At 38.9% G+C, this 72089-nt stretch overlaps 1 protein-coding gene and 1 pseudogene across 5 annotated transcripts; one reads left to right on the top strand and one right to left on the bottom strand.

Moving 5' to 3' along the window:
* Positions 1 to 32728: 32728 nt before the first annotated feature.
* Positions 32729 to 67626, bottom strand: Slc6a16 (solute carrier family 6 member 16). 5 transcript variants are annotated; one of them, XM_046466322.2, is made up of 13 exons: positions 66382 to 67197; positions 52385 to 52483; positions 50892 to 51397; positions 50360 to 50517; positions 50077 to 50203; positions 49699 to 49874; positions 49352 to 49462; positions 48949 to 49190; positions 35639 to 35825; positions 35102 to 35303; positions 34813 to 34972; positions 33514 to 33676; positions 32729 to 33304 (listed from the first exon to the last, which is right to left on the bottom strand). In XM_046466322.2, exons 2-13 carry the CDS (start codon positions 52405 to 52407, stop codon positions 33068 to 33070), a joined length of 2292 nt encoding a protein of 763 aa, XP_046322278.1. In that variant the 5' UTR covers positions 52408 to 52483; positions 66382 to 67197; the 3' UTR covers positions 32729 to 33067. The 5 variants fall into 5 exon arrangements, with proteins under 5 accessions (XP_046322278.1, XP_046322273.1, XP_046322275.1 ...); XM_046466317.2 differs by lacking the exons at positions 32729 to 33304; positions 33514 to 33676 and adding an exon at positions 67214 to 67626 and having other exon boundaries at positions 33684 to 35303; positions 50077 to 50517; positions 66382 to 66950; XM_046466319.2 differs by lacking the exons at positions 32729 to 33304; positions 33514 to 33676; positions 66382 to 67197 and adding an exon at positions 67214 to 67626 and having other exon boundaries at positions 33684 to 35303; positions 50077 to 50517.
* LOC124107807 (eukaryotic translation initiation factor 5A-2-like) lies at positions 52636 to 53443 on the top strand (annotated as a pseudogene).
* Positions 67627 to 72089: the final 4463 nt, after the last annotated feature.

Raw genomic sequence — 72089 nt, 5'->3', positions numbered from 1 at the left:
TTCTTAGAACATATCCTCATCCTTAAGCAATTCATGGTTGTGTATGAAGTTCAAGAACAGATGAATCTAATTCATGATGGTAGAAGTCAAAGTAGTGATTACTTCTGGAAGAGTAATATTCTGGGACAGGCACAGTAGAACTTTCTGGGTGATACATGTCTTACGTTTTGGTCTCAGTGGTGGTTTTGTTACCATGGGGGACAAGAGGTTAGGCTTTACCACTCATAGTGCCCCACAGATACTCAGGAATCAAGTTGGTAGGAAAACCAAGTTTATTCAAAGCCAGCTTTGAAGGAACACAGAACAGACTTATTCACCATCATCAGAGAACTCCAGGACGAGGAAAGCTTTTGTAAGAGAAAAGGAGGCAAAATGGGACAAAAGGTAGGGCACATACATATGTAGACTAGTTTAGCCAGAGAACCTCATTTTCTTTTGCTTCTATCCTCAGCAAAGGAAGTTTTTATTCTCAGTCTGAGGAAGTTGCCCATATTTCAGAGGGAATCTATTTTAGTTACATGAATGTGCATATACATAAAAATTCATTGACCATGTCCTTAAGATTTGTGCACTTCACCATATGTAATCTTTACCTCAGGAAGAAAAAGAAGTTTAGAAAGTATAGGATATATGAGGAGACCAGATAACACAGTGTAAATAATATTGTTTCTGTCGTCTAAAAAGCAACATATAATTGAAATTGATCAGTATTTGGATTATTTGTCTCAGATTCATAGTAAATATACTTCTCATGATCAAGTAAATAAAATATTATGTTAAGAATTTGGCAAAAAAGTATAAATTACCAAGACCAAAAGCAAAACAAATATGAAGACTAAATTTGTGGATTAAAAAAGTAGGCTTTATACAGTTAAAGAGATAATTAGTGACCTGGAAATCATATCAGAAGAAAATTTCCAGAATAAAAGATGGAGAGACAAAATAATGAAAACTGGAGAAAAGAATGTAAGTGGAAAGAACAAGAAGATATAAACATGAACACCTGTAGTACCAAAGGAGGGAGAATGGGACAAAAACAATATGAAGAAAGGAAAATGCCCGAGAACTTTCTTAGATAAATAAAGGGCACAAACTACAGACTCCAAAAGCTCTTAAATTAGTTTTAAGCCAGACATGGTGGTGCCTGCCTGTAGCCCCCGGCTCAGGAGGATTGCAAGTTCAAAGTTAGCCTCAGCAACTTAGCAAGACTCTAAGCCACTTAGAAAGACCCTGTCTCAAAAAAATTAAAAAGGCTGGAGATGTGGCTCAGTTTCTAAGCACTCCTGGGTTCAATCCCTGGTACAAAAAAAATTTGGAAAGGAAGTAAATTTGTCATTATTTACTGATATGATTGTGTGTGAGTGTGTGTGTGTGTGTGCGCACGCACGTGTATGAAAGAATCTATAGATAAACTATTGAGATTAATAAGTGGGTTTATCCAGCTTCTGGATACAGGATTCATAGAATATTCATTGAGTAGCATTTCAACACACTAGCATGGAATAAACAGGTAATGAAAAAAAGTTAACAATTAGAATAACAGGAAGATATTTTAAGAGCTTACAAATAAATCTAACTAAAGAATTACAAGACTACTCTACTAAAATCTGTAGCTATTAAGAGAAATAAAGGTTTTAAGTAAATGAAGAGACAGACCATGTCAACCCATAGTAGTGTAGAAATGACAGTATTAAATAGTGATGGGAAACTATATCTTCATATGAAAAAACTGAAATTTGATCTTTATTTGATCCACATCTCATTTGTGAGCACCACAGATTTAAACATGAAAGTCTTTTTAAGTTAATCTGGGAGAAAATTTCCATGATCTTTAGGTTAAGAGTTATTAGACAGTTAGAAAAAGCACTAACCATACGGAAAACAACAATCAATCTGAATCCATTATAATTCAGAACACCTGTTCATCAAAAGACACCATTAAAAGAATCAAAAGCAAGCCATGGAGTAGGAAAAAAGTTACCACACATAAGAGAGCTCTTATCCAGAATCTAAAACAGAACTCTTTTTTAAAAAAAAAAAAAATTTTTTTTAGTTGCCAATGGACCTTTAATTAATTAATTTACATGCGGGCTGAGAATCCAATCCAGTGCCTCACACACACTAGGCAAGCACTCTACCACTGAGCCACCACCCCAGCCCCTAAAAAAGAACTCTTATGAATCAATAAGAAAAATATAAATAATCAAGTAGATAAATGCTCAAGAAATTTGAGCATTCTTTCATCAAAGTAGGTCTCCAAATGGTAGTGAGCATATGAAAGGAGATCAAACTCTCCAATCAGCAGGAAAGTGGCAATTAACACCACAGTGAGGTACCATGCCTGCCAGACTAGCTAGAATGAAAAAATAAGAACATCAAATATTGGCAAGAAAGAAGGGCTATGGGAAATCTCATAAGTTGATGGCCAGAATGAAAACTGATAAAAATTATGTTGGGAGATGGGTCAGTATTATCTGTTAAGGATGAATATGTTCCATGATCTGCAATTCCACTCCTAGGTTTAACTGTAACAAAAACAAATGTACATGTTTAACCAGTACACACATATGGTAATTTTCTTAACAGCATTGTTTGCAACACTCCCAAACAGGAAACAACCCAGAAGTTCACTATAGTCACATATATAAATAGTGATGTGGTCAGTATAAAAGAACACTACACAGCAAAAAAAAAAAAAAAAGAAAAGAAAAAGAAAAAGAAATGAACTACAGCTACATTTAAGGGCATGAAAGAATCTCAAAATTTTAACACTGACTGAAAAAGAAGCTACATACAAAAGAATACACACCATGTGACTTGGTTTATATCCAAGTTAAAAAAAAATCCAGGCAAAGCTGAACTGAAGTGTTTAAGTCTACATATTAAGGTAGGAAAATTAGAAATAAAAGCAAAGAGGTGATGATCTTAAGTGTAAGGAGAGTGATACCATCCTGGAGGCAGGGAGGATTGGTATTAGGGAGAGGCTCAGGGAGGTTTCTAGAGTGCAGGCAATGTTCTCCTTTTTTGCTAGGATGGCAGGGTTATTTGATTTATAAAAAATCATTGAACTGAATATTTTGGTATTGTACAATTTTGGATTTGTATTATATTTTATAATAAAAAAGAGGTAGATCCATATTCAAGAACTTAACAAATTTCCAAAATATACCACTAGATGCAAACTCATGCACTACCAAATGCCTGATATCATTTATGTAACAAAAAATCCACATAGGGGCTGGGGTTGTGGCTCAGTGGTAGAGCACTTGCCTAGCATGTGTGAGGCACTGGGTTTGATTCTCAGCATCACATAAAAATAAATAAAATAAAGGTCCATTGACAACTAAAAAAATATTTTTAAATAATCCACATAAAGAAAACAATACATTTGTAAGTACTCACATACATGCATTTAAATGCACAGAAAAGACATTGCTAGTTGCCCTTTCTTACATTACCGTCCTGCCTTCTGTTCTTTTCCAATCTCTCTTTCCCAGAGAACTCCAACTCTAATTCTATGCATCTCATCTCAAATCTTAACTTCCTCCAAGAGCTGACCTTGATCACCTTAGTCACTTCCCACCCTTAACCTGCTCCTCCTGCAGCACCTGGCATATATTTGGAACTCTTCAAAGATGAGCTGATTTTTAAAAAATATTTGTTTTTTAGTTGTAGTTGGACACAATACCTTTATTTTATTTATTTATTTATTTTTATGTGGTGCTGAGAATTGAACCCAGGGCCTCACACGTGCTAGGCAAGCGCTCTACGGCTGAGCCACAACCCCAGCCCAAGCTGAGGTTTTAATACAGCACCTTGCACAATAGCACCCTTTTACATGCCCAGTGTGATGGCCTCAACAGCCCCTTCTTGGGGCTGATTAACGTGCTTCCACAATCTGTTGACATCTCCTGGAAATGTCATTATGCTGGTATTCAGATTGTAGCTCCCAGACTTTTTCTCTCACGAGGACAGGACTTGCCAGGCACTGAGTTTCCAATTCCAGTTTGAGAAATGTGTGGCCCTTCCCTGGCCCCAACCACTCAAAAGCAACTGCAGACTACCAGATAGGTTTTCACTGCAGGGGGCTGCCTATCAGTCTTCTTGTTGGCAATGCTGTTGCCAACATCTGCTTCTGTATCAAAGCAGCGCACAGTTCATCTCAGTTTAAAATGGTGACTTGAGAGGAAGGGCCATTTTGCCTCCTCCTAGTTTGTCTGAGGTTTTAGTCTAACTAGGTGAAAAGCGTGTACAGTTTTAAAAGTTACCATGATTTTAAGTTGTCTCCTTTTAGGTCCTTTTTGCTCCTTTGTAAGTCAATCTTACAAATTATATATTATTTGCAGATTTTATGTGTATATTTCTTACAATTTGGATATTAGTAATATTTAGGTATTGGATGTTGTTATAGATCATATACAGAATATAAATGCATTAATTTTCTCTAATTTTTAAAAAATACACATATATTCTATGTATGTATGTATATATTCCATGAATATATATTCTCTATATTCTGTGTATATTCCACATATATTCTATGGATATATATATATATATATATATATTTCTTTAAAATAAGATACAATTATAGAATATATTACATATATATTGTAGACTGGATAATATTATTAAACATTACATACAGCACACATTATCATATATAATATATGTAATACATATGTATATATTCCATGAATATATATTCCATATATATTCTGTGTAACAATATATTAACATGGAATATGTGTGCCTATATATTATAGACTGGATATTAAATTTTACATACAGGACAAAAATCTATAATATATGCCTATGAATATGTTACTTATAAATTGGATCAATAGTGAATATATATTTTTTCTTCCATTATATCCTGAGTATTTTTTATGTCATATTCTTTAAAAACATGATTTTTAACAGCTGCTTAATTAATATTCCAGTCATTATATAAACTTGACCAAGTCTACCTTTTGCTTAAATCTTAAATCTTCCCAAGAACCTCCCCGCCCTGTTCAGTTGGGTACCACGCCCTTGGTGCCGGGCCCCATTCTCCTGCGCAGCCACCCACTCCTCACCCTCTCAGGACTTGTCATCCGCAATTCACACTGCCGCAGAAGCTCCCTCAATCGTATCTGGTCGCCAATCCGGATGATGACTCCATCTGCGCTCTGGGTCTCGGTGTCCCCTACTGTCCTCCAGGCTCTCAGAAGAATCAAGGAGCCACAACCTGTTTGAAGGCCAGCTAAGAAACTGGTAATAGATGGGACAGTCCCAAGAGTCGGCCTCCGAGTGAATCCCTGACTCGCTTACAGCATCCCAATCACACCAGCCTGAGCCCTGGTCACCTGCTAGTAAAGTCGCTGCTTCCAGGGCCCGCCCATCCGTGACCTGAGTGGGAGGAGAGAACCTTGGAGAGGAAGAAAGGGGGAAAACGGGGAGGCGGGCTGGGGGGGGGGGGGCAGGACCAGTTGTAACGCGAGGCTTTCTGCTCCTCCAGGGGCGTTTACTACCCCGCCCCTCAAAAACTCACGACACACGGGATCCCTAAATTACCCTGGAAGGAAAGCAAGGCTTTGCTCCGAGGCCTGGGTTCAGAGCGGGAATGGCGGCTGGAGGAACAGACCTAGCTTCCCGAGGTCAGGAGCCGGGGGCCAACACTCCAGCACCCCCCTTTACCCGCCACTGTCACGCGAGTCTTGAGAAGACCGGTCGCCTCCCAAGCGCTTGGTGAGAGCGGGGGCCACCTGGGCGCGCGATGAGAATCCGACGGTCGAAGTCGCCAGAGCCACCCACCGTCATCCGACTACAAGCGATGTTGATCATTTGCTGCAGCCGGAAGGCAGTCCACCTTGAGATGCTCCGGTCTGTGGTGCCCCCTAACACTCTCCTGGCTCCGGACCAGCAATTCGTAGCCCACGGCAGGCCTTGGCCTTCCCCAGGGTTCCCCCATCTCTGAAACCTGGGGAGCCGCGAGCTTCCGTGAGAAGCACAGTTGAGTTCTTCCCTTTCCTTTCCACTCCATCCTCCCCGACTCCTTGGAGCACCAGCTTTCCAAGCTTATCATTTGAGAAGGCTCTTTGAGGTCACCAGTTCCTAGGTAGATTAGGCCCAGCTTCGCAGCTGTTGGGGCGGTGGGCAGCTGAGTGAGAGTGAGGTCTCGGGCCTTCAGGAAGTCTCTGCAGAAGTTCTAGGGAAGCCTGTTCTTTACAGCAGTACAAGGCCTCAGGTTAGGAGGAAAGGGGAATGGAGGCTTCAGAACACTCCACCACTCAGGGCTCCTCCACAGCCAGAGCTGAGCATTATGGAGGTGCCAAAGAAAAATAAAAACATTTGGGGCTGGGGATGTGGCTCAAGCGGTAGCGCTCGCCTGGCATGCGTGCGGCCCGGGTTGGATCCTCAGCACCACATACCAACAAAGATGTTGTGTCAGCCGAGAACTAAAAAATAAATATTAAAAAATTCTCTCTCTCTCTCTCTCTCTCTCTCCCCCCCACTCTTTCTTTAAAAAAAAAAAAAAGAAAAAGAAAAACATGTGTCAGAAGTCCCTGGGGGAGGGCTGGAAAGCAGTACTGCTGAGGAGACAACAATAAAAATGACAACGAAGAAGACCAAAGGCACTCAAGGAAGTCAAATTACAGCTCAAAAAGACCTTTTTAAAATAGAAAACACTTAGTCCAGAGGACTGCAAGTTGAAAGACAGCCTCAGCAACTTGGCAAGACCCTGTCTCAAAATAAAAAAGGACTGGGGATGTGGCTCAGTGGTTAGGTGCCCCTGGGATCAATCCCCAGCACAAACCAATAAATAAATAACACAAATTTTAAAATAAAAATAAAAAAACATGATATTTAAGCTTTATAAGTCAGCAGAGAAATCAAAGGAGAAATAATTACTTTTGAGATATATACTAGTTGTCTGGAAGAATGAGTGGAAAAATGTACTAAATCAGAGATATAAAGTTGTGAAAAAACACAAGAGTAAAAATACTTGAAAGCCACATTGAGAAGCATGTATAACAGGGGTCCTAAAGGAATAAAAGAATGGATGGAGAGGAAACAATAAGTAAACTCGTAGTAGAGGATGATGCCCCCGGATAAAAGAAAAACTTTTTTAATTGAAAGGCTTTATTGAATTCAACACAGTTCTGAAATCTGTGAACTCCAAGGTGTCGAGGTTTTTAGCCCCCTGTTCCATCCTGACCTGTGGGAGAGATTGGGGGAGCACGCCCCAACCAGGATGAACCAAGAAAGGTAAAGGTCGACTGGCCGCCCACACCCAGCCCTCACTTGCCAGGAGGACAATCAGAAGTGCCAGGGAGAACAGTCAAAGCAGGATCTCGTTTATTGAGAAAACACACACAGCTAATATAATGCACAGGAACCAATCAGGGTAAAGGTCAGCAGGGTTGGGAGAATTTACATCTACACCCATCCTACAGGCAGTAATGGAAGACAAGAGCTGTCCTTGAGGGCAGAAGGGTTCTGACCCTATCCTATCCTAGAGGTGGTCGCATTCTTTTTTTTTTTTTTTAAGAGAGAGAGAATTTTTAATTTTTAATATTTACTTTTTTTTTTTAGTTTTTTCGGTGGACACAACATCTTTGTTTGTATGTGGTGCTGAGGATCGAACCCGGGCCGCACGCATCCCAGGCGAGCGCGCTACCGCTTGAGCCACATCCCCAGCCCGGTGGTCCGATTCTTCATCACAACCCACAGCAATGCCTTCTGGCTAATCGCTAGGTGTTCTCTTAGCCACATGTGGCCCCAGGACTGGGAAGTGGGTAGCAGCCAACAAGTTAGGTTTCCTCTTTTCTGATGCAACATGGCCCACATTACATCATGCCCTACACAAGGATTTAGAGAACACTTTAGAGATATATAGACAAAAATACAAATAACAGGGGCTGGGGTTGTAGCTTAGTGGTAGAGCACTAGCACTTGCCTAGCACTTGTGAGGCACTGAGGCACTCCGTCCATTCCTCAGCACCACATAAAAATAAATAAATAAAGGTGCCAGGCATGGGGGCGCCCACTTGTAATCCCAGCCACTTGGGAGGCTGAGGCAGGAGGATCACGAGTTCAAAGCCAGCCTCAGCAACAATGAGGCGCTAAGCAACTCAGCGAGACCTTGTCTCTAAATAAAATACAAAGTATAAATAAAATACAAAGTAGGGCTGGGGATGTGGCTCAATGGTTGAGTGCTCCTGAGTTTAATCCCCACATCCCCCATTACAAAAAATAAATAAATAAATGTATTGTGTCCATCTACAACTAAAAAATATATTTTAAAAAATACAAATAACATAAAAGGGAAAAAGGATCTGGCTGGCATCGGATTTTTCATCTCCAGCAATGGAAGGCAGAAAAAAAAAGTAAGGAACTGAGACCAGAAACCTTCACCTGGTTAGTTATCATTAATTGCCAGGGCAAAACAAAAGGAATTTGATGATATGCAAAGATTTATAGAAAATATCACCCAGCTAACCCCTTTGAGGAAAATCCTTGAGAAAGGACTTTAGCCAAAAGATTAATGAGTAAGACAAAGGACTCAAAAGACAAGGACAATGAGAAGAAATGTGGTAAATGATGGACCCTGACTCCTGTTGTGTACATATATATGTACATGTATACAAGTGAAAAGGTATATAATTGTGTGTGTTGATGTATTAGATAATGATAAACTGTCCGGAATGTTGTTATAACCTGGATTTGCATTGTCCCCTAAAGACTAATGCGTTGGGTCCCTGGTGAAGCAATGTTCAGAGGTGGGACTTCCTGAAAGTGATTGGATCATGAGTGCTCTAATGATTAATCCATTGATGGATTCAGAGCTGAATGGAGAGAGATGGGACCTAGTCGAAGGGAGTGGGTCACTGGGTGCATGACTTTGAAGGGTATATTTTGTTCCTGGTTGCTTCCTCTCTTTTTTTCTCTGCTATTGGCTACCAGGAGGTAAATGATTCTGCTGTACCATAGCCTGCCCACCATGATGCTCTGCCTCATCTGAGGACCACAGCAATGGAGCTGGCCAACCATGGACTGAAACCACGGGACAAAGTAAATCTTTCCATCTTTAAGTTGTTTCTTTCAGTATTTTGGTACTTAATAGGGACAAACTCTCAGAGAACTTTAATAAAAGTTTCAAACTTCTAGCTCTTATCTCAGCAAAAATCTAGAAATCATGCATTTCTTTCAGAATTGGCAGATCTAATAGGGTAAAAATAGTAAGGACATAGAGAAACTGTAAGGCAAGCAACAAGGACAGTTTAATAGACAAATAATAATGTTAGAGATAAATAATTTTAACAGGGAGAAAGTATCTTAATTACTTGGAAATTAAGAAATATATTTGTGGATAATCTCAGATAAACACTGAATGGGAAGGGCTCGGGATGTGGCTCAAGTGGTAGAGTGCTCGCCTGGCATGTGTGAGGCACTGGGTTCGATCCTCAGCACCACATAAAAGAAAATAAAGATATTGAGTCCACCTAAAACTAAAAAATAAATATTAAAAAGAAAACACTGAGTAGGAAATTGGAAGTTTCCTGGTAACATAAAAGGAAGAATATATCATATCAAAACCTTTGAAACAGCAAAATTTTCATATGTTAGTTTTCCATAACTATAACAATATACCCAAGATAATGAACTTAAAAGGAGGAAAGGTCTATTTTTGCTCATGATTTCGAGGTTTCAGTCCATGGTCCCTTGGCCTGTTGCTTTGGGTCTATGATAGCATAGTGTATCATGGTGGGAACACTTGATGGAGGAGGCCAGATCACCTCATGGTGGGAAAGCAAAGAGACAAAGAGCAAGAGACCAGAGTCTCACAATTTTTTTCAAGGGCACTTGCCCTGTGACCTAACATTTCACTAGGCTCCGCCTCTTAAAGGTTTCCACCACCTTCCAACAGTGCAAGTTGAGGACCAAGTTTTTAACACCTGGACCTCTTGGGGACATTACAGATCCAAACTATAGGATCATACTTAAGAAAATGTAGATTAAAGATGAATAAATAAAAGAACCTGATACTTCCCTTAAGAAATCAGAATGACAAACTAGATAGAAATTATAATAAAATAAAAGATGACATCAAAATGAGATAGGAAACAAAAAAACAAAAAGGTAAATAAATTCAAATGTTGCTTAAGAGTTTGACTAAAGAAACATGAGATAAATAAAAGGAATAAAACATTAAGGAGGAAAAAAGAGATATAGTCCTCAAAATTTATTTTTTATTTTTATTTTTTGGTATCAGGAATTGAACCAAAGGATTGAATCACTGAGCCACATCCCCAGCCCTTTGTATTTTTTAATTTTAAGTCAGGCTCTCACTAGGTTGCTTATAACCTTCCTAAGTTGCTAAGGCTGGCTTTGAATCTGCTATCCTCCTGCCTCAGCCTCCCTAGCCACTGAGATTAAAAGTGTGCACCACCGCACCTGGCATAGTCATCAAATTTAGAGAGAATTTTAAGGAAAGCCTATGTGAAACTTGAAGTCAACAAACCTGAAAATCAGGTATACAGCAAATGTAGATTAGTAAAAGTGAGCCAAGAATTTTGGGGGGCTGGGATTGTGGCTCTGCGGTAGAGTGCTTGTCTAGCATGTGCAAGACGAGTTCGATCCTCAGCACCACATAAAAATAAATAAATAAAATAAAGGTATTATGCTGCAGTCCCAGTCCGGCTGCAGCAAAATAACGGGGGGGGCGGGGAGTGATGAGCAACTTGTGTACATTGATACAGCAGGAGTGGGAGCCCTTTACTGTAGGACAGGAGGGGTACATATACATTCCACACAGCTTATCTTAATTAACATAAACTAGATACAGCAGTCAACCAATAAGGAATCTCCACACTTAATGGTTCGCTGGCATTACTTCACAAACCACTCCCTTTGGCAAAATGCCAGGCGCCATCTTGACTTGTTTACAGACCCTAACAGTATTATGTCCAACTACTTCTAAAAAAAAAATAAATGTTTTTTTTTAAAAGAATTTTGGGGAAAATTAATGGAAAATATTAAAAAGATGAATAAAAATCTATCATTGAAGGGCTTGGGCTGTAGCTCAGTGGTCAAGCGCTTGCCTCACATGTGTGAGGCACTGGGTTCAATCCTCAGTACCACATAAAATAAAAAAAAGAGGGCTGGGATTGTGGCTCAGTGGCAGAGCACTTCCCTCCCACATGTGAGTTCGATCCTCAGTACCACATAAAAATGAATAAACCAAATAAAGATATTGTGTCCATGTATAACTAAAAAATATTTTTTTAAAAAAATAGGCGGGCTGGGGATGTGGCTCAAGTGGTAGCGCGCTCGCCTGGCATGCGTGCAGCCCAGGTTCAATCCTCAGCACCACATACAAACAAAGAAAACTAAAAAATAAACATTAAAAAATTCTCTCTCTTTCTCTTTCTCTAAAAAAAAAAATAGGGGCTGAGGTTGGGGCTCAGTGGTAGAGTGCTCACCTAGCGCAGGTGAGGCACTGGGTTTAATCCTCAGCACCACATAAAAATAAATAAATAAAAATAAAGGCATTGTAATGTCCACCTATACCTAAAAAAATGTTGAAAAAATAAACAAAGATATTGTGTGTCCATCTACAATTGAACAAATATTTTTTTTTAAAAAATCTATCATTGAAAGGGGCACCTGGAACCAGATAAGTTTAAAGACAAATTCTGTTTAACCTTTAAAAAAGCAGATGGTTTTAATGTCAGTCAAACCATGCTACTCAAAGTGTGGTCCATGAATTATCAGCACCCCTGGGAGTGTGATACAAATGTAAACTAATGGCCCCTAATCCAGATCCACTGAACCAGAATTATGAGGGTATAGGGAAGGTCTAAGAGTCTTCTTTATATTTTAATCCATAATTATTAAGAAATATTATTTTTTGCAGCACTGGGGATTGGACCCAGAACCTCATGCATGCTGGCCAAGTGCCCTACATCCCTAGCCCAAGAATCCTCTTTTTAACAAGCTTTCTATGATATGATTGTTAGCATACTGTAGTTTCAGATGTACTGCCTAACAACAACAAAAAAAAGGAGTGCTCTTCAATTTATAAAGCTAACATGACTTTAATGCTACCATCTGTTAAAAGGTAGTAAGAAAAATTCACCTACAATGATTGGATGTACAACTAAATAAATATTAGCAAATAGAATCCAATATATCAAAAAGATAATATAGTACAACTAATTAGCATTGATTCTACAAGGATGGTTCAATATTGAAACATGTATCAACAAGTATACTGAGCATCAAAAACACAAAATTTAGAGCTTTATAAATATACTAAAACCATCGAACTATCCAAAGTATGTTAGACTTTCTCTATCCTTCATGTCTCTTATTAACCTCTTTCATATTTTTAATCCTGTACTTTCTCTATGCTACATTTTTAGATTTATCTTTTAATTCACTAATTTTCTCTACATAGTTTTCTTTTTATTTTTTTATTATTAGTTGTTCAAAACATTACAAAGCTCTTGACATATCATATTTCATACATTTGATTCAAGCGGATTATGAACTCCCATTTTTACCCTGTATACAGATTGCAGAATCACATCGGTTACACATCCACTTTTTTACATACTGCCATACTAGTGTATGTTGTATTCTGCTGCCCTTCCTATCCTCTACTATCCCCCCTTCCCTCCCCTCCCCTCTATATAGTTTTCTAATCAGTTGCTTAATGTATCATTGAGATCTTTAATCTTAATGATTATAATTTTTCATTTCCAAAAGTTCTTTTTTTTTTCAGATAACTTGATTAATTATTTCTCACCCTTTTGGTTAAGATGTAGTTATCAAATACCCTAATCATTTTTGAGAATCTATTGCTTCTCACTCTTAATTTCAACTCTCTCTTTTTGTCTTTAAATATATCAAGCATACTTATTTTATGCTATTTAGTAATCTTGGTATGTTAGGTATTGAAGGGACTGAAATGTGTATGTTTTGTTTTGTTTTTTTTCTGGTCCTGGGCATTGAACCCAGAGATTGGACCATGCTAAGCACGATCTCTATCTCTGAGATTCACCTATAACCTATTTTGTTCTCATTATTATTATATATTTTTTTATATTGTACTAGGGCTTGAAATGTAGGGGTTCTCTTACACTTGGCTATATCCCCATACCTTTTCATTTTTAAATTTTGAGACAGAGTCTCACTAAGTCACTGAGCCTCTTGCCTCAGCCACCAGAGTCACTGGGATTACAGGCCTGCACCACTGTACCTTAAAGGGTCTGTTTTTGCTACTTGTTAGTTCTACTAATCCTCCCAGAGGGTGCCTTGTTTCCTGTGCTTTGTAATATCTTTCTGTGAACTCATGTTCATTGAAAGCTTATTCTCTGTGGGAATTAGATGAGGCATGATAAAGGTTATATTTTCCCCAAAGATTATTTATGACAGGGGTCAGGGGAAGGGTATCATCCACCAGGCATGTTTTATATAACTCTCACGGTTGAGTTTTTCAGATTATGCAAGTTGTGTTATTTGAATACAAATCCCATGAGAGAAGGTTTGGGTTACCAAAGGAAGAATACTTCCTTCCTCTCAGAGACAGAATCAAAACATATATATTTTATTGCTATTTCATGCTTCTACAAAGGATGGTTCTTCCTCTTTCTGGTGTGTGTGTGTGTCTCTCTGTGTGTGTGTGTGTGTGTGTGTGTGTGTGTGTTGCAAGGCCCCAAAGCTTTGTCTTTGCCTCACTTTTAAAACCAAGTATCTGTTACAAGACAGTGGCAATTGCCCCAAAGCTCTTGCTTATCTATCTGAATTCAAGCTTGGGTCTTGAAGATTTCTTTTTATTTCTTCTTAGCTCATCTATGCATCTAAGAGTATTATTGAAATATATTTCATATTATATTAAGAAGACCCTCAATAAGAAGACCCCTTATTTATTCTATCTTGTCCTCTCTGGGTCTTCTTCAGTTCTATCCAGTTAACATCTATTTTCCCCCTCATTCTCTACCAAAGACCCTTCCTCCAGGCTCTTAATACCATCTTAGTAAAAACAGATAATATTAGACTTTAATTCGGAGCTGGGAATGTGACTCAAGCGGTAGTGCGCTCGCCTGGCATGCGCTGGGCGCTGGGTTCGATCCTCAGCACCACATAAAAATAAAATATAGATGTTGTGCCCACCGAAAACTAAAAAATAAATATTAAAAAATTCTCTCTCTCTCTCTAAAAAAAAAGACTTTAATTCACTTGGTAAAGTAACAAACTATTTCAAGTATTTAAGAGATATATGAGGAGGTCACCAATTAGCAGGTCATTAATCATTCTGCTATAATCAATCTGCTGTTTTCTGAGAAAATTCTCTCTACCTGGTTTAGTCCATTGACAGGAAGCACCAGGCAGCAAGGACTAGGATTCTAGCATTTAAATTCAACAGAGCTAGTAGCAAACACAACTGAAAATTGGATACGTTTTAATAACAAAAGTAAGGTTGCACTAGATTGGCTATTTACCAGCATTATTTTTTCCCTAGTTTCACATGGGCCAGTTGTAGCTCACACCAATTCACAGAGAAATGTAGCCTAGGAGAAATAGGTTACTGTCAACCAAATATGGAAAGCCAAAGTATGTAATTATTATGGTTCAGGTAAGGACAAGTATGGGAGGTGGAGGGAATGTTATGTTAGTCTCCTTCAGCCAAATAAAAAAGTTCCCAGTCTAAGAAAACAAAAAGTTGTAGATCCAGTTATGTTAACAGTTGCCAGTTTTACCTCTTCTAGTGTCAAGTTGTGCACTGGGAGTTCCACTTTGAAAAAGAAGTGATGTTATGCCAGATGAGCCAACTCTTGATTTCCAAAAGGAATTACTCACATGGTAGAAAGATTTTCCCCCCGATTATATATTCTTCATTTTCTTTGGGTTTTTCTTCTCCTGAAGCAGTGATGGGGGCTCCTGTGAGACCTCTGAAGATTGAGGCTTGAAGATAGTTTCATCCCTATTGTGAATCTTGGTGACTGTAACAGCCACCTGCATAAAGGTGTGCACGCTGTAGGCAGGGATGGGCAAGATGGTTACGAAGACGAAAAATATGAGCAGGACATTAGCCCATGTTGGGTAGGATTGGATCACTTCTTTTGACTGTGGAGAAAGGGGAGGAAAGTTTAGAATGCCCAGATTCTCTGAAATGGAAGACTGTAGAGATAGGGGTAGGAGATGAGCCAGGTCAAGACTAGATAACTGAATCCCCAGGGAATCAGGGAATGATATGACTTGGTCCTACAGGCAATAGTGTACTGAGAGGTCTGGTCCCCATTTCTTCAGGAGTTCTGGTGGGGAGGAAGGCTCACAGTACTCGAGTCCCAAGCCAGGTAGGTCGTGGTCCTCATACAAAGATTAATCACAGTGGACAAAAACGGGATTAGCAGCACAACTGGAGACACAATGCACCACAGCCAACGATACATGGGGGAGATGGAGTGGCCCAACATGATCATCATGTCTGCAAGGAACCTAGAGGAAGGGCAAGAATTTTAGGAGGCCCATTTTTGGGCTACCTGGTCTTCAGGGGAGAGATCAACTCAAATCTAGCCTAGGAAAGAGCCTTTGACATTTTTTAAACCTTTCTGTTCACCTCCACAACCCTTCTATGACTAGTCCTCTCACCTCAAATTCATCCTCTTTCAGTCTGCAACTGCCCCAGGATTTTTAAGCATCTGATGTTCTACTGGCGAATTAGCTGGACACTCCTTGCCCAAGCATTTAAAAAATTCCTTTCCCCCATCAACTTCAGGATAAAGGCTAAGTTCCTAAATGAAGTTTCTTCCAGCTCATACATCCATCTTTCTTTGGTATACCTTTTTAATGTCAACACAAATGCAAATTGGGTTCATTCTCTTTCTCTCCCCTGTCCAGATACTGCTCAAGTATACCCTCCTCTAAGATGCATCACCCAACTCTTCATCCTTCTTTAGTTAATCATGTGTATTTCCAGAGTGTTCTCTGTTACATCTCTCATAGACTAATCACACTGCACAGGGATCTGCTTATGTATGTCTTTGTCTTTGGACTCTGCACTATGGGCTGAGAGCAAAAGCTAAATATAATTCATCCTAGAAATTCCTAGTATTAACTATAAGACTTGCCGGCACACAGGAGACCCTGAGAGATACGTGAGAATGAGTAAATGTATGAAAGAGCAAACTGATGCCAAGAACCACTACCTCCTGGAAATGCTGCTGCCCTTGATTACATGGTATTTCTCATGATAGTGCATACAGATCACCTGGGGATCTGGTTAAAATGCAGATACAGATTTGAAGGCTTGAGGTGGAGCCCTAGAATCTGTATTTCTAATAAGTTTCCAAATGATGCCAATGCTGCTACCCCACAGACCACATTTTGAGAAGCAAGGGATTACCTGTTTCAGATATCCACATTAACTTGGTTAAAAGTAAGGTTCAGAAGCCCACTGGACTTGATATGGGCTGCTCACCACTTTTCATTTTGAAACTCTTTTCTCCAGGAACCAGCCCATGCTGTTCCTCTTTCCACCCTCCTGGGGCATTCCCTAAGCCCTGAGATCAGAGATCTGGTGGTAAGAGTGGAGGGATGGAGAAAAGGACCAAAGTTCCCTAGGACCCTTGCTGTGTGGGTGCATGACAGGAGACTCCTGGGCTTGGGACATCACCTCCTGGCCCCATAGATCCAGGCCATGGCCATGTTCTCCAAGATGATAATGCAGAAGATGGGCAGAGAAATCCAGTAATCATCCAGCAGATTCATAAAGTAGCTGCCTGAAGGCCTTGCAAAAATGAGGCTGCCCAGGAACATAGGCACCCAAGACACCCACTGGAGGAAAACATCAGGTTTGGATCAAGGTCAAATTTAAGCTGGGCTGCTACATAAGAATACCAGTTGGGTTAAGCTAGATAATGGCCATAGTGGGTATTGAGGTCATAAGTCAGAGTACCTGTGAGCAGGTTTGTATATCTCCTGAAGGAAGAGAAAACATCCTGGAGAGGGGTAATGATGCCCTGCATGATCCCTATCAAGGAGCTCATCCCCTGTGTCACCAGCAACAAGAAAATGATGATGGCCCAGAAGGTGGGTCCAGAAAACAAAGAGATGATGTCGGTAAACACCACAAAGGCCACACCTGGGCCCTCCATAATCTATGAATGAAGGGAGGAATGGTGAAGACTCAGAGCTAGAATGAATCCCAGTTTGATTCCCATACTTTCTCCTAGAAAATAGTATATAGTACTGTTAACAGACATTACCACTCTCTGGCCTTGCGGCATGGGGAATTCCTCCAACAAGAACTGAGCTGGGTATCTCTTGGACTAGAGTAAGTAGGTTTATGTTAACTGTAGTGCTCGGTGCTAAAGAGGCTACCATTGCCTTATCACAAAAGGCAAAAACCTTTGTTTTAATTGTCCAGGATGCTGCTGAGAATTGTCTTCCTGGATTCTACAGACACACTAAGGGGAGATGAAGTTTCTGATACACTGGGACCTTTGGGGAATTTGAGAGCCCCACCTTCAATCCTTACCTACCTCTCTCAATTGTTCAGTTTTGTTGCAGGTAGACAAATATTGTACGATTTCTCCTTTTACTTGTGTAGGTAAGCCACTTATCCACTTTGTGTAGGTAGAGCTTGGATTATGATATAGACTATCTGGGGGCAAGACCAGGGCAGGAAGCACTCCAGTAGTTACCAGATGGATCACAATGTCAGCATTCCTGGAGATAGAGTACAATTGTATAAAATTATTTGACCCTTTGAAATAACTTTCTCTCCCTTATCCTCTAGATGAGAAGGGCAGTCTCTAGAGTTTTATCTTGTTAAGGTGGAGCCTGCACTGACACTGAGTTTTCAGGATCCAAGCGTACACTGCCTGCTGCTTACTTTCATGATTGTAAAGGTGTGAAACTGGAGAATTTCTGACCTAAATTGTCCCCTGGGATCTTTCCTACAGTATTATTGACTAAAGCTTTAGGACTCTTACCTCCTGGTAGGTAACACTAACATATCTCTGCTTCTTGATCTGCAGGCCTCTCCAAACACTGTCTTTCTTCACAATTCTCTTCATCTCCTATTCTTCAGCTATACCAACTGTTACACCTTCCTTAACTTGCAATACTATCTCTCATCTTAGCATCTTTGGTACATGATGTTCTTTCTGCTTAGAATTTTCTACCTGAATCCCCATACTCATTCTCCTAATGATTAATTCACTTAGCTCAATGAACTCAACTTACTGCCATGGAAAATTGTTCAAGATCTATTTTCATAAGGGTAACTAAACAAGCTGATGAAAAGTAGCATGGTATTACCTAACTTTAAGTGGTATTTATATTTGTATATAGGCCCATGAATGGGAAATATCTGAAAGAATACTAGCAGCAGTTTTCGTCAGAAGACAAACTCAGCTCAGTTTAAGTGTCTCATGAGGCAGTCTGAGAATGCTCCCGGCAGTTACTGTCTCTTTCTTCTGTCTCTCCATCACTGGCCTACTACTACTGGATCCCATCTGGTTTGTGATAATCTGTTTAGTATTGGATTCCTCAGCACTGTAATTTTCCTGAGGGCAGGGGTGGTAGTCTGGCTCACCACTGGCTGTTTCTAGAACTCAATACAGGGGTTCTTAAATAGGAGATGTTTTGGAAAAAATGTCACAGGAGAAGAAAATGGGAACTGACTAGGCTATGGAGACTCTGATATTGTGTCAGAGATAGCATGGTCATCAGTTTAATGGTTGAGCTGAAGATATCCCCTATTTTTTCCATGGCAGTCCTGCTAAGAATGGGATGAACTATCTTTGAAAATCTCTGAATCTGGGCTCTCCTAGTTTCAAAAAGAAGCTCTAAAAGAGAATTGGAATGATTCAGTTGTTTCTAAGGTTTAGGATGCTCCAACATGAGGGCCTATATTGACTGAGTCAACATCCTAAGGGATGGAGGGTCTAGACTAGAGTTCTGTGAGTTTTTTCCAAGATTTTCTTCATGATGATCTTTCTAAGATTTTCTTTGTGATGATCTCCATATGAAAATTGAGCTCACTTCTGGTAACAGTTTTCAGTGTTCATCGTAGCCAAGTGGCCCATCATGGAAAATACAACCAACACAGAAATCACTGAGGCAGCCAAGTTGAGAAGAGCCACAGCAAAGGCATCACTGACACAATCGTTGGACAGAGGGATGTATGAGCTGATTGCGGTAAAGCTGCCAAAGCCAAGGCCAATGGACAAAAATAGCTGGTTACCTGTCTGACGCCAAGCTTCCACAGAGAACAGGGTTGTTACCTGAGGGGGAGAAGTACCATGCGAACAGGGATGTAAAAGGAGAAGAGGTAAACCATGATGGAGATGGAAGACAAGATAAAGGGGATGAAAGAGGGAGCTAGAAGGGCCTCTATCAGACTGATAACCACACCTTCTCTGACACCACCCATGTGGATTAGAAAATTTAAGGATGGAAGACACCTTACCTTGACAGCCAACAAATTCTTGAGACCAAAAAATGCACCGTCTAGCAGTAGACTCCAAATAAGAAGACAGAAAAGGATGATGTAGGGAAGAACTACTGAGGCACACAGCATCTGAGTAGAAAGTATGATTCAGAAATTGAGTCCAGCAAAGGCAGAAGTTGGGGACAGTAGAATCAAAGGCTAATCAGAATCAGAAGTCCTATTAAAAGGAATGAGAATTTGGAGATCTAGACTACAGGTATCAAAGTTAGGAGAATATTAGGAACTCTCAGATGGAAAAGAAGTAACTTAGAGGGTGGCTCACCTTCCCAGTTGACTTGAGCCCTTTGATCATGGAGATGCAAATAATTGACCATGTCACAAAAAGAGACATACAAAGATGCAAGATTGGTTGGTATTCCACCAATCTCCATTTCATCTGCAGTATTCAATATTTTCCTGGTACCAGAAGTATGTTGTAGATCTTGTCCTTTTGCATTCAGGATCTGAGGTGAACTGGCCATGGAGAAACTGCAAGAGCAGGGTACCTCCCCCTTCTTCACATCACCCCCTTCCTCCAATCCCATTTCATCATCTTCCTGCTCACCCCTCTTCTCTCAGTGATCCTTCTTCCTTCATCCTTCCCCAGTCTTTTGCTCAGCCCTCCCCCTTGCCCTTTTTTCCCCTGTCTTCTCACCAAGATCACTGGAGTTCCTTAGTGAGGGGCACAATGTCCAAGGTAATGGGAACTGGAAAGACTGAACCAAATAGAAGAGATTCCAGCTAATGACAATGCTGAAGTACAATTCCACGATGATGCATACCTAGAGACCATGAAGATTTGACAGAGGAAGAAAGGTAGGCCAGCAGAAGAGACAGAATTTGACTTGATGGTTGGGGAACAGAAGGAACTTGACCTATGGAAATGAAAACATGTCATGGGACCCATTCCAGGATGAAGATTAATATGGAAGTAGAGTCTAAAAATAGGCCTGGGCAGCCAGAGGTCCTCACCATGAAGCTGGAATACCCCACACCACCAATCCATGGGCTGATGGCCTTCCATATACCAATGCTGCCCTGACGCATCCTCTGGCCAACTGCCATTTCCAGGAAGAGGATAGGAATCCCTACTAGGAACAGCATGAGGATGTAGATAATGATGAAACTGCCTGCAAGAAGGATTCAGGAGGGGCTCTGAGACCCATCTGACCTTTCAATACTTGGCCTTCTTCAGGGGTCCAGGAAGATATGCTCATCACCATCAACCTCTCTCAGGGCCTACAGGCATCGGCACCCGTTTGTTTCCATATCTCTTTCAGTCCTAGGTATCTAGTCCCTTGTCCCCCAATTTCTGGAAGACCCAGATACTTAGTTTCTACCCCCACCCCTGACCCAGGCCTCTTAGTCTCACCATCCTCATAAACATAAGTATTCAGCTACCCTCCTCTACCCTCCCAAGGTCCTGAGTTCAGGTACCTTATTCCTGCCCCAGACAGGACCCCAAATCCTCTGTCCCTGCACATCTTAAGATTCTAGAGGAGTCAGGATAGGCCTCTGGCTTCATACCCCCTCATGGGTCCACGTGTCCTGGTACCCAGGCTTACCACCTCCATTGCGAAAACATATAAGGAAAGCGCCAGACGGAACTCAGCCCCAAACAGAAGCCCACCTGGGCCAGGAGGTACTCAATTTTATTGGCCCAGGATGGTCGGTCACTGGGGACTTCAGCCATGGTCGGATTAATGATTGTGGACTCTGGAATCTTTTCATTGTCTTCATTAGACCAAATGTCCGAGGATAAAGTATCAAACTTTTTTATCCTGCCACTAGGCTCATCAAAAGGCAGAATATCAGTCTGCAAGGAGAAGGAATTCCAGGTGTCCTCTGGCAAGGGTTTGGAATATGAAGATTCAGGCAGCTGGAGTTTCATATCCTGGTCCTCCATAATTTCACCATTCATACCATCATCCAGGGTAGATTCCAATATGTAATTCTGCAGGGATCAGTGATATTGACTGCAGCCTAAAGCTGTGAGTGATATTGACTGCAGGCTTTAAGTGCATGAGCTGGAAAAGACAAGGCTGATCATATAAGAACCCCTGAGACCTCCCCAACCCAAGCATGTATGAATAAGAAGATGGAATCTCCACCTTAGAAAAAAAGTACCAAGAGTATGCCTACCTCTAGAAAATAAGAATTTTAATTTTTGTTTTTCAGTGCTGGAGACAGAACCCCAGGAATCACACAGGCCAGGTAAGTGCTCTATCACTGAACCACAGCTCCAGCCCTCTGGAAAATAAGAATTTAAAGACAAGACCATCTAAGATTATACCAAACAATATAAAATGCCTAGGAATCATTCTTAACAAAAATGACTAAGATTTTTATATATAAACTTTAAAAAATTAGAACTTAAAAATTTGAGAACTATAAACCAAATTAAACTATAAAAATATATTAAGAGGTATTAAAGAAGTTCTAGACAAGTGAAAGGATTAAAATGTTTAACATCAGTTCAACACAAATTGATCTACAGATTCAATGTAATTCCTACTGAAATCATAGCAGGATTTTTTTTTAAGAGAGAGAGAGAGAGAGAATTTATTTATTTTTTAGTTTTTGGTGGACACAACATCTTTATTTTATTTTTATGTGGTGCTGAAGATCGAACCCAGCGCCCTGCGCATGCCAGGCGAGTGTGCTACTGAATAGCAGGATTGTTGTGTAAATTCATAAGCTGGTTCTAAAATTTATGTGGAAAGCAAAAGGCCTAGAATGGTTAACACAGACTTCATGGAGAGGAACAAGACATAAGGACTAATTATAGAGTTATAAAAATGAAGAGAGCACTGTATTGGCACAAGGCTCTGTGGCACATGTAGATCAGTGGGGCAATATGCTGCACTGTCCAATATAGTAGCTACTAGCCATATGTGACTGTAAATCTAAATTAATTAAAATTAAATGACATCAAAAACTAAATTCCTCAGTCACATTATCCACATACCAAGTACTCAGTAGTCACAAGCTACCATTTTGGAAGGGCAGCTATAGAACATTTCCATCATCACAGAGAGTTTTATTGAATCCCCTCTGGGGAGTTCAGAAACATACTCACAAATATATATATGGATACCTGATTTACAACAAATATGGCACTACAGAGCTGTGGAGAAAGGACATTCTTTTCAATAACTGACTATTTGCCAGGGTAATTAGATATCTATGTAAAAATGAAACAACTTGGCCTCCCCAAATTCACATATTAAAAGCTACTCAGAGTAGCCTATATCCTAAAGGTGAAACACAAAGCAATACAAATTTTAAAAAATTATTCTTAAGCCAGGTTCAGTCGTACATGCCTATAATCCCAATGGCTCAGAAGGCTGAGGCAGGAAGATCACAAGTTCAATGCTAGCCTCTGTAACAGCAAGGCACTAAGCAACTCCATGAGACCCTGTCTCTAAATAAAATATAAAGTAGGGCTGAGGATGTGGCTCAGTGGTTAAGCACCCCTGGATTCAATCTCTGGTACAAAAAGTTTTTTAAAATTTATTTTTAATACGTATCAATAGGGTTCAGTGTTATATTTCCATACACGCATGAGGTGTGCACTTATCACACCCAACTACCCTTTTCCCACCCTTCCCCCACAATAAAAATTTTATTTGAAAACCCTAAGAAAATATCTGCATGCCTTGGGGTCAGCAAAGACTTCTTAAATAGGATACAAAAAGATGGAATTTTTCTCCCAGGTTGATTTATATGGTCAATATAATTTCACTTAAAATCTTTTATTTATTTATTTTAGTTTTAGGTGGACACAATATCTTTATTTTACATTTATGTGATGCTGAGGATTGAACCCAGTGCCTCATGCATGCTAGGCAAGCACTCTACCACTGAGCCACAACCCCAGCCCCTCACTTAAAATCTTAACAGGATTTAACTTTTCAATGAAAGATAACAGAATTTTATAATTTACATAAATGAATAAACTGCCAAAAATAATGCACTAGACTTCTGTTGCTGGGCAAAATGAAATAAGTCAAATACATGTAGAGTAGTTCTCCCACTGAATACAGCTCATTTCTGACTAGAAGACCAAATCAATGATCTGAGGTCTCTGAAAAGTAAACAATGGCAGTCAGAATGACTCATGATTTATAATGGGATGAGTCTCACATACCTTTTTCCTTTTTTGTCTACCAATCCAAGAATGAGCCAACCCATGGGACTATGCACGAAGAGCAGAATCTCCAGGAGAAACCCCATTTAGAGCCAGAAAAGCAGGAGAATGAGCTTCTCTGTGCCAAGAATGTGCAGGGAATCCTGATTCTTTTGGAACAAGTGCAAAGAAGCACATCAAAGATTTGAAAAACTGAACTATGATATAAAATGGCCCACGATATAGACAGCATATGCTAACCCAAACAGTATAGCATAAACTTTGAAAACTTTACTGATATTATAACCAACATCCATGGAAAAGAACAGAATTTGCCATCTGATCAGCTTGACTGACTGTTAAAATAAAAGCTAGGTACAGTGATGCCCATCTATAATCCCAGCAGCTTGGGAGGCTAAGGCAGGAGGATCTCAAGTTCAAAACCAGCCTCAGCAACTTAGCAAGACCCTAAGCAACTTAGCAATACCCTGTCTCTAAATTAAAAAAAAAGAAAAGAAAACATACACACACATACATGCTGGGGACGTGGCTCAGTGGTTAAGCGGTTAAGTGCCCTTGGGTTCAATCTGTGGTACCAAAAAACAAAAACCAAATAAACAAAAAGTCAACATTTTCCAGAGGATATTAACAGATTCCTGAATCTCACAATATAATATTCAAAACTCTCAGGCTACAATCTAAAGTTATACCTCACTTTAAATAAACACACACAAATATAAGCAATTCTCAAAGCAAGATAATCAATAGATGTCAACCCTAAGATAATTCAGATGGTGAAATCATTAGACAAAGCCTTTAAAGTAACTATCACAACCATCTTCCAAGAAACAAAAGTGAAAATTATTGAATTTATTGGAATAATGGAAGTTTTCTGCAGAGAAGGAAGAGCTATTAAAAAATAACCAAATGGACATTTTAAAGTTAATAAATACAATATTGCAAATTAAAAATGCATTAGAAGAGGGCTGTGGTTGTGGCTCAGTGGTAGAGCACTTGCCTAGCATGTGTGAGGCACTGGGTTCAATTCTTAGCACCACATATAAAGAAGTAAATGAATTAAAGGTCCATCAACAACTAAAAGGGACCTATGGGATGGTATCAAAAGCCCATGAATCAATAAGGAAGAGACTGATGAAAAAGATAACTAAATAATGTCCCTAAACTCCACAAATTTGGTAAAAGATAAAAATTTACAGATTTAAGAAACTCATCAAATGCTAATCAGGATAACTTCAAAGAAAACCATGCTAGACATTCATACTGCTGAATAGCAGAAGAAAAGTAGCTTAAGTAACTAGTGCATGTTGAACTGTACACTTCAAATGAGTGAATTTTGTGGCGTATGAATTATATCTCTCAAAGCTGTTTAAATGACTAAAGTATTGCTGGGTATGGTGGTGTACCCTTGCAATCCCAGCAACTTGGAAGTCTGAGACATTATGATCACAAGTTCAAGGCCAGCCTCTGCAATTTTGTGAGACTCTGCCTCAATAAATAAATAGATAAGTAAAAAGGGCAGAGGATGTAGCTCAGTTATAAAGCAAACCTAGATTCAACCCCCAGTACCCCCCAGCCCACACCAAGGCTAGAGTATAAAAAAATATATCCCATGCAAATGTCACAAGAAATCTAGATGGTTAATTTCATCATACAAGGCAGATTTCCAAATAAGAAAAATTCCAAGGGATAAAGAGGGGTATAAAATTGATTAATTTACTAAGAAGAAATAATAATCCTAAATGGGTTAAACCCTAGTAACTTAAAACACATAGTGGGTAATAGTTGGGTTTTAATTTCTGTTTTTAAAATCTAAATAAATGTGGATATTTAGAGAAAAATTATATAATCTCAGCACACTATCACTATTTTGGTTCTTTTATCTTGGGATGATTCCCTTACGATTATCTGTGGAATTGTTTCCCCATGTTTATGTGATAGACAGAAACTAAGGCTAAGAAGAGACAGTGAGTTATCACAGGATGACCTAAGATAAGGAGTTGATACATTATTCAAACACAGATTAGTCTGTCTCTAAGTGTTTTGTTGTTCCCACTAGGCCACAAAAGCCCCCCAAGATGGAGATTACAACAATTCCATAAGTGGGTAGATCTGAAATTAATCATACTGGCCCATGGACCCCTGAATCAGTGAGAGAACATTTGGGTACTTCCCCCTTTAGATCTCCACAAATCCAACCACAGAGAGTCCTAAAACTAAAATTTTTGCCTCAATTTTCCTGCCTAGGCTCTAGGTCCACCTCATTAAAACTCTACCCTAACTTTAGATGGAAACATAGATGGACATGCAGGTTTGGAGATGAAAAGATAGAGACAATAATAAGTTCAGTTTGGGAATGATGAAAGTGAGGCCTATGGGCACTAACTTCTAGCTGAGAAACATGATAAGTCCAAACGACATGAGAGGGAAAAAAAAAAAAAAAAATATATATATATATATATATATATATATGTATTTGAGATCCAAGAGACTAAATAAAACTTCTAAACTATGGTTCAGAACTTGAAACCAGAAAAGCCACAATGGTCAGGTTCGGTGGCACATGCCTGTAATCCCAACGGCTCAGGAGGTTGAGGCAGGAGGGTCTTGAGTTCAAAGCCAGTCTCAGCAAAAGTGAAGTGCTAAGCAACTCAGTGAGACTCTGTCTCTAAAAAAAAAATACAAAATAGGGCTGTGGCTCAGTGATTAAGTACCCCAAGAGTTCAATCCCTGATACCAAAGAGAGAGAGAGAGAGAGAGAGAGAGAATGAATACCTATCTCAATAAGGCCATTTAAAAAAAGTTTAACCAGAAGAAAATTATGAGACAGGAAAATCTAAGTACTACTGAGAGAATATTTGACAACATTAAATAATTGCTGTTATTTTGAGTGTGAAAATAGTTTTGTGGGTTTTTAAAAAGATTCCATAATTTTTAGAGATACATACTGAAATATCTATGGATAAAATGATAAATTTGGAATTTGCTTCAAAATAATGGGGAGACATACAGTGGATAGAGGAAAGATGAAAACAAATTGGCCATGAGTTGTTTATTATTGAAGTTGCGCGATGAACACATAGCAATTTGTTATTTTTTGTATGTATTTGAAATTTTAAAAATAAAAAGTAAAGATAGAAGATACCATTTCCAGTCAGACTCTATCCCTAATTCACTGTGTGACCCCCTCTTTCTGCTAGGGCCCTTCATGAAAACTGAGAATGATAATATCTATATTCACATCATTGCAATGAATAAAAGCGAAGACGTGTAATGATACCTTATCAAAGAATTTGATCCATCTTGCTTAACAAGCCTAGAGATTCCATGTAGAAGGCCCAAAGAAAATCCTCTAATCAACCCAGGGGGCAAGGAAACCAACTTCAGATAATGTGAATGGATCCCCAGAGCTATACAGTGGTATCTGCGATGGAAATCTGCCTTCCTATCACTCAATCAGTATGCCCTACAGCAATGTGGGATATTCCCCCCCCACACACAGCCTGTGGTTAGATGCCAAAAGACAATGAACACGTGGTTTGAGGAAAGAAAAATTCAGTGGAAGAGACACTTACATCAAGGTCGTCATTCTATACTGATTGTTTTATCCGGTAAACCCCTACTTTTCAAGACCACTCCTAGAGGTTCCATCCTCAGTGATGGAACTGGGTAGGGAGTAGGGGTGGGGCAGATGGGAGGATGAGTGCCTAATTTCCTAAAAGGTAGGACACTGAAGGCCCAGACTATGTGACCAGGAGAAGGTCACTGCCTTCCACCATCCTATCCCCACCTTACCCGACTCAATAGCACGAGTCTCTAAGCAGCCAGGTCGTTTGGATTTGAGGGGGAGGGGAAGAGTTGGGCGGGGGGTGGGGGGTGGGGGGTGGGGCTACAAGCTATAGGAACCAATAGAAGGGGACAGGAAGTTCACATACCCTCCAGCCTTCCCATCTTCAGCTTGAGGAGATTGAAACTTCAGAGGTCCAGAGACTTCTAATACCCTCTCGTCCTTCCACGCTCTCGACTCACACTGGAGTCCCACCAAACAATGGTTGAGGATATCTTCTTTTCCTTCAGAAACTTACCTGTGGATCCTGAGCAATCCAAAATCTATTTCTTGGATTTCCGAGAATCCCAACTACCTCTACACCGTCTCTGATCCAGTCTCCTTTTGGGAAGTACTTCAGTTCAGCTACAGAATACCTCCCACAAATTCTAGTAGACACACACAGTTATCATCTGCTGGGCAAATTCTTCTGATTTATCCCCATGATAAAACCAGTGATGTCTCTTAAGCAACCCATTAAAGGGTTCAGCAATACAACTTGATCATTCCTCAAAGTGTGCATTGATTTACAGATGCACTTAGTCCACAACACAGTGTTGGAACCACTGTTACAAACTTTAAAACTAAGTTTTAGGCTGAGCACAGTGGGGCATGCCTGTAAACCCAGCAGCTCAGGAGGCTGAGGCAGGAGGATCACAAGTTCAAGATCAGCCTCAGCAACTTAGCAAGGCCCTAAGCAACTTAGTGAGACCCTGTTAAGGATTAAGCAACCCCTGGGTTCAATCCCTGGTACCAATAAATAAATTAGTTTTAGACCTATGATAGGATTGCCATTCTCATCAAGTACATTAATATATATTTCCCATTGCTGGGAGCCATTAGCCAAGTAGGTATGACAATTTCCTTGCCAGCGTACCCCATGTTGCTTAGTGGAAGGACTCGTGGAAATAGGACATTTTGCAGTGACATTGCATGTAGGTGACCTTGCTCAAGGACCAGGGCGGATTAGGGTGTTCCCGGTTTAGGATAATCGGGTTTAGGGCGTTCCCAGTTTAGGTTCCAGGTTTAAGGTTTAAGATTATTCCTGCTGGGAATAGGGCGTATCCTGCTGCCTGAGTTCCCCTTGAGTTCTCAGGGGATTCAGACAGTATTTTGGGGGAGACAGAAGCCCAGTGGGAGTGGATTTGGGCAGAGAACGTGGATTTCCCCAGAACGTGATTGTAGATGGCTGGTGTGAGTTCGGGAATAAAGAGTTGCTGTTTGAATCTACAAGCTGTGTGGTGGCTCGTGATTGTGTGCCCAGCCAGACTGCGGCATTTGTGCCCAGCCAGACTGCGGCATTTGGCGTCCCGTGCGGGGAACTTCTGAAGCTTAGAGGTAAGTGAAATTGCTCGCCCCTGAGGGAAGGCGAGAGAATGGGTGACCAATTCAAAAAACAATGTGTTCTTGTTTTGACTTATTTTGTTTTTATTTCAAGTTGCCTGTTCCTAGAACTTTCTCAGGCAAACTGGGGAAAATGGTTGACTCAAGGTTTGAAGTTGTTCGCCTCCGAGGAAGAGAAATTGTTAGAGGAAAGAGGCACCCCAGTAAGACCAAGAACAGTTAGGACATATGTTGATACAATACAAAAATGTAGCCCATGGCTTTTTAAAGACGAGTTATTAAGTATATCAATGGGACCATCATGGTATCCTGTAGAAAGATTTTTCTTCAACAAGAAAGAGAGGGCTAGTTCTGTTTACTACATTTGTCTAAGATCTTGGTTTTTACAAACATCTGATTAATTTACAAAGCTAAAGTGTTAAAATATCAACCACTAAATATGAAATCAAGTACTCTTTACTTATTAAGTTCCATAAGGTAATATATTTAAACATTATGTGTGTTTTCATAAATTGGTAAATGGAATAAAGGTTTAATATTGCTTTGGTCTGTGTCTTTGCTAAAACAAGGTTACTAAGAGTTAAGATTCTATCATGTGTAATTTATATACAAAAAGTAGAAAAATTTTCAGTTGGGTTTCAATTATAGTATTATAGTATCATAAAAAACATGAAAGTCTTTCATCTTATTAAAGTGGAGTAATTTGTCTAAATCAGAAATTTTATAAGAGTTGTTTCAAAATGTAAATTTATAAAAAGGGTTAACGGTTAAAAAAGAGATAGAAAAAGATTCAAGATGTGGAAATATATTTTAATATAAAAGGTTAAAGGAAAAAGAAATGTTTCTAGATGAGATAATCTCTGTGTGGTAAAGTAAAAAGTTGTAAAATGCCATTTTAAAAGATTTTGAGGAAACTAGACTTACTTTAAAAGCTTGAGAAAGGAAGAAAGAAGAAAAAAGTATTTGTACATGACAGATTGAGACAAAGCTTCTCAATGGAGTTAAAAAAAAAAGCCTTTGGTTGAAGGGCAGCCATGTAAACTAACATTAAAGCGATTTAAACAGAATCTAAGCCTCGTTTAAAAGAGTGAAGCTGTAGGTGGTGAAAAACGTACATTTAAAAGTACAGTATAGATGATAATTAAAAGGCTTTAAAAGGTTAAATTGAAGGTGGTTAAAATGCCTTCATGATGGAGGAAAGATTGCGTCATTCGAAGCCTAGTTAATCGTAAAGACATTACTTAAAAAAAAATGGGAAGATAATAGGATAAAATATACTTAGATAAAGAAGATTAAAAATTTGAAGTGAAAAACTTTAAAGACAGAAGTATAGAAAGTTAAAAAGAAAAAAGATAAAGAAGATGTAGAAAGATAAAAAAAATGTAGGAAGACAAGAATTTTAAACCCACAAAATAGGAAGAAAAAAAAAACTAGGAGGAAAATAAGCAACTAAGGGTAAAAATACAAACCTTAGGAAAAAAAAAACTAGAAGATAGAAATAAGATAGAAAATGGTTGAAAATGTCAAGTAAGGTATTTCAGATAGAAAATGCAAAAAGCTAAGACAACTATTAGATACAGACATATACTTATTAAAGCAAAAAGAGGGAATTGGAAGGGGGTATATATCCCCCAAAGATAAACTTAAAATAACGCTTTTTACTCTAAACTTTTTAAATTTGGATTCATCAGGACTTAGTGCTGTGGAAAGGCATATGTATCCAAAAAATGTACATAAGCCTAAGGTACTTTGGAAAGATATTCTAACAGGACAATGGAAAGGTCCTGACCCAGTGATTGTCTGGAGTCGGGGGTCTGTTTGTGTTTTTCCACAGGGAGAACAGCAGCCAATTTGGATTCCAGAGAGATTAACTAAAACAATTTCTACAGATCGAAAAGAAGATGATTTGACTCAAATCCATAACAGCTGATATCCAGAACTCCAGCTTGGCCATTCTTACATCTGCAACAGTGATTAACCAGGATGCTTTTTTCAATAGCTATTTTATTATTGCATTTTTCCACATCATAAGGTTCTATTTTTATTTTTTGAGCTCATACAAACCTAGGTTAATGTTTTTCTGATCAGTTTTATTTTTTGACTGTGGAGTTTCTAAACATTGCAATGGAAATTTCACCTAGGTAAAGCTACAAGGCCTTTACTATTGTCTTATGTGTTGTACGTTTGTGTGCACATTTGTGTTTTGTGTTGTATGTCTGTATGTGCATATGTCCATATTTCTTATATGAGGAGCGCTAATGAAAAAATGGATCCGAATTATTATTTTTTTTATTCACGTGATTTAAATGGCTTAATTTAAATTAGGTAAACAGCTGTTAAGGATTGTTTTTAAAGTAGGTTAACAGATCTGTTTGTTTACTTTCACCTTTCCTTTTCATTATATTCAATAATTCTTTTCAGGATAATGTCTTTTTAGCATCATTGCCAGAATTCCTATCTTCATCCCAGTGCCGGTGAAGACAAAGATAAAACCAAACTACAGCTTCTATGATAGCTATCACAGTAAACTGTATAAACTGATGTGTCAATGAATATAACTCAACAAGTAATGCTCAATCAAGGAGTCAGCTTACTTTGGGAGGAAACGGATTTTGGGAGGAAATGGACATACTGATAGATTCCTCCGCTTTGAACTGCTTACAGAACTTGCCTGGACTATGTAACTATCGTTTGGTGCAGCGAATTGTGGTAATGCTGGCATATCTTTGCTGATGGTGTCACCAGTGATGCAATTTTTATTTCCTTGCCAGCGCACCCCATGTTAATTGTGGTAGTGCTGGCATATCTTTGCTGATGGTGTCACCAGTGATGCAATTTTTCCCAAGGAGCCGTCAATTGGCTTGGTGTTGTGGCATTTCTGTATCCTCCTCCCTTCTGCTAGTGATGGTCTAAAATTTGGGGGCCAATGGCTATATGCTGGACCGGCAGTCAGTGACGGGTATGATCCAATTGCAGTGGTATCAACCTAAGACAGGAGGCTGACGCCTAAAGGTCAGTTTTCCGATGACGGGTAAGAACCATGTTGAATTGGACAACCTACCAGGCACGGTCCTTAAGCCACATTAACCTCACTCCCCCACTGGCACCAAGGCCAAATTTGGGGGCCAGAGGTGAGGCAAAGAACCTCACCCCCGCACTGGTGCATAGACCTATCCACAAGTATGGCTGTATGCTGGACCGGTAGTCAGTGACGGGTATGATCCAATTGCAGTGGTATCAACCTAAGACAGGAGGCTGACGCCTAAAGGTCAGTTTTTCCCATGACGGGTAAGAACCATATGTTGAATTGGACAACCTACCAGGCACGGTCCTTAAGCCACATTGCTTGTTGTTTAATTAATCAGAAGGGGGGAGATGCTGGGAGCCATTAGCCAAGTAGGTATGACAATTTCCTTGCCAGCGTACCCCATGTTGCTTAGTGGAAGGACTTGTGGAAATAGGACATTTTGCAGTGACACTGCATGTAGGTGACCTTGCTCAAGGACCAGGGCAGATTAGGGTGTTCCCAGTTTAGGATAATCGGGTTTAGGGCGTTCCCGGTTTAGGTTCCAGGTTTAAGGTTTAAGATTATTCCTGCTAGGAATAGGGCGTTATCCTGCTGCCTGAGTTCCCCTTGAGTTCTCACGGGATTCAGACAGTATTTTTGGGGAGACAGAAGCCCAGTGGGAGTGGATTTGGGCAGAGAACGTGGCATCCCATAATTGCTGGAGCCATTACTTCCCAGGTTTTCCTTAGCCAAAGTCCAGACCCTGGATAAGGCAAGTTTGGTAATCTAGCAGCTGGATTTGCCAGGGTAAGAATGTGGGGCTAAACATTTAGCTCTAGAAAGAATGGAAGCCTTATGTAAGGAAGACTAAACACCTGAGAGATTTATAGAAAAAAAAAATCTCACACTCAGTACTTGGGAGTTCCAATGGACTTATTTATTGACCAATAGCACTATTCTTCCATCTCCATTCTGAGACCAGCAAACCAGAAGCAGCAGGTTTAGCAGGCAAAGCCAACAGTGTATATGAATTACATGTGTGTGTGTGTATAGGAAGGGGATGGGAAAAATACAATGACAGTGGTAACCAGAGAAGATGGGACCCAAGAGGGGAGCCCCATTTGCCTCTCAAATAATGCCCTCCCCCAGGGACATGGACAGTAGCAAGATGTCACTAAGAGTTGCCTGTAAGATCTGTTTTGAGAAATGTGTGATGGCTAAATGAATACAGGAAATGAAATGACGAGTTGATCACTACTTTGTTTTATCACCTTGTGGAATTTCCTCCTTTTGGACCTTTTCACGGAGCACTGGTTGGTCACTCGGGGGTAGAGATTTGGAGAATATCATAAGCCTGTTCTTGGATTTGAAGGGCATCCCATTGCAGAGACAGTATACTAAGTACACAGGGACTGGGAGGATGACAATGAGAAAAAGGATGATGACCAAGAATAGTCCCCATGACGGGTATGGTCGAAGCACCTCTTTTGACTGTGGAGAAATGGGAAAGGGGTTTAAAATATCAAAGTTCCCAGAAGAAGAAGAAGACATATGGAGGGGAAAGGTGGAAAAGGAACAAAGGCGGAAGACTAATGAGAACACAGGGAGTGGAATGTGATGACCAGATTCTTCAGCCAGGAGGTGACTAAAAAATCTGACCCCACTCCCTGGGGCTCCTGGGTCTGGGGAGGGAGGCTCACACCAGCTGAGTCCCAGGCGATGTAGGTCATGGGCTTCATACTAAGGTCAACCAGGATGATCACCAACAAGAATAGCAGCACAACTGGAGACACATAGCACCACAGCCTGCTGCAGATGGAGGAGATGGGGCGGTCCAACAGGACAGCCATGTCTGCAAGGAACCTGTGAAAGGACAAAAAAAAGTGTGGTGGCCCAGTCAGGCTTCCAAAATCAGACCACTTCTCTCAAACTACAGCTTTACCACCCTAACCCAAGCCATTATTAGCTCTTATTTGGAATATTATATAGCTCCCAGTTCTAGTTTTATACATGACTATTCAGTCTATCCTCCTATATAATTACATATATCTTTTTATTTATTTTTTATCCTTTTATGTTTTTTTGTACCAGGGATTGAACCCAGGGACAATTAACCATGAAGTCACATCCCCAGTCCTTTTGGCTTTTTATTTTGAGACAGGATCTTGATAAGTTGCTTAGGACCTCACTAAGTTGCTGAAGTTGTTCTTGAACTTGCAATCCTCCTGCCTCAGTCTCCCAAGTTGCTGGAATTACAGGTATGTGCCACCATACCAGCCATAGATATCTTGTTAAAAAATAAATATGATGAAACTGTCCTATTCAAAACCTCTCAATGCTTCATATTTTATTCTGCATAAAATATTAGGTCCTGTCATGGCTTATAAGGTCCTCATAATCTGGCTCCTGTTACCTCCCCTCATCTCTTAACATTCTATTCTAGCCTCTCTTGACTTCCTTGTTCTTTAAAAATTCCAAGCATGATGCATATTCCGGCATTGGTATTTAATGTTTCCCTGCCTAGAATACTCTTTCTCAAAACCTTGTCATGGTTCCCTTCCTCATTTCACTCAGTAGTCTGCTTGCATGTCATCTTACATTCCAGGGAAGAGAAAGTCCTTCCTGGTAATCCTATCTGAATCATGCTTACATGCACTCCTACTCTGGATCATCTTACCTTACCCTTTATAATTTTCTCCTGTCACTTATTTTTACTATCTTATTTGTAACTAATTTGTTTATCGCCTATCTACACCACTAGAATGTAAGTTTTGTGAGGATAGGAATTCAATGCATATCCCTGGTAACTAAAACAGTGTCTGGTGCATATGAAGCATGCAAAAGGTATATTAAATTAAAAAAGAACAGAAGATTTCTCAGAAGACCTTGAAATTAAGGATCCCCATGTCACTCTAGTTGGGTGAGAGCTGAGGCAACCAGGAAGGGTCCACCTTCCCTACAAACCCATGCTGTATGGGAGCCTGGGCCTAGGACATCACCTCTTGGCCCCATAAGCCCAGGCTACAGTAATGTTTTCACATATGATGATGAAGAAGATGGGGAGTACTATCCAGTATTCATTCAGCAGTCTCATGAAGTAGATGCCTGAAGGTCGAGTGAAGAAGAGGCCACACAGGTACAAGAGCATAATGATACCCACTGGAGAAAACATTGAGTCTGCATCAAGATCAAACGTCTAGCTAGATGACAAGGGCTAAATGGAGGTCAGGGTAAGAGTCTCAGTGGAGTTAGGGCCATGGGTGGGAATAGGAACAGAGGTCAGAGTACCTGTGAGCAGTGTTGTATGTTTTCTGAGGGAAGAGAAGGTGTCCTGGAGTGGGAGAATGATGCCCTGCATGAATCCTACCATGATGCCCAGCTCTCTGAACAGCAACAACAGAAAGAAGAGGAGAGACCAGAGGGCAGACCAGGGAAGAAATGAGGTGTATTCAGCAAAGATCAGGAATGAAAAGCTTTGGCTATCCTTAATCTGCAAGGAGAGAAAGGGCAGGAGTTAGTGTCCTTGAACTTAACAATAACAATTAAAAAAGACAAAGACATGTTCTGCCTTTTCTGGAAAACTCCCTGAAATCTCTGAATCACTGAGAAAATCAGATCTCCAAGCTAACCCTCTGACATGGAAAACCAATCCACCTAGCATTACCCATGAAGGGCATTTGTGAGCCATAGTTCTTTGCATTAACAGGGTTGCAGATTATAGGGAGCTTCTGGGATTTTTTTTTTCTGGTGCTATTAAAAGCTGAAATTTCTGCTGTGCAGAGGCTTTGAAGAACACATGGCATGTCTTCAGATATCTCTACTGACCTGCAAAAACTGATCCTGTATGTTGCATTCAGGTATGTAGCTGAGGACCATGTTCTTGATATCCTGGGGAAGGCTGTTGAGCCAGGTGTTATAGATGGAGGTTGGGTTTTCCCGCAGATCAGCAGGGGGATAAGCATCAGGAGGCAGTTTCCCAAGGTTTATCAGCTTTATGAGTGTTTCCACATTCCTAAGGATAGGGGATTAGATCAAATAGAATCCTTTGGCACCTTAGGAAGTGGCCTCCCATTTTCCCTTGTCCTCCAGGTCAGAAAGGTATTCACTAGCCTAGCATTACTGATCTAGGCAAGGTTGAGTCTGGAGTGAAACCAAAAGGCACCCATCTTCAGACATGAATTCGTTTTTGTGAGTCTGAAGAATTTCAATCAGAGTAGAAAAAGGGATCTTCTTGGGAACTCTGTGGTCTCTACTCTAGTGATGGGGACTATTATTACTTACCACATTTCCTCCTTCCTTTCTCAGACTCATGGGTAAAAACCAGCCTTCTAAGTGTCATATTATGGAATATCAGGGAGCAGTTTGCCTGGACTATGATGGGTGCAATGCTCCCAAGGAGTTGTGCTACATGAGAGAAACTGTTTTGGGGACTTTCTGATCTCACCCCTGCTGACTATTCCAGCCTCATCTTCCACCGTGACTCATTTAATATTCCATATTCTGGTCAGATTTAACCATGCCCTGTCATGTTATGATATCCCAGGCCATCCTCATTCTTCACTTGGCTAACTTATATAAATCTTTAAAAATTTAGTACATTGCTCTCTGAGAACTGCAATGGAGGGTTTTCCAATATTGACTGATAAAAGCAAAATGTAAGTTTCAGGAAAATAAATACAGTTTGATCACATTTTAGAAAATGGAATACTATATGCTATTCTGATAATAGTCCTGTTAGATATTTGTACTAATCTTCTTATTGGAAATCTTGACTGGAAGAGCTTGGTGTGATGGCCCAGACCTATAATCCCAGGTTGTGAGGTAGTAAGATCTCAATTTCAAATCTAACCTTAGTGACTTAGTGAGACCCTGTCTCAAAATTAAAAAATAAAGGGCTGGGAATGTGGCTCAGTGGTAAAGTGCCCCTGGGTTGAACCTTCAGTATCCCTCAGAAAGGAGGCTGCAAAATATTTTTAATCTTAAAATAATAAAAATGTTGGCAGCCAGGTGTGGTGTCACACACCTGTGTTCCCAGCAGCTCAGAAGCTAGACATGAGGATCTCAATTTCAAAGTAAGCTTCAACAACTTAGCAAGGCCCTAAGGAACTTAATGAGACCTAGTATCAAAATAATAATAAAAAAAGGCTGGAGATGTGGCTCAGCCTGGGCAAGCCCTGGTACCTGTTGACAGGATAATAAGAATTTTATCAGACAAAATCTGAAGTACAGACAAGAACAGAGGGACTTCCAAAGACATTTTATCCTGAAGGCATATGCTGAACACACACAAAAAAACTGTAACACAGTTTCCACTTTCATGACCTTTTAGATATAAAAAGGGGGCATACAAGCCAGATATCAAATGCTAGAGCCTGCCCAAACCAGAAGATCCCTCTTAAATCCAAAGGGTTACACCTTCAGTATAAAAATGACCTAGGAGCTTGCATCCAGTCCTTCCACACAATAGGGAATGAAAGGAAAGTTGTTTTAGAAATGAGCAAAACAAGGGGAGATTTTTAAAGTTTCTGACTTGTTGAATTTAAAGCCCAATGTTTCATATCACCAAAACTTAGGCCAACAACTGAGTTTCAAGCAGTTTCTAATGCCCCTATACATCAAAAATCTTATTATTTCTGAAAGACTATGACTTGATCCTAGGCCTTTAAGAATTTCTATAGTGGTCCTCCAAGATGAACAAATAAGTAGAACACAGTCCAAGACAACCAGATACACAAAAACAAAACACTTTGAGCAATAACCACCAGGAACATGGCAGTAAAAATAATACTTATGGTGACTTCCACATGTTAGAATTATCAAGGATTACAGTAAAACTATATTAACTAATAGAAGACAAATTTGAAAACATTTTTAGGGAGTAAGAAATTATACATTAATCATGAAGATTTAAAAAAAATTTAGTTGTAGGTGTACACAATACCTTTGTTTTATTTTTATTTATTTATTTATTTTGTGTGGTGCTGAGGATTGAACTCTGTGCTTCACACGTGCCAGCCCAAATATGAAGATTTTAAAAAAGTAAACAGAGGGGCTGGGGCTGTGGCTCAGTAGTAGAATGCTTCCCTAGCATATGTGAGGCTGTGATTCAAGTCTCAGCACCACATAAAAATAAACAAACAAATAAATAAAGGTACTGTGTCCATCTACAACTAAAAAAATAAATAAAAAACTCAAAAGAACCTCTTGAAATAAAATAACTGTAATGTAAAATTCAGTGGGTATTTCGACATTCAGTCACAATGGAGTAACAGAGACCTGATTTACCCTACCACTGTATACAGCTAAACAGTTAAACAAAGTAATTATCTATAGATATTAGATAACAGCACAGGACTTCCTGAGATAAGAAAGCAACTGACTGACACGTGTCATACAATCACCCCAGTTTTCTGCCTGAAGATACAGTCTAGTCTGCAGAACAGGGAGCAAGATTGTAAGAAAAGCATGATGGTCTCAATGAAGCAATAATGATGGAGTTCAGGGAGGCCAAAGCAGGGAAGAATTCTGGAGGAGATATAGCTATGAGAAAATATTCCAGAAATTTCCAAAGAGGTCTCCTTGAGTCTTTGCTGAATATTAAGATATATATAGGGTGAAAATCCACAAGGGCACGTAAAGAATAACTGCAGAACATCCAAGTTCTAGGTGAGTTACTCTGTAGAAATCCCAGGAAGGCCAAGTCTTAGAAGTGGGACTGAGCTACACTGGGGAAAAAGGCATCTCTAGATCCACTTTAATGAGACTTAAAAAACAGCTTCAAAAGGATCAGCCAGGTGTGGTGATGTGCACCCATAGTTCCAGCTACTGTAGAAACTGAGGTGGGAGGACAGCTTGAGCCCAGAAGTTTGAGGTCAACCTGGGCAACACGGGGAAATCCCATCACAAAAAAAAAAAATCAAAATGGATAATAATTAAAGTACCTGGTAGAACAAGGTTCAATACTCATTAAAGGAAGGTAACAAAAATCAAATACTCAAACATGTAAAACTCACAAAGTTCATTCTTCAGGAAAAAATTAATGAACAAATTAAGAAGGAGGAAAATGTGATTCATAATCAAGAGAAAAATCAGCAAATAACACAGACTACTAAATGACAGCATCAGCAATCAAGGATATTAAAACTATGTTAAGTCATTTAAAGAAAAACATCAAACTAATAATTAGAGAAACTGAAGATATAAGAACAAATACAAGTTCTAGAAATTAAAATACAATACCTAAAATGAAAAATTCCCCAGATGAAATTAACAGCAGAATAGAAATCAAGTTAAAAAACAAAAAATAAATCAAAATAACCTGGAATACAAATCATATCTCCATAATAACCCTGAATGTTAATGTCCTAAACTCATCAGTCAAAAGACACAGACTGGTGGATTGGATTTTTTAAAAATACCCAACATTATGCTATCTTCAAGAGACTAAACTCCTAGGAAAAGACATCCACAGACTGAAGGTGAAAGGTTGAGGAAAAAACATATCACTCATATGGAGTGTGTAAACAAGAAGGGGTTTCCATCCTCATATCAGATAAAGTAAACTTTAAACTTCAAACCAAAGTTAGTCAGAAGGGATAAAGAGGGACATTTTATACATAATAATCATACATCACCAAGATATAACAGTTGTAAATATTTGTCCCCCAAACAATGGAACATCTACATATATCAAACAAACCCTTCTCAATTTCAAGAATCAAATGGACCACAACACAATAATACTGGGTGACTTTAACACACCTCTCTCACCACTGGATAGATCTTCTAAACAAAAACTAAACAAAGAAACCATAGAACTAAATAATACAATCAATGATTTAGACTTAATGGATATATAGAGAGTATTTCATCCATCATTAAGTGAATACACTTTCTTCTCAGCAGCACATAAATCCTTCTCTAAAATAGACCGTATGTTATGCCACAAAGCATCTCTCAGCAAATACGAAATACTCAGTCTTTTCCCTCACTCAGATAAATTGAATTCAGAGATACTACCCTGAATTCAATCAGATCAAAATTGAATGAAATTATAAATCAATGGTAAAATAAAAAATACAAGCTACTCCAACACCTAGAGACTAAATAATATGCTACTGAATATTTTTTATCAGGGAGGAGATAAAAAAAAATTCTTAGAGGTAAATGAGAACACCAATACAATATAACAAAATCTCTGGGTAGCCCTAATCTATGAAGGCAGTGCTAAGAGGAAAGTTCATTGCATTGAGCTTATTCATTAAACGAACACAAATACAACAAATAGATGACCTAACATTACATCTCAAAGCCCTTGAAAAAGAAGAACAAATCAACACCAAAAGTAGAAGACAGGTAATAATTAAAATCAGAGCTGAAATCAATGAAATTGAAACAAAAAGTTGGTTATTTGAAAAAATAAACAAAATTGATAAACCTTCACTACGCTAACAAGAGGAGAGAGAAAACTCAAATTACTAAAATTTGTGTTGAAAAAGGAAATTACGATGGACACTATTGAAATACAGAAGATAATTAGAAACTATTTTGAAAATGCATACTCCAATAAAATCTCAAACACATAAACAAATTTCTAGACACATATGACCTACCCAAACTGAACCAGGAGGACATACATAATTTAAATAGGTCAATCTCAAGCAATGAAATAGAAGACACCATCAAAAGCCAGTTTGGTATGGGGTTGTGGCTCAGAGGTAAAGCACTCGCCCACCACGTGTGAGGCACTGGGTTCCACCCTCAGCACCACATAAAAATAAATTAATTAAAGTATTGTGTGTGAGGAGCCACTGCACGCACCTTTAAGTCCTGATGCACCACGGGGATCTGAAAGATCACTTAGTTTGGCGCCTAGTGCCATGACTTGTGACTCAAGTCTTTTCCCTCACTCAGATAATAAGGTGTGGCCCTGGGAGTAGCCCTAGGAGTAGGCAACACCCAGAGGGGTTGAGCTACACTCACCTGTTCCCTTATAATCCTACCCCTTGCCTCATTTAAATGGTTTTCCCCAATAAAAGAGTTCAGCATGTTCGTGATCTCTCTACAACTAAACTAAAACTACAACTAAAAATATATATATATATATATATATTTAAGGAAAAAAAAGTCTACCAACCAAGAAAAGCCCGGGACCAGACAGATTCTCAGCCAAGTTCTACAAGACCTTCAAAGAAGAACTAATACCAATACTCTACAAATTATGCCATGAAATAGGAAAGGAGCAAACCCTTCCAAACTCATTCTATGAGGCTAGTATCACCCTGATACCAAAATCAGACAAAGACGTATCAAGGAAAGAAAACTTCAGACCAATATCCCTAGATACATAGACATAAAAATTGCCAATAAAATCCTGGCAAATCACATACAAAAACATATTAAAAATATAGTACACTATGATCAAGTGGCTTTCATCCAAGGGATGCAAGGTTGGTTCAACATATGTAAATCAATAAATGTAATACATCATATCAATAGACTTAAAGACAAGAATCATATGATTATCTCAATAGATACAGAAAAAGCATTTGAGAAAATACAGTACCTCTTCATGTTCAAAACATGGGAAAAACTAGGGATAGTAGGAACACACCTCAACATTATAAAAGCTATCTAAGCTAAGCCCAATGCCATCATTCTAAATGGAGAAAAATTGAAAACATTTCCTCTAAAAACTGGAGCAACACATGGATTCCCTCTTTCACCACTTCTATTCAACATAGTCCTTGAAACTCTAGCTAAAGCAATCAGACTGACGAAAGAAATTAAAGGGTTATAAATAGGAAAAGAAGAACCCAACCTATCACTATTTGCTGATGACATGATTTTATATTTATATAGAAGATGCAAAAATTCCACAAGAAAACTTCAAGAACTAATAAATGAATTCAGCAAAGTAGCAGGATAAAAAATCAATACCCATAAATCAAATGCATTTCTATACATAAGCAATGAATCTACTACAAGAGAAATTAGGAAAACTACCCCATTCACAATAGCCTCAAAAGAAAAAAAATAAAATATTTGGGAATCCATCTAACAAGGGAGGTAAAAGACCTCTACAATGAAAACTACAGAACACTAAAGAAAGGAATTGAAGACGATCTTAGAAGAGTGAAAGATCTCCCATAGTCTTAGACAGGCAAAATTAATATTGTCAAAATGGCCACACTACAAAACTGTTATACATATTTAATGCAATTCCTATTAAAATCCCAATGACATTCTTCACAGAAGCTAGAAACAGCAATCATGATATTCATTTGGAAAAATAAAAGACTCAGAATAGCCAAAGCAATCCTTAGTAAGAGAGAAATAGGAGATATCACAATACCAGACCTCAAACTATACTACAGAGCAATAGTAACAAAAAAGGCATGGTGTTTTCACCACAACAGATATGTAGACCAATGGTAAAAAATAGAAGACACAGATAAAAATCCACATAAATATAGTTATATTAGACAAAGATGCCAAAAATATACACTGGAGAAAAGATAGCCTCTTTAACAAATGGTGCTGGGAAAACAACTAAAAAAAATATTTAAGGAAAAAAAAGTCTACCAACCAAGAAAAGCCCAGGACCAGATGGATAAATAAATCTTTATATAGAAAAATGAAATTAAACCTCTATTTCTCACACTGCACAAAAAATCAACTCAAAGTGGATCAAAAACTTAGGCACAGGCTGGGGATGTGGCTTAAGCGGTAGTGCGCTCGCCTGGCATGCATGCAGCCCGGGTTCGATCCTCAGCACCACATACAAACAAAGATGTTGTGTCCGCCGAAAACTAAAAAGTAAATATTAAAAAAAAAAACAACTTAGGCACTAGAATAGAGACCTTATGCCTAATAGAAGAAAAAGTGGGCCCAAATCTTCATCATGTTGGCTTAAGACCTGACTTCCTTAACAAGACTTCTAAAGCACAAAAAGTAAAATAAGAATCAATAAATGGGATGGATTCAAACTAAAAAGTTTCTTCTCAGCAAAGGAAACAATCAATAATGTGAAAAGAGAGCCTATAGAATGGGGCTCACACACCTCACATAGAGCACTAATCTCCAGGATATATAAAGAACTCGAAAAACTTACTACCAAAAAACCCCCCAAATAATTCATTCAATAAATGGGCTAAGGAACTGAACAGACACTTCACAGAAGAAGAAATACAACTGATCAACAAACATGGAAAAATGATCATCATCTCTAGCTATTAGAGAAATGCAAATCAAAACTAAGATTTCATCTCACCCCAGTCAGAATGGCAATTATCAAGAATACAAGCAATAAAAGCACTGACAAGGATGTGGGGTAAAAGGTACACTCATACATTGCTGGTGGGACTGCAAATCAGTGCAACCACTTTGGAAAGCAGTATGGAGATTCCTAAGAAAACTTGGAATGGAACTACATCTGACCCAGCTATCCTACTTCTCGGTTTATACCCAAAGGACTTAAAAATCAGTTTACTACAGTGACACAGCCACATCAATGTTTACAGTAGCTCAATTCACATGTGGTATATATACACAATGGAAGATCACTCAGCCTTAGAGAAAATAAAAGAGAGAAACCCACATTCATAGTTGGTGTCACCACTCTCTTTCAGCAATTAACAGGATAAATAGATAAAAAATTCCCATACATAGACTTGAACAAATATCAAACAAATTGATCTAATTGGCATTTATAGGCCACTCCATCCAACAATAGCAGAATGTATGTTCTTCTAAAGTAAACATGGAATATTTCCCAAGATAGACCATACACTGAGCCATAAAGTAAAATAAAGGAATTGCAACTATTTTCTGCAATGGCATTGATTATTACTATTATTACTCCTACTATTGTTTTTGTTACTATTATTATGTACTAGGGTTGGACCAGGGGTGCTTTACCATTTAGCAACATCCCATAGCCTTTTCTATTTATTTATTTAGAGACAGGGTCTCAAAGTTGCTTAGGGCCTCACTATGTTGCTGAGGCTGGCCTTAAATTTGTGATCCTGTCTTAGCCCCTGAGTGGCTGGGATTACAGGTGTGCACCACCACGCCTAGCAACAATGACACTGAATATTAAATCATTAATAACAACTAAAGAGTTAAAACCCAAATACTTGGAAAATTTTTAAAATACTTCTAAATAGCCAAGGGTCAAAGAAGAAATTAGAAGGAAAAAAGTATTTATTATTTTGAGTGAAAACAAAACAATGTATCAAAATTTGTGAGATGTAGTTAAAGTGTTACAATTTACCACATTAACAAAATATAGGAGAAATAGATACCTAAGCAGGAAAACCATGGTTGGATATGCAATCATTTCAATAATTATGTAATAAAAGCTTAACAAAATCTCAGCACACATTTGTAAAAACTCACAGAAAACTAGGAACAGAATCAAAGTTCCTTCAACTTGATAAAAGATACCTAGGGGGAAATCCCAACAAATAATACACAGGTGAAACACTGCTTCCCCTTGAGAATAGCAAAATGCAAAGATATCCTATCCTACTCCTATCTAACTGAGAACTGGAGATTATAGCCAGTCCAATAAAGCAGAATTTAATTTAAATAATTTTTAAAAGATCAGAAAGAAAAAGTCAAATCTTTATTTGCCTACCATGATTGTGTATTACAAAAACCTAAAGCTACAAGAACCAATACATGAGTCCAGCAAGATCCATACACACAACTCTGCTGCATTTCAATATACTAAAATTAGCAATAAGAAACCGAAATTTAAGGGCTGGGGTTGTGGCTCAGCGGTAGAGCACTCGCCTAGCGTGTGTGAGGCCCTGGGTTCGATCCTCAGCACCACATAAGAATAAACAAAATAAAGGTATTGTGTCTAACTACAACTAAGAAATAAATATTTTAAAAAAGAAACTGAAACTTAAGCCAGGCACGGTGGCACATGCCTGAAATCCCAGCAAATGGGGTAGTTGAGGCAGGAGGGCTCTAAGTTTGAGGCCAGCCTCAGCAACTTAACAAGGCCTGTCTCAAAATAAAAAGGGTTGGGGATGTAGGTCAGTGGTAAAGTGCCCCTGGGTTCAAATCTCCAGAACTCTCTCCCCAAAAGGAACAAACTTCCCAACATTCAGTAATATAAATTAAAAACAAAACATTATGCTAGCTAGTCAGATATAAGAATGCATAGAATATGATTCCATTTACTGTATTAAAGACAAATCTATAGTGATAGAAAACATTAGTGTTTGACTAGGTAAGGGAAACAGAAAATACTGACAGTTTACGAGACCTGGAATATATAGTAAATAGGTCTAACAAATAAGATGAGAGTGCTAATGAGACAGAGGCAATATGTAAAGAAATAATGGCTGAGAATTTCTGAAGCAAATAAAAAACAGCAATCTACAGACAAAAGAAGCCAAAATAACTCAAAAAAATAAAACGAATTCTCCCTTGGATACATTATAATGAAATTACAGAAAACCAAATAAAGAAACAATCTTAAAAGGTAAAAAGAGAGGTTACCTTCTGACAGCTAAATTCTCAACAATCACAATTAAAGCTGGCAGAGAGTGGTCTATCTTCAATGTGCTGGGGTAGAAAGGTCCTGCCACGCTAGCAATCTATAGGTAGATACAAGAGATTTCAAAACACAGTGAAATAAAGATATTTTAAAAGGAGAAAAACATGGAATTCTCATTAGCAGACCCTCACTGAAAAATCTGAAAGGATATTCTTCAAGTAGATGGAAATCATAAATGGAAGGCCTGGGTAACAAGAAACAATAAAAAGAAAATGGTAAAATAGGAGGTAGTACATCTAATCACATTTTGCATAATAAATGTAAATTTTAGAAAAAAATTTAAAATCAAAATACATGATGTAAAGTTCACATGTAAATGCATATAGAGTTTTATGTCCCTTGTTTTGGAAGAGGATACAGTACTGATTTCCTTTAGACACTGAAATCAAGAATGCATACTGTAAATTCTAGGGTCATCATTTAATTGCTAAGAGAACAGAAAAAAAGTCCACTGAGGCCTTAGGCTCAATACTCAGCACTTAAATAATATAAAATAAAATAGCTAAATTCTATTTAGCTATTTTATTTATCTAATTCTATTTGATCAAGTATTCTCATCAACAGAATGGGTTGTCAAGCTTTTTAAAGTTTTGTGCTTTAATAAATGGAATACAGTACTTTAAGTTTTGAGTGAATTTGAATTTTTTTTTCAAGGTTGAGGTCCTCTTTTATTGTAGTTATAATATGGGATTTTGTTTTAATCATTGTAAAGTTGGTATACAATTTACTGGCAAGAATTTTTCATCCATCACCACTATTTCCAATTCCATGTTATTATTCTAAACATAAACTCTATCCATTAAGCAGTAATTCAGCTTTCCCTTCCCCCAACTTCTGGCAACTTCTAATTTACTTTCTGTCTCTGTATTTATCTGTATACTGTATTTATCTATTCTAAATATTTCAAGTAAGTGGACATACAACATTTATCTTTTTTTATCTAGCTTATTTGACTTAGCATGCGTTCAAGATTCATTAAAGCTATAGCACATGGGGCTGGTTTGTGGCTCAGTGCTGGAGCGATTGCCTAACATGTATGAGGCACTGGATTCAATCCTAAGCATCACATAAAAAAATGAGTGAATAAATAAAGTTATTTTTAAAAAGTTACAGCATATATCAGAATGTAATTCCTTTTTATGGATGAACAACCCATTGTGTATATGTACCACATTTATGTATTTGTTGATGGAAATGTGGGTTGTTTTCAACTTTGGCTATTATAAATGATGCTGCTATAAACATTCACATCTCTCTCTGATATGTGATCAAGTATCTCTTTCAACAAGTATCTGTTCAAGTTCCTTTTTAATTCTTTTAGACATATACCTAGAAATGGAATTGTTGGGTCAACAAATTGTTTAACTTTTTGAAGAACTGCTAAACTGCACAGTAGTTTCACCATTTTAAACTCCAACCAGCAATGTACAAGGATTCCAATTTCTCCATTTTCACCAAAACTTATTTTCTTTTTTAAAAAAAATTATAGCTAACAGTAGATGTGAAATAGTATCTCACTGTGGCTTTGATTTGCATTTCTCTAATAACTAATGCTGCTGAGCATCTTTTCATGTGTTTACTGCTCATTTGTGTATATTTGAAGAAAAGTCTATTTCAATACTTCGTCCATTTTAAATATTGGATTGTCTTTTTGTTGTTAAGTTGCAGAAGTCCTTTATATGTCCCAGATCTTGTCAAATGTATAATTTGCAAATATTTTCTCCCATACTTTAGGTGTTTTTTTCACTCTCTTCATAATGTTCTTTGATGAAGTCCAATTTATCTATTTTTTCTTTTGTTGCCTTTGCTTTTAGTGTTTGTTTGCTCTTGCAGTGCTGGAGACTGAACCCAGGGCCATGCACATTCTAGGCAAGCCCTCTATCATAGAGCTACATCTCCCTGCCTTTTTAAAGTTTTATTTTGAGACAGGATTTTGCTAAGTTGCCCAGACTGACCCCAAACTTGTAGTCTACCCATCTTAAAAAAAAAAAAAAAAAGGAAGCTTGAAGGCTCACACATGTTAATTTCAAAATATATTACAAAATAACAGTAATGAATACAGTGAGATACTGGTATGAGAATGTCACATAAACCAATGAAACAGAATTAAGAGCCAGAAATGGACCCTCATGTCTGTTGCCAGTTAATTTTCAACAAGGGTGCCAAGACCACTGAATTGGGAAAGAAGTTTCAACATGTAAAGGTGCTAATTAGACTTCTACACACAAAAGAATGAAGTTTAACCCTTAAATTACATTCCTATGCAAAAAAGGAACTCAAAATTGATCAAAAGACTAAATTTAAGAGTTGAAACTGTTTTTAAATTCTTAGAAGGGAACATAGGGGCAAATCTTCATGACCATGGATTTGGCAACGGTTTTAAAAACATGCCACTAAAGCCAGGCATAGTGGCACACACCTATAATCCCAACTCCTCTGGAAGGCCTTATCTGGCTTGCTGAGACAGAAATTAACAGCTCTGTCCTCTAGTGATTTCCCACCACCATTCCTTCCAGTTATCACAAGGTATGACTGTCTTAGTATCTAATCCTTTTCTCCTTCTCTCTCCAAAACTGAAACCCAAAGGAAAACAAGAAATGTTTTTCTGATTCACCTGTCCAAATCTCCATGGTATACAAAGAGTATTTTCATAGTAGGGAAAACTGTCAGTGGATATAAGAAGAATAAGTTCTGATATTCTATTGCACAGTAAGGTGATTACAATTAACAATGTTGTATTAGTTCAAAGTAACTAGAAGAAAGAATTTTAAACAATCTCACTACAAGAAATGATAAATATTTGAGATGAATATGGTAAATACCCTGATTTTATCATTATACGTTATATATATGTGTGTGTGTGTGTGTGTGTGTATAAACATCACTACATTCCATAAATATGTACAATGAGTAATATGTCAATGAAAAACAAGGGCTAGGAATGTATCTCAGTGATAGGGCACTTGCCCAGCATGTATGAGGCCCTAGGTTCAATCCTGAGTACTATGAAAATAAGTGAATAAAGTAAAACAGAATACATAAATCCCTAGTGGATGTTTTTGGAATTAAAGCCAAAGAATAAATAAGTTATCAGACAAAAACGGCTTTACTACTGAGAATCCTTTTGAATTTAATATGTTCATATTTAGATGAACAAAAATTGTTAAATTTGGGAGTCCACAGTTAAGAATTCAGGAAATGGAGGGCTCTGGACAGTTCTCTGTATGGGTGTGGCCTTAAACACAATTTTGTGAATATAGAAATAGAGTAATTTGAATGTTTATCATTTTTATCATATCTCTGTTAGCATATCCACTCTAAGGTAGATAGCTGGCAGACTCTAAGTCTCAACATTTCTAGAGCTAGAAAAGGGTTCTGAGAAAGATAAAACATGACCGAGGATTCTATCCTGTGTTTTTAGCTATAGAGTAAAGTAGCAATTTGCAATTACATCTGAGGTGGAGATGTGAGAGTCTGGTTCTTTGTAGCATCTTTAGGATTAAGGTCTCTGAGTTCTGAAATTCCCTGGGACTTGGACCCTCAATTAAGAAGCTGGTCTTACTTCTCATTGCAGCGGTATGTGAGGACCGTAGCCCAGAAGCCCAGCACTGAGAGGATGAAAGTTGTAAAAAGCAATAAGGTGACCATGATGACCACAGCCATGATGAAGGTATCCATGACACAGTTGTTGGACTGGGGCATGTGCGAGGCTAAGGAGACAATGGGGCCAAAGCCTAGGCCCAGCTGAAACACAACTTGGCTCCCTGCTCTTGACCACACATTTACGTTGTACAAAGCTGACACCTAAAAGGGAAAAGTCAAGTGTAAGAGAGATTTAAAGAACAAGAGGACGACTATAGCAGAAATGCTGGGGGGCAGTTGGGGGAAGCACAGAATGAGATGACACAGAAAGAAGGCCTTAAAAACAGGCAGCCATGATAACTTTTGAGGAAGAGATACCTCACCTTGGCAACCAGCAAATGTTGAAGGCCATATATTGCCCCTTCCAGCAGTAGACTCCGGATAAGGAAACAGAAGAGGATGAAATAGGGAAGTAGTACCAAGACATACATTACCTGAATTGAGAGTAGGACACATCAGCAATCATGTACCAGTAGGAGCCAAACAACAGTCAGCAGGGATCAAAAATTCTGAGTCAGGAATTAGTAGGAGTTTAAAAAAACTCAGCAGGAGTCAGGGGCTAGTGGGAGTAAAAGGCTAGAAGGAGTAAAAAATTAGATCCACATGTAACAAAGTGAGGAATGGGTTAGAGCTTCTGAGAATATCAACGAATACAAAAATGGTGGCTCACCTTCCCAATGGACTGGAGTCCATTGATGATAAAAACACCAATGAGACACCAGGACACAAATAAGGGAAGGCTCAGACTTAAGACCGGTAGCCCACCATCCTCAATTCTGTCTGAAGCCTTCAAGGTCTGCTGGTACCAGAAGTAGATGGAGGGTGTCGTCCGTGCACAGGCTGGATCTGGAGGGACCTGGCTTTGGATATGCCTGCTAGACAGGGTAACCCCTCCCCACTTCTTTATTCCCACTCACTTCCCTATACCTTCCCCTCCCAATTATTTTTCCTTCTCTCTTCCTTTTCCCTCCTTCCTTGCTCCTTTCTCCTCTTCCAAATTTCCTTCCAGCTATTTTCCCCTTCTCTTCCTCTCTCATTTCCTCCTCACCAAAGTCACTGGCATTCTTCAATAAGGGACATTTCTCCCATGGAACAGGGAACTGGAAGAAGTGGCTCAAGTAGAAGAGGATCCAAGAATTGAACACATTCGTGTATATACTGGTGATGAAGCACACCTGGAGACCAGGGAGGAAGTGGCTGGGGAGGAAGACTAGGGACAGGAAAAAGGAAGGGATCTGACAGAGCGCTGAGGGACAGAAGGGACTTGACCCATGGACGTTGGGATGTGGGTGGGGTATTAAGGTAGGCCTCAGCATCCCAGTGCTCCTCACCATGAAGCTGATGTACCCCACTCCACCAGCCCAGGGGCCAATGATCTTCCACAAATCCAGGCTACCCTGCTGCAGCATCTGGCCAACTGCCATCTCCAGGAAAAGGAGAGGAATCCCAACAAAGACCAGAATGATGATATAGATCATGAAGAAGCTACCTGTGAAAAGGATTTAGGAGGGGTTCTGAAAAACTTCTGGGCTTTCAGTACCCAGATTTATTCACAGGCCCAGGAAGACATGCTCACCACCAGCATTCATCTGTTTCTACATCCCTCACTGTCCCACATCTGGTCCCCTAGTTCCTAATTTCTGGAAGACCTAAATACCTAATTTCTACCCCACCCATGACCAGGTCTCCAGCCCTATCATCCTCCTGTACCTCTACCCTTTTTCATTCCCCCAGGTATTCAGGCACTTCATACCTATCCCGCTCAAAGTACCAAGTCTCCAACATCTACATATCTCAGAGATGTTATAAATTGAAGCTTGGACAGTCTTCTGTCCTGCTAGCCCCTTATGAATCAAGACTTACAGCCTCCTTTGTGAATCCAGAGGTAGACAAAGTTCCAGAGCTGGGTTGGCCTCAAAGAGTAGCCCACCAAGGTCAGAATATAATAAAATTTTTGGGGCCAGAGTGGACGCACAAGGAAGGTACCTTCCTTCTCTGTCACTTCCACCTTTTCCTTCGAGTGTTTCTGCTTCATGACTGAGGTAGCTGTCACATCTGATACAATATTTTGCTTGGGTTGGCTGTTGGCCCTGGTCTGAGCCTCAAAAGCATGGGTCTCCCAGGCCTCAGCCTTTGCAGTCCGGGTTGCCAAATCCTGAAACTCTGAAATAGAGGCTGCAGAAGACCAGGTGACTGGGTCCTTGCTTTCCAAAATATGGCTTTCTGGGACACCATCAGTAAGCTTTGTCAAAGTAGATGAGGTTGTTTCCAGCAAGGATACTGAAGTGTGGGCCTCTACCTCCATCCCAGGAAGAGTCTCACGAGCATCTCTAGCTTCTTCAACAGAACGTTCACCTTTCTGAGTAGACCTTAAGACCATCAAAAACTATAGATTTCAGATTTTATAGTTAGGAATTTATTGAGTTCCAAGACAATTCTTAGTACTTCCTTAAACCAAACCTCATTTCTATCCCTACTACCACTGACATTCAAAGTGCATATGCATGCACACAAACTCATATCCCTCTTACATAAGTTCTATTTTTTTTTTAAGTACCAGAGACTGAATCCAGGGACGCTTAGCCACTGAGCCACATCCCCAGCCTTTTTAAAATGTTTTATTTAGAGATAGGGTCTACAGAATTGCTTAGGGCCTCACTAAATTGCTGAGGCCGGCTTTGAACTCACAATCCTGCCTCAGCCTCCTGAGCCAATGGGATTACAGGCATGCCCCACCGCACCCAGCAAGTTTTACTTCTTAGACATGTCTTAATGCAAGAAACAGGGGTAGAGGGGCTGGGGATGTGGCTCAAGCAGTAACGTGCTCGCCTGGCATACGCGGGGCGCTGGGGTTCGATCCTCAACATCACATAAAAATAAAATAAAGATGATGTGTCCACCAAAACTGATCTCTCTCTCTCTCTGTCTCTCTCTCTCTCTCTCTAAAAAAAAAAAAAGAAAAAGAAAAAGAAACAAGGGTAGGAATCACACTCAAAGGATTTCTGAGACTGAGATACATTCCCTACAGAAGGAGGTACCATTTAAGTTAGACTTTTGAATCAAAGAATCTAATTTAATCCTAATCTTCTTTATTCTTTAGGAAAGTTGTCTTACCTCTATGAACTTTCTCATCTGTAAAGTACTCAGGTCTCTGCTCAAATATTACCTCACCAGAGATGCCTTCCCTGTCTATTTCAAATAGCAGCTACCTACTCACCACTCTTTCCATCTTACCTCTGTTCATTTTTCTTCCTAGCCTTTCTTTAGCTCCTGATTTTTTATGTTATTATCTACTGAATGTATCCAGTGTCCATCTCTGCTTCCTGCTCTACACCCAGACAGAAGATGGTACTTACCTCAAAACTGGGGCCACTCTCATCTCTGCTTGCTATGCTCCCGCCACTCTGACCTTTGGATGGCTTCAAAAGTCTATAAGACAATGGGCAAGAATTGAGCTGGAAAAGAAAAGAAAAAAAAAATGGCTGTAAAAGAGAGAGAGAGAGGGAGGGAAGTGGAGCTTTATTTTAGAGGGAATGAGCATACTATACAAAATCAGAGGTTGCAGGTAGGCCTCAAGTCAGCACTGGCACATCTGGTCACATGGATAATGAACTGTAAGACACACTATTTCCAAAGAGTTCTTGGTTGCTCAGGAAATGTTTACAATTCAATGATATGTCTTTAATTTATCTCTACTATATGTAAGTATGCAATAAAAGAAAAGACTGACAGAAAAATGCATGAACATATAGAAGGGAAAGGACTGTTGGAAAATTTATATCCTTCTCTCTTTTAGATAGTTGTAACCTGTCTACAAAAAAAGCATATTACTTTAATACTCAAAAAAAATATATATATATATAGCAGCTGCAGGGAACTGGCGAGGATACACAAATGATAGGTTCTCTACACCTGCTGAAAGCTTTCTCAGAAAAACTAGCATTCCCCAGCCCACAATAGCAGACGAAACTGATTTCACTACCAGAGATGCTGGGGATTCCAGCACTTATCCTATGCAGTGCTCAGCACTGCTCAAAAACAGTTTTGCGGTACTCGAAGGACAACTAAGCGAAAACAGTAGAGATGTCAACTTCTAAAACTGGAAAGCATGGTCATTCCAAGGTATACCTTGTTGGAACTGATATTTTCATAGGCAAAAAATATGAAGATATGTGCCTTTCTACTCATAAGATGGATGTTCCAAATATTAAGAGAAATGATTATCAACTGATGTGCATTCAGGATGGTTACCTTTCCCTAACAACAGAAACTGGTTAAGTTCATGAGGATCTTAAACTGCCAGAAAATAAGGTAGGCAAAGAAATAGAAAGTACAATGCAGGTGAAGATGTACTGGTGTCTGTTATGTGTGCAAGGAGTGAAGAATATGCTGAAGCCATAAAGCACTGCAAATAAATGGGGACATCAGGCACGAGCCAACAGTTTGGATCTGGATCAATTGCAGATCTAAAGTTTGGTTCTAAGTTGTCACCAAAGGTATGACATTCATAAGCAACCTCATTTTTTTTTAACTGTTTTGAAGTTGTGCTGGTTCATTCTGCAAGTAGTCAGCAACTCAAAAAAATCAATATATACAATTTTTTAAAATTTTGTCTTTCCTATAACATTCCTACAGTTTTATTATGTGGGTCCAAGAAACATGAAGCTTCAGCAAATGTGATTTGTCTGAGCAAATCATTCCTTAATTTTAATAAAATGATTATTGAACTAGGGTTTTAAAAAAGATAATATAGCATTTGGTAGTACTGAAGTACCACATTTAAGTTAAATTGCTCTGCATTAATTTCAGACTTAATGTCATAGAATACGTAGATTATGGATTTAAATTGTTAGTTTCAGTCTGTGTGTGGCAAACAAATCTTTAAACAAAAATCATGTTATCAAAGAGTATCAGTTATCTTGGTGGTTGTGTGAAATGATATACATTACTTTGGTCATACCATTCTTTGCCACACTGTTGGCAGACGTATGCCTTAGATGGTGGTTTTAGTACTTGCTTGTCATTGACAGAGGGACACTGAGCTGTTGGGTGAAAATAAACAAGTCACACTGTAAAGATGACAAAAAGGATAGTGGCAAAGGAGGTTGGTAAACTCTAGGTTTTGACTTGAGACCTTTGTAATCAGCATAAAAATCAGGAAGCAACTTTTTTAAAGAAATTTTTTAGTTATAGATGGTCACAATGTCTTTATTTATTTTTATGTGGTGCTGAGGATCGAACCCAGTGCCTCACACCTGCGAGGCAAGTGCTCTACCACTGAGCTACAGCCCCAGCCCAGGAAGCAGCTTTTTAGTTGTATTTTTGCTTTTAGCTTTTGTTCCCCATGACTCCCTGGCATTGAAAGGACTGACCTGCTTTACAGGACACTGTGCAGTGCTTTTTTTGCAACCATGTTGAATTAAGTGTTGGTATTTACCAGTAATTGTTCCTTTTCAACCATTTTAAAGTATTTTTTTACCTTAAAATATTAGACTTGGACTGGGGTTGTAGCTCAGCAGTAGCCACAAGCGAGGCCCTGGGTTTGATCCTCAGCACCACATAAATAAATAAAATAAAGATATTGTGTTCAACCACAACTAAAAAATAAATATTTAAGAAAAAAAAATATTAGACTAAAACTGAGAATTCTTAAGTTGACTTGGAATTCTTTAAATTGATTTGTTAAATTTATGTATTTTTTTCTAAAGTAAAATGAAAGTCAATCATGGAATAAATGTTACTTTATTTAAAATTATTATTTAACTTATTTTTTAATATTTATTTTTTGTTGTAGCTAGACACAATACCTTTTATTTTATTTATTTATTTTCTGTGGTGCTGAGGATCAAACCCAGGGCCTCGCACATGCTAGGCAAGCGCTCTACCGCAGAGCCACAACCCTAGCTCTATTTAACTTATTTTAAGTGTTATGTATTTTTTCTGTTTTCTGTCTTAATTCAGTACCAATGTGAAATGTGAAATTTAACTAGGAAAGAAGTCTATAAGTGAAATCATTCTTTAAAGTGTTTCAGGTGACATCACTGCACTCCCATTTTGTCTTTTAGATCATTCATACATATGTTTGTGTGTGTGTGTGTATGCACATGTATATATCCATATATATCCAATATATATCCATATATAGTCATTCCAAAATTTTAGACATCATTATAGAGTTTAGCTCAGTAGCAATGATTACATTGGAGTGAAACTTAGAACAAAATCACTTATCTCAGTAATGCCTTAGTTCTCTAAGACAAGTTCTGAGATCTTTCCCATCATGGCTTGACCTCAAAGGTCTTTGTTCCTATCATCTAGAGAAAAACATGAGATATAACTCATCTAATAAGTGACCAGAAAGAGTGTTAGGAACATAAGATCTCCAAAATTCAGTTGCTTAATTTGTACACACTTTAAAATTTTGTCTTGGCCTCAACAAACCCATTTGGACAAGAAGCAAGATACTTTAAGTACAAGGAAGAGGATTCTAAAGCACAAGAAATACTGAAGTCACAATAATTATTTTAGTAAGACATTAGCTTTTGCCCATCTAAAGCACAATTAGTAATTAGGCTGAATTATTTCCAGTATTGTTTTTTTTTAATTTTTTAAAATAGTTGTAGGTGGACAGCTTGCCTTTGTTTATTATTTTATGCAGTGCTAAGGATTGAACCCAATGCCTCATACATGCTAGGCAAGCGTTCTGAGCTACAGTCCCAGCCCCTCTTTTATTTTTAAGACACACTTATTCCACATCATGATTAGACCATTATATTTAGCAATCAACAAGCATGAATGCAAAAAAAAAAAAAAAGTCTACATTAAACCTTTCAGAGCTTTACACTTTTCTCAGAAAAGAAACTAAAATAACCTGTTATACAATTAGTCACAAATATAGTCCTTGAGGTTTTTTTGCCCATACACATGAGTATTGTCTAAATCTTATCTTCTTTGTAGCAGCTAGGTCCTGCCATCACTGTGCTTGGCTGAGTTTACAAATCTATTGTAAACTATAGCTTCCCTGTCACTTCTCTGGCTCTCCTCTCCTGCTAAGCTTTGTTTTCAGGCAGTATTAAAACCTTCTGTCACTGCCATAGCTACTGCTGCTGCTGCAACCGTCATAGCCACCTTGGTTTCACGGTTTAGCAAAATATTGGTCTCCACCACCATAAGGTCCAGAGCTTCTTCCTCCAAAGTTCCCACACCCACCCTGGCCACTGAAGTTCCCTCCATAACCAAAATTGTCATTTCCTCCAAAACCAGCTCCAAAGTTTCCAGAACTGCTTCGACCTCTTTGGCTTAATGAAGCATTAGCCATCTCTTGCTTTGATGGGGCTCTTGTTACTTCACAGTTGTGGCCATTCACAGTATGGTATTTCTTTATCATTTATTTTTTGTACTTATAGATGGAAAGCATGTCTTCATTTATTTAATGTGGTGCTGTGGATTGAACCCAGTGCCTCACCTACACTAGGCAAGTGCTCTGCCACTGAGCTATAGCCACTCCCACAGTATGGTATTTCTGAATGACACACAGTCTTGTTTGTCAAAAATTACAAAGCTAAGCTGCCGCCCCGACCTATGCGGCAGTTGAACTTAAGATGGCTGGTGTGAATCTGCAGGGACACCAAACAAAACACAGACACAATTTACCTTTGCACAAGCTTCAGGACAGCTTCTCCACTTTCGGCCTCAGGCTTCCCAAGAGAGAGAGCAAGAGAAAGTCACGAGAGGCAGGCAAGAGAGAGTGAGCATGTAAGTGAGCTTTTATTGGGGGAACTCTTGTTCTTTAGAAAGTTCTATCCAAAAAAGGCGAGAAGGGGCAGGGATACAAGGGAACAGGTGAGTGTAACTCAACCCTGTGGGCACATCCCACAAAAAAGATCCCTTACTATCCAAGCTAGACTCTGCCCTAACCAGAGCGAATGCAATGGTTGGTCAGAATCTGAGGCATCAGGACTAGAAGAGTACGGTCATTCTTTGTGGCTCCCCACACAAAGCCCCTTTTCTTTCCACTGCCTTGGTCAGTCATGACTTCAATAACTTCAATTTTTCCGAACTGTTCAAAATAATATTGTAGGTAATGTGGATTCAGGGTCTTTAATGGTACCAACAAAGATCTTCTCCACAGTTAAGTGGGCCCCTGGTCTTTGAGAATCTTCTATTGAGACAGCTCTCTGGTTCCACAACTCTTCCATCCACCTTGTGTGGTCTTGCATGCATGGCTGCATCCACTTCCTCCATAGTGGTGTTTAAGTGAAAAACCCAAAGCCCCTGGAGCACTTGGTATTTGGGTCTCTCATTACCATACAGTCCATGAATCTTCCCCATTGCTCAAAAATGGCTTCTCAGACTCTCAGTTGTTTCAAAGCTCAGCCCTTCAATGAACAGCTTCAACAGCTGTTCTGGCTCTTTAGGGAAGTCTGATTTAGACATGAAAGGCAACAGGAAGAGACTTTAAGGATACTTCATCTGAGGTGTCCGAGGCAGAAAGGAATAAGCTAACAAATATATCTCCCTCCAGTATTCTATTTAAGTATTTACTACATACTGCTTTAGTTTTTGTAGTACTCTAATCTCTCACTTCTGGTTGACATTACCCATAGGAATTCCAGAAAAGTATTAAACTGTGTTGCTGGCTGGTCATTCTTCTGGACCCAGTTAACCATACTAGACTTCTGAACTAGTATTAGTTCTAGATTAGTATGCCCTTGTTCTTCCTAATTTGTCAAACTTTACATAAATATGTTTTCAATTGTGATATAACGATCTATAAATGATAATAATGCATCTCTATCTCCATACCTTGTATGACAAAAGCTATTTATGTATAAATATTGCATTTTAAATACTATATGAAGTGTAAATACTCTAACATAATTATAGATTTTGAAGATATGGGACTTTATTTTCACATAAGTCATTTCTCTATAACTAATTAGTAAAGCTTTATAAATTGTATTAAAAGGAAGCAGGGAACATATATTTTTTTAACAGAACAGAAGTGAATTCTTTTTTTTTTTTTTTTTTTGGTACTGGGGATTGAACTCAGGAGCACTCAACCACTAAGCCACATCCCTAACCCTATTTTGTACTTTATTTATAGACAGGGTCTCACAGAGTTGCTTAGCACCTCACTAAATTGCTGAGGCTGACTTTGAACTCACAATCCTCCTGCCTGAGCCTCCTGAGCCACTGGATTACAGGCGTACATTCTTTTTTGGCATCAGAGAAAAGTTAAAAGTTGATTCCTACTATTTGTTGTACTTTTTTTGTAGCAAATGTTAAATATTACAAGTTATTATGTGTAGAATTTAGATTGTCATGTTGATAGATTATACAATGATACACCATTTTTGTCTGTACACATTTCACCAGTTTATAAACAATATTAACAGGTTGAAGTTTGTTTCTTTCTAAGAAAGCATATTTTATTTCTATTGTGAACATTTCGTTACACCTTATTTGCTACAAAGTTGTGTACTCTCTGACAGATTCAAATCATTGCTGTTCTGATGACACATTTGCATCATAACATAATTGCGATGTTCTTTTATGCTCTCCTCCAAGGGCTGTCAGTCACTTGAAGAAATTGTTGCTAACCAAGCTCTGGCCTCAGTTTCTCTTAATGGTACAGATTTCTATACCATGCTTTATATTAATTACCAAAATTCCTGCAGCCTAACAATAATATCTTAAACAGGAAATGTTGCAATAAAATGTTTAGGCTATAAAACTTATGGACACAATTTTTCATTACAGCACAATATGAGTGTGTACATGTGCACATATAGCTTTGTATGTTTGTTCTTTTTCCAAAGTCCTTCCCAATTAAAAGTACTATAGGCTGGTAGTGCCTCAAATGTTGGTAACTTTTAAATTTTAATTTACACTTTTCCAGAATTTGTTTTTGTACTTTAAGGTTTCTCAATTAGATTGTTTCTAGTTGCACTATAATTTGAATGCATTATTCTCAGGGATGTTTGTGCTAAGAGCTGAAGTTTCATTATTTTAAAGCTTACTGCCTGAAAGTATATTGCAAACTATTCCCAAATTGTAACACTTTACTACATACATATAAAAAATCCTTAATAACAACTACTTGCTAGGTATTTCAGAAAAAATGGAAATATTAGTAGCAGTTATACTGAAATCTTGCCATATTCTCCATTTTAAAACAGAATTGAGTTGTCTTTATCTTGGAGCCCTATTCTTTTTTTTTTTTTTTAATTTTTTTTTTATTGGTTGTTCAAAACATTATAAAGCTCTTCACATATCATATTTCATACATTAGATTCAAGTTGGTTATGAACTCCCAATTTTACCCCAAATACAGATTGCAGAATCACATCGGTTACACATCCACATTTTTACATAATGCCCTATTAGTAACTGTTGTATTCTGCTACCTTTCCTATCCTCTACCATCCCCCCTCCCTCCCCTCCCATCTTCTCTCTCTGCCCCATCCACTGTAATTCATATCTCTCCTTGTTTATTTTCCCATTCCCCTCACAACCTCTTATATGTAATTTTGTATAACAATGAGGGTCTCCCTCCATTACCATGCAATTTCCCTTTTCTCTCCCTTTCCATCCCACCTCATGTATCTGTTTAATGTTAATCTTTTCTTCCTGCTCTTCCTCCCTGCTCTGTTCTTAGTTGCTCTCATTATATCAAAGAAGACATTTGGTATTTGTTTTTTAGGGATTGGCTAGCTTCACTAAGCATAATCTGCTCTAGTGCCATCCATTTCCCTGCAAATTCTATGATTTTGTCATTTTTTAGTGCTGCGTAATACTCCATGGTGTATAAATGCCACATTTTTTTTATCCATTCATCTATTGAAGGGCATCTGGGTTGGTTCCACAGTCTAGCAATTGTGAATTGTGCTGCTATGAACATCGATGTAGCAGTATCCCTGTAGTATGCTCTTTTAAGGTCTTCAGGGAAAAGTCCAAGAAGGGCAATAGCTGGGTCAAATGGTGGTTCCATTCCCAGCTTTCCCAGGAGTCTCCATACTGTTTTCCAGATTGGCCGCACCAGTTTGCAGTCCCACCAGCAATGTACAAGAGTACCCTTTTCCCCACATCCTCTCCAGCACTTGTTGTTGTTTGTCTTCATAATGGCTGCCAATCTTACTGGAGTGAGATGGTGTCTTAGGGTGGTTTTGATTTGCATTTCTCTGACTGCTAGAGATGGTGAGCATTTTTTCATGTACTTGTTGATTGATTGTATGTCCTCCTCTGAGAAGTGTCTGTTCAGGTCTTTGGCCCATTTGTTGATTGGGTTATTTGTTTTCTTATTGTTTAATTTTTTGAGTTCTTTGTATACTCTGGATATTAGGGCTCTATCTGAAGTGTGAGGAGTAAAAATTTGTTCCCATGATGTAGGCTCCCTATTTACCTCTTTTATTGTTTCTCTTGCTGAGAGAAAACTTTTCAGTTTAAGTAAGTCCCATTTGTTGATTTTTGTTATCAACTTTTGTGCTATGGGTGTCCTATTAAGGAATTTGGAGCCCGACCCTACAATATGTAGATCGGAGCCAACTTTTTCTTCTATCAGACGCAGAGTCTCTGATTTGATATCTAGCTCCTTGATCCACTTTGAGTTAACTTTTGTGCATGGCGAGAGGAGGGGATTCAGTTTCATTTTGTTGCATATGGATTTCCAGTTTTCCCAGCACCATTTGTTGAAGATGCTATCCTCCCTCCATTGCATGCTTTTAGCTCCTTTATCAAATATAAGATAGTTGTAGCTTTGTGGATTAGTCTCTGTGTCCTCTATTCTGTAACATTGGTCCACCCTTGGAGCCCTATTCTGACTGATATATTTGATAGCATTCCTTTGGCATGGACCCCAAAGATGGTTTTAGAGCCAAACACTCATGTAATGGTTCTCAAACATATTTAGGGATAACAGATTGAAAATTCATAATGTTCTTTTGGGTACCTTAAAATGTTTACATATTGAATTCTTTTTTAATATTTGTTTTTTAGTTGTGGTTGGACACAATACCTTTATTTCACTTATTTTTTTTTTTTTAATGTGGTGCTGAGGATCGAACCCAGGGTCTCGCACATGCAAGGCAAGCGCTCTACCACTGAGCCACAACCCCAGCCCCTTACATTCTGAATTCTCTAATATTAACTAGGAACACATTTCCTATGAGAAAATGTGGCTCTTAGGCAGTATAAAAGCAAAAAAAAAAAAAAAAAAAAAGCATATTTCCATAAACAATTATGTTGTACTGCTAGTTCTGATAGTTTCAAGTTTTCCAATAGTACCTAGGCATATTTCATCAGTTTCAAGCTTTTTTTCCCCTCTGCTAGTAATAGGCAACATAGATTTAAGAAAAACTTACAGTGAAAAATCCTAAAATTGAGAAAATTCAGTCTATTAACTTTGATCTCTTACATTTTTTCTGCTGAATTGGGTATAGGGCATCGTTATTTGATTTTAGCAGGGAGCATATGGATTTAGTTTACAGAACACAGATGTTCTGTGGGAACATGGCTTAAAGTCACTTTGTAATTTAATTTTTTTCCATTAAATAAACATCTGAACACCAATTTAACTACCAAGTAAGGCCAAGTGCCTGAAAAGTGCTGTATATATCTAGTAAACATTTTTTCTTTATGTGAAAGATGCATCGTATAGCAATGCACACAAAGCTTTCACCTGCTAGAAAAATACTTTTGCCAAACTTTGTCATTCACCACTAGTTCCTTCTCTAGGGTTTTAACCCAGAGCCTCATGCATTGTTGTAAAAAACTCTTTACAACAGATAGAAACCTAGTTTATCATTTAAAAAAAGAGAGAGATTCTCTGATTTATTTGCAGTTCATACATTTCTTGTTATTGGTAGAATTAGTTTTATCTTAGTTCAAGAATGCACTTTTTTTAAAACTCTGGACACTAAATTCCATTCAGCAACGTCTTAGCAGCTTGTCATGTTAATTGTGAACTTTCTTGAGAAAAATTCTTTATTGTGGTTAATATCTACTACAAGCACTCTTTCACTTATTACAAAGCATAATGAAAATTGCTAGCTCTATACTAACATAATGAAAATTACTAGTTCTATAATTGATTTATGTACTTTCGTCCTCCTCCCCAAAAATGAAATAGTTGAAACTGCATTATCTAATCCATTGGCACTTTATCAGTAATGCATTTTATTTGTCTTAAGTATAGAAGAACTCTTGCTTTTACTTGCAGAAACTCAAATGTTTTTGCTAAAACTTTAAAATTGTAAAATATGTACTATGAATATTATAATTGTGCATTTTACATTTCAAAAATGGGTAAAATCCAATTGTGAAGTCTTTGACTACAGTAAAATAACCTTTAAAATATAGACAGTAAGTGGCCAGGGTTGTGGCTCAGTGATTGAGTGCTTGCCTAGCATGTGTGAAGCACTAGGTTTGATCCCTGGCATCACATAAAAATAAAAACAAATAAAATAAAGGTATTTTGTCCATCTTACAACTAAAAAAAATGTAGATGGTAAACATCAATTATAACATTTTGTTACCTTAAAATATATTTGTCTGTTAACTTTATCAGTTATACTAAATAAAATAGATTTTTTTTAAAAAAGAAAAATATATATCAAGAAATAAAAATTAAAAATTAATACTGGACACAGGAATCAGGTTGAAGTAGCTCTTATCAACCAAATAAGAATGTATAAATTTATACAACCAGAGATTTGAAAAATCGTGTTCTATTTGTGTAATAAGAATTGTAATGTATTCCACTGTCATATATAAATTTAAAAAATTAATTTTAAAAATGCATATATTTATAGTGACATAAGTAAAGGGAAAAAAGCCTTTTCCTTACATTACAGTGCAAACTCAACTAAGGAACACTCTATAAAACAACTGGCCTGCATTTGAACAGGACATCATCATAGCAACTGGGCAATCTTCGACTGGTGCAAAGAAATCCCCAAGAGAGCTATCACCTCTGTCCCTGGACAATTCTAGGACCATAATTCATTTTGTGGTCCCAACATTTTTTATTTTTATTTTGAGGCAGTATCTCTCTGAACTGCAGAGACTGGCCTTGAACTTGTGATCCTCCTGCATCAACTTCCCAAGTAAATGGGATAACAGGCACTCAACTTTAAAATTTTTTTTCCCTTGGGTGGGAAGATTATGGGTAAGTTTGTACTTCGGTGTTCATGTGGCTCTTTGTCCTAAAAGATGCTTTCTTTTGTTTTAGTGGTAAATGGTAGGAGTATCCAGAGTTTGCAACTTAAAAAAAAAATTAACCTTGACATGATTTCAGTCTTAAAATTGTAATTCCAGACTTACAACACTTCCATCTTTCCTTGTCGTTATAACTTTGACATATTTAAATGCAGGCCAGCCTCCCAAGTAGAAGGGATTATAGGTGTGTGCCACATAATTCAGCTAAAGAAAAATTTAAGGTACGTTAAAAGATACAGAGTAAAGAGACTGGAGGTAAAGCTCAGTGGTGGAGTGTGTGCTTAGAATGCACTAGGCTCTGGGTTCAAACCCTAGCAACCACTCCCCCCCCCAAAAATAAAAAACAACAGTTAAAAGGCAACCCCAAGAAGGAGATAAAATATTGGCAAATCATATATAGAGAACTCCTGAAATACAACAAAAAAAAAAATCAAACAATGCAAAAATGGACAAAGGACTTTTATATAGACATTTCTCCAAAGAAGATACACAAATGGTCAAGAAACATATGAAAAGATGCTCAGAATCACTAACCATTAAAGAAATAGAAATCAAAACTACAGTGAGGGATGTGGCTCACTGTATTTGGCCAAAATAGCCAAATAATTAGGTACAGTGCTTGCCTAGTATGCATGAGGCCCCGGGTTAAAACCCTAGCACTGCAAAAAAATAAAAATAAAAAAGCAAACTACAGGGGCTGGGGTTGTGGCTCTGCGGTTGAGCGCTTGCCTAGCACATGCGAGGCCCTGGGTTCAATCCTCAGTACCACATAAAAATTAATAAATAAAGATATTGTGTCCATCTAAAAAATATTTAAAAAAGCAAACTACAGTGAGATATCACCTCACACCCATACCCACTAGGATGACTAATGTAAAAAAAAAAAAATTAGAAAATAAGAAGTGTAGCAAGAATGTAGAGAAATTGGAAGCCTTGTATACTGTTAGTAGAAATGTAAAACTGTGCAACTGCTAAGAAAAACAATATGGTTGGTCCTCAAATATTAAAAATAGAATCACCATATCACCCAGCAACAGAGTATAAACACAAGATAAGTGAAAGCAGGATTTTATGAGATGCTTATACATCCAGTTACATAACAGCTATTATTCACAACAGCTAAAACGTGGAAGCAACCTATGTGTCCATGGATGGATAAATGGATAAGCAAACTTTGATATACATATGTATACAATGGAATATTATTCAGCCTTAAAAGGAAGGAAATTGTGATCTATGCTATAAAAGGGATGAACCTTGAGGAAATTATGTTAAGTGAAATAAATCAGACAAATACTATATGATTACAGTTACATGAGTTACAGTAGTCAAAATCATACAGGCAGAAAATAAATGATGACTATTGGTAGCTGAAAGGAAAGGGGAATAAGGAGTTATTGTTCAATAAGTTTAGACTTTCAGTCTTACAATATGAAAAGAGTTATGAAAATACATTGTGATGATGGTTGAATAACATTATCAATATATTTAATACCACTGAACTGCACAGTTAAAAATGGTTAAGACAGTAAATTTCATGTGGTGTGTATTTTTTTTGACACAGTATCTTTATTTTATTTTTACGTGGTGCTGAGGATCAAATCCAGTGCCTCATGTATCCTAGGCCAGCACTCTGCCACTGAGCCACAACCCTAGCCCTCATGTGGTGTGTATTTTTATCAGAATTAAAATACATAAAGAATACCTCCAAATCGGTAAGTAAAAACATCTCAATACAATAGGCATCTCTAGGGCCAGCAACCTCAGAAAGGATTTATTCTCCTAGAATGAGTGAGTTTTCTGAAGAGTAAGTTGTTATGAAGAAGCAAGCTTGACCCCTGAATCTCTGGTTTCTTGTCTTGCCAGATGATGTCTCCCTCTCATACATACTCCTACCATGGGCTAATCAACATGTTGTGACACAGCAAAGACACCTTCATCAAGGCTGAGCAGAATGCAGTGACATGTTGAACCTCCAGTACTATCAACAGAAATAAACCTCTTTTGTTTGTAAACACCAGGCTTCAGATATTTTGTTATAGTAACAGAAAATAGGCTAATATGCAGATACAAAATTAGTAATTATTCATTAGAAACTCTGTTCGATACACTTTTCTGAATAAGTATTGTATTTCACTTTTGTTTTTTGTTTTATAAGGTACTTTGATAAAAGTAATGAAAATTATGGTCAGCCTTCATTCACCATATACTGTGTGGTAGGCATAGTACTGAGTGCTTTACATATATTTGTCTCTTACAACATGAATTTTTCCAGGGACTCTTGGATATTTGAGACTTGGTAACTAGATCACTTTGCTTTAGCCCATAATCCTTTTGAAGCTGAGGATTAAACCCAGGGCTTTGTGCATGTGAGGTGCGTGCTCTATTACTGAGCTACATCCCAGCCCCACAACTTTAAATTTTAAAAATAAAAGTACAGGGGCTGGGGTGGTGGCTCAGTTTTAGAGTGCTTGACTGGCATGCATGAGGCACTGGGTTCAATCCTTGACACCACATAAAAACACCTAAAACTAAAGATACATAAATAGATAAGTATTTTTTAAAAAATAAAAATAAAATAAAAGTACAAAAAATAGCCGAAATAGCCAAATAATTAGTGGAAATGTTCAGAATGGTGTCACAAAAACTAAAAATAGAAAACGGATCTAATTAAGTCTCATATTTTCAACATAAAATCAAGCAAGATAAACTCTGAAAATTATCTACCATTACTTCTTTCATTTGGGTTTGGCTTTTCTTTTTCTTTTGAAAAAGGAGGGCTGAGGGGTTGTGGCTCCGTGGTAGAGTGCTCACCTAGAATGCTTGAGGCACTGATTTCAATCCTCAGCACCACATAAATGTAAAATAAGGATGTTGTGTCCACTTAAAACTAAGAAATAAATATTTTACAAAAAAAAAAAAAAAGGGCTGAGGTTCAGTGGTAGAGTGCTTGCCTAGCATGTATAAGGCACTGGGTTCGATTCTCAGCACCACCTATAAATTAATAAACAAACAGAGATCCATCAACAACTAAAAAATATTGAAAAGGAAAAAAGTGAACAGAAAACTCCAATCGGTTTATATAAAAGTTAAGGAAGCTCGGGAAGCTGGAGACATCTGAGAGTTGTCAGCTTACCTAGAGGCATAAATCTTCACTGCTCCGAGATATTTGCCAGCAGCTGAAACGGAACATACCTCAAAGTATTTCTGCTTCTCAGAGTGCACCGCGTGGTTAACCGACCCCTGACTCCGCCCCTCAAGGCCAGGTGCACACGTGGGAGACAGACTCGCCGTGGGGTCGTCATTCCCTCGTGGTGCTGGGGGCTGAGCCCGGGCCCTGCGCATGGGAGGCAGGCCCTCTGCCAACCAGAGTCTCCATCCTTCACCACATTCAAGAAGAGCAGCCCTTCCAAAGTGTTTTCTGGCAAATTGGCCAGTTTAACCCTTGAGTGAGAGCCGCGTCCGGCCAACCGCCCGCTCGGGAAGCTTGCAGCGCGGGCCCCGCTGCTCCCTCGCGGGCCGCCCTGCCCGCCCCCCGCAGCTCCTCTCCTCTTCCCTCACGGTCGCCCATTCCCTCGTTTACTTCCTTCCTCAGAACTAGAGCCTCCGAAAAGGCGAAGAGGGGGCTGGAGTTCCTCCAAGAGCAGGAAACAAGTCGTGGTTCCCAACAGGCTGGTGGTGCGGCTGGTCTGGGGTTGTCACCATCTGGATAACAATCGCCTGTCACCCAAGGGCAAGGGCTGTCGGCCCGTCCTGCGAGGTCAGGGCCCGGCCCAGGCTCAAAGTCGCACCGGGAGGGCCAAAGCGGCCGCAGGCAGTTTCCTGGGTCCAACGGGGGAAGCAGGACCCCTTCGACCCCTTGGCGCCCCTCCGGGAAGGCAGCGAGCCCAGCCCCACACACCCCACCGCTGGGAACGTTCCAGGGCTCCCAGGCTAAGTCATTCTCCCCGGGGCCTCGAGATCCCTACCGGGTCTTCAGTCTGATCAGAGTGACTTAAATGACAGTGAAGAAATATCGACTGCAACGCCCAGCAACCTCCTCTGGCCTCTTCCGGCCTCGTCGGATGCGCACGCTCCTCAAGCTCACCAGGATCACGAGAGGGCTTTCCCGCCGTTTCCCTGCGCATGCGCTGCTGATTCCCTTGCGCGCGCCCCGCTGACGCTCTCCACAGCTTTGCTTTCTCCCGTTCAGAACGCGCAAGCGCCGCTGCTCCCTTGACGTCCTCTGCGCCCCCGGTACCAATACCTTTCCTCCACCACTGGCCGGGAAGACGCGTTTATTGCGTGTCCTCTGCTTCCACGCTCCCAAGTGATGGGGCATGCTGGATGTCCCCGTTCTTCCTAGCCCGTAAATCTTTGACCCTCAGAGATCCCCTACCAGTGCCAAACATTAGATACACACCCAACGAGGCAGAGACGCACTTTGCTTAAAAAAAAAAAAAAAAAACTCAGAAATCTACTGGTGTGGCAGACAAAAATTAAAAAAAAAAAAAAAAAAAAAGATTGACTTAGGTCGGCTATTCTCAGATTCTTTGATCTCTGGACTTTTGCATTTCCCAAAATTTAAGAACCCAAATAATTTACATGGGTTATGTATGTGGGTTGTGAGTTGATGTGAGTTGTATCTATCAAAATGAGGTTATTGTTGTTATTAAAATTTATATTATGGGCCGGGCATAATGGCCCTTGCCTATGATCCCAGCCACTCAGGAGGCTGAGGCAGGAAGTTCTCAAGTTCAAGGCCAGCCTCATAAAGTTAGTGAAACCCTGTCTCAAAACATAAAAAACAGATGGGGGGGGGGGCTGGGATTGTGGCTCAGCAGTGGAGTGAATGCCTTACACGTATGGGGTACTGAGATAGATCCTCAGTACAACATAAAAAAATAAATAAATAAAGGTATTGTGTCCATCTACAACTAAAAAAAAATTTTTTTAAACAGGTTGGGAATGTAGCTCAGTGGTAAAGTGCTCCTGGTTTCAATCCCCAATATGAGGGGGATAAAACATTATTATGTGTCAGTATAAATAACACTTATATGAAAAATAATTATAATTGCTACAACAAAAGTAAATTTAGTGAGACAAGTAGAATTGTTTTAAATTTCTGTAAATCTATTTAAGGGCTGGCTTATTAGAGACAGTTGAATTCTCATATCTGCTTCTGCACTGAGTCTGTCAAAAGAAGTCATTCATATTCCATAGCTTCTAGAAAGTATCACTATCAATTATAGAGAAAAATGAGAGTGAAGGGGCTAAGAATGTAACTCAGTGGTAGAAAGAATACCTGGCATGCATGAGTCCCCAGGTTTGATCCACCCATTGAAAAAAAAAAATGAGAGTGAGAAGGCAAATAACATATACTAGGAGTACAAAAATCATTTCATCTCATGGATCCCAGAAAATGTCTCAGGAGTCTGTGGGCCACACTTTGAGAATCACAGGCTTAAATATGGTTATTGAACAAAGAGATGTAAAGGAAATTTTGGGGTTCTGTAAGAATTGATCAGTCTATATGACTCATTCCATCCTTCAGCACATATTTACAAACGAGGTAATAAATACTAGGCACTGGGAATACTGTGGAAATACAAACAGACTCCATTGCTGCCTTCATTTTTTGCTTCACACAATAGGGAAACAGATATTTGACTAATCACAAATAACTGCATGATTACAAATTGTTAAGTTGTGTGACATAAAAAACAGGCTATACATCTAATTTAGAGGGAGGAGTTCTCTGAGAAAGTAACATTCAAGTAAAGCTTGGAGGATGATTTACTAGGTGAAAAATTAGGCAAAGGCCCTGAGGCAAGAAAAGCTGTGAGTTCGGGCTGGGGATGTGGCTCAAGCGGTAGTACACTTGCCTGGCATGCGTGCGGCCTGGGTTCGATCCTCAGCACCACATATAAACAAAGATGTTGTGTCTGCCGAAAACTAAAAAATAAAATATTAAAATTCTCTCTTTCCCTTTCTCTCTCTCTCTCTTTAAAAAAAATAAAAAAAGAAAAAAAAAGCTGTGAGTTCAAAGCACCTGTCAGTCAATATTTATTGATATTAAAAATCATTAAAAATGATTTTAAATTCTGGAAAAAAAGATAGTAAGTAGTCGGGCATGGTGGCACATGCTGTAATCCCAGGAGGCTGAGGCAGGAGGATCACAAATTGAAGGTCAGGGGCTGGGGATGTGGCTCAAGCGGTAACGTGCTCGCCTGGCATGCGTGCAGCCCGGGTTCGATCCTCAGCACCACATACAGACAGAGATGTAGTGTCCGCCGAAAACTAAAAAATAAACATTAAAAAAAAATTTTTTAAAAAAATAAAAAAAAAAAAAAAAAAAAAAAATTGAAGGTCAGCCTCAGCAACTTAGTGAGATCCCATATCAAAATAAAAAATCAAAAAGGCTGGTGTTGTATTTCAGTAGTAAAGTACCCTTGGATCCAATCCCCAGTACCACCAAAAAAAAAAAAAAAGTAGAAATAAACAAATAAGAATTTGAAAGAGCAAGAATGCTGTTAAGAAAGAAAAAAGCTAAAGAAAGCAAAATATTGTGATATGAAGAGTAAGTCAGGGTGCTGGGGCTGGGGCTCAGTGACAGAGTGCTTGCCTGGCACATGTGAGGCACTGGGTTCAATCCTCAGTACCACATACAAAAATAAGCAAATAAAATAAAGTCATGCTGCCCATCTACAACTACAAAAAAATTTTTTTTTTAAAACAGTAAGTCAGGAATCTACTTTAGACCGGGTAGTCAAAATGTGCCTCTTGGAGGATATGACGTTTGCGCAGAGACCTGAAGGCACTGAGGAATGGAACCATGTAAATTGCCTGGGGAAGAACATTCCAGGCCAAGCAAACAGCAACAGCAAAAATCTGGAAACAGAAGGAGTCTGAAATTGACTATATCCTAGTGATTGAAGGAGAGTGGTAACAAGTGGGGTTAGAGAAGTAGCAGGAGGCACAGTATTATATGGAGGCCCTGTAGGTGATGGTCCGATGTGAGTGGGTGTTGTATTTCAGTGGTGAAGCACCCCAGGATTCAATCCTCAGTATCACCAAAAATAAAGTAGTAAACACATAAACAAATAAGAATTTCAAAGAGTGAAAGGTGGGGATTTTTTTTTTTTTTTTTTTAGTGAAGTGAAAAGCTATTAGAGGATTCTGAGTCAAGAAATGACTCACATTTAACAGAAGGATCCCTCTGGCTTCTGGGCAGAGAACAGAATGGATGGACTACTGATAGAAATCTGAAGCCAGTGAGGCCATCTCAGCAGTCCAGGCAAGAGGTGAGTGGTGGCCTACATCTGGGGGATAAGCAGTGTATACAGTGAGAAGTAGTTGAATTCTGAATCTATTGCAAAAACCGAGCTGATACAATTTGTTGATGGATTGCATGGAGCTTTAAAAATATGCTTGCAAATTCTCTGCCATTGAGAAACAGAGCCTAATTCATCAACCTTTCAGTGTAGGTTGCACATACTGATTGACTTCCAATGAACAGAAGTAAGGTAAGAGCCTCCAAGACTAGACCATAAAAGTCACTGCTGCTTCTTCTTTGCACATTCTCTAAAGGAAGTTGGCCACCATCCTGTAAATCCACTCAAGCAGGTCATGGAAAGATCCATGTGGGGAAGAACTAAGGCCTCCTGCCAACAGCCAGCACCATGTAAGTGAATCATGGGGAAGTGGATCCTCCAGCCCAGTTAATGTTCAGAGGACTGCAGTCCCAGCCAACATCTTGAATGTACCCTCATAAAACACTGAGCAGGAACTACTCAGCTAAGCTCCTCCTGGATCCCTGACCCACAGAAACTGTATGAGATAATTGTTTACTGTCTTAAGCTGCTAAGCTTGGGGTGATCTATTATAGAGCATTAGATAACTAACAATGATTGAGAGGTGAGAGAAAGAGAGGAAGCAAGAGACTGGGGCTTGGCGGGCTTAGTGGTGGAGCACCTGCCTAGTGTGTATGAGGCACTGGGTTCAATCCTTAGCACCACATAAAAACAAATAAATGCATACTGTCCACCTACAACTACAAAAAATAAAAATAAAAAAAAAAAAGAATGACTCCAAGACTTTGAATCTGAACACTTGGAAGATGCAGTGGCAATTTACTGAGTTGGAGAATGCTGGGACAGGGAGTAGGAAGGGATCAACAGTTCAGTTTGATATGCCAATTACACAGCCAAGGGAGACCCTGGGGAGTAACATGGCTTGAATGTCATTCATCCCCCAAAGATTTGGGTGTTAAAAGCTTGATTTCCCACCATGGCGCTGTTGATGTGTGTAGTATGGAATCGTTCAGACTTGAGACTTATTACACTGTGGTTAGGTTACTGGGCCCACTGTCCTGCCTTTAGACGGGGTTCATGCAGTCTTGTGCAGTGAGTTAGCTCTTATGAGAATGGGTTGTTATAAAAACCAAGATTGGCCACTCCCTCTCTTCTGGCTTCTTATTTCACTACATGAATTCTCCTTCTTAAATGAGCTCCTGCCATTACGATGCTGCTCGCCATGATGCGATGTAGCCACAGGAGTCTCCTCGCCAGAGGCTGGATCAGTGGGGTCACCCACTCCTGGACTTTCAGCCTCCTAAACTGTGAGCTCAATAAACCTCTTTCTTTATAAAGTTCTCAACCTCAGTATCTTGTAATAGAAATGGAAAGTGGATGAATAAAAGTAAGATAATGGACCGCTGGCCTGAAGTTCCGGGAACAGCATGGGGCTAGGGATAGAAATAGATAAACTGATATCACATGGGTTGTGGTAAGCACCATGGCACTGCCAATCACCTAGGGTGTGGGTGTAGATAGAAAAGGCTGGGGCTTTCCAAATTTTAGAAGT

Source organism: Marmota monax, unplaced genomic scaffold, assembly GCF_021218885.2.
Source record: "Marmota monax isolate L192 unplaced genomic scaffold, Marmota_monax_Labrador192_F-V1.1 WCK01_AAM20220418_F8-fsc00160, whole genome shotgun sequence".
NCBI lineage: Eukaryota > Metazoa > Chordata > Mammalia > Rodentia > Sciuridae > Marmota > Marmota monax.
The sequence above is the reverse complement of the archived record's forward strand: the minus strand, read 5'-3'. Positions and strand labels throughout refer to the sequence as shown.

What these genes read in the sequence shown, in the direction of transcription:
- Slc6a16 (XM_046466322.2), bottom strand. Translation starts at nt 52,407, where the DNA reads ATGAGAGTGGCCCCAGTTTTGAG. An exon ending in GAAGAATGCCAGTGACTTTG is followed by an intron (nt 49,875 to 50,076) that starts GTGAGGAGGAAA and finishes AGGTCCCTCCAG; the next exon opens with ATCCAGCCTGTGCACGGACG. An exon ending in GACTCCAGTCCATTGGGAAG is followed by an intron (nt 49,463 to 49,698) that starts GTGAGCCACCAT and finishes CTCTCAATTCAG; the next exon opens with GTAATGTATGTCTTGGTACT.